Source organism: Papio anubis, chromosome 2 (genome assembly GCF_008728515.1).
Source record: "Papio anubis isolate 15944 chromosome 2, Panubis1.0, whole genome shotgun sequence".
Classification (NCBI taxonomy): Eukaryota; Metazoa; Chordata; class Mammalia; order Primates; family Cercopithecidae; genus Papio; species Papio anubis.
In genome coordinates, this window is record NC_044977.1 from 182,318,620 (window position 1) to 182,390,708 (window position 72,089).

The window sequence follows — 72,089 nt, forward strand, 5'->3', positions numbered from 1 at the left end:
TAAGTAGAACCCTCTAGCAATCTTCTCCCAGCAGAAATATCAAATGGAATAACTATGCATGCAAGAAAGCACCTTCACAAGAACTGAAAAATCAGGTGAGAGATCACAGTAATTTGTTTTAGCATAATAACAAGAACAGATTAATTGAAGAGTGTGTAAAGAATAGTCTTGCATTACCTACATGACTCCTACCCCAATCCCAAGCAGCGCAGCATGGGTAGAGAATTTGTGTGCTTGAGGGAAGGAGAGCAAAGTGAGTGTGGGACTCTGCTTTGAAACTCAGTGATGTTCCATGACAGCGGAACACAGCACTGGGCAGAATTCCATGAGTGCCCATGGTGAGAGTACTTAGACCAGCCATGAACCACAGGGAAACACACTGCCCTGTCAAGAGAAACCTGTCTTGGCCTGCTTCACCATCAGCTAACTAAAGTGGCCTTAGACCCTGAATAAATTTCAGTGGCAACCAGGTTGTTGCAAGTGCAGTCCTTGGGTGAGCACTGGCGCTGTGCTAATCTTGGAGGCTGTGAGCTTGGGAAGTAACCCTTCCTGAGCTGCAGCTACAGCAGCCACAGGAGTGCCTACATCACCCTTCCCCCAAATCCAGGCAGTGTAAAATAGAGAGAGACTCATTTTTGCTTGGGGGAAGTAGAGGGAAGATTACAGGGGATACTGTCTTACAACTCAGTGCCAACTGCACCACAGGGAAACAGAGCACCCAAAATACAGTAGCCCACTGTATCAGCCCACTACAAGACAGATTGACTGTTTTTCTGCATCTTACCAAAGTCCACCAGAGGTGGGTATCTAGGAGTCTGCAAGTCACAGTGTTCCTGGGCTCAGGACGCCCTCTAGGGCTGAAATGGATTCAGTGACCACAGGCTTAGGAACGTCAACAGTCAATCTCCTTAGAATTATTAGAAAGCCTTCTAAAGAATAATGGGTATAATGATGGGGAGACTACAAAGAATAGAATAAATACAAATTATCCAATGTCCAGACATTGGTGAACATCTACAAGCATCAAGAACATTCAAAAAAATATTACTTTACCAAAAGTACTAAATAAAACACCAGTGACCAACCTGGATTGCCAGAGATCTGTGACCTCTCAGACAGGTTATTCAAAATAGCTGTTTTTATCAAAAACAGATATGCAGATCAATGAAACAGAACAGGAGCTTCAGAAATAATGCCACACATCTACAACCATCTGATCTTTGACAAACCTGACAAAAACAAGAAATGGGGAAAGGATTCCCTATTTAATAAATGGTGCTGGGAACACTGGCTAGCCATATGCAGAACACTGAAACTGGACCCCTTCCTTACACCTTACACAAAACTTAACACAAGATGGATTAAAGACTTAAACGTAAGACCTAAAACCATAAAAACCCTAGAAGAAAACCTAGGCAATACCATCAGGACATAGGCATGGGCAAAGACTTCATGACTAAAACACCAAAGGCAATACCAACAAAAGCAAATATTGACAAATGGAATCTAATTAAACTAAAGAGCTTCTGCACAGCAAAAGAAACTACCATCAGAGTGAACAGGTAACCTACAGAATGGGAGAAAAATTTTGCAATCTATCCATCTGACAAAGGGCTAATATCCAGAATCTACAAAGAACTTAAACAATTTTACAAGAAAAAAACAAACAACCCCATCAAAAAAATGTGCAAAGGATATGAAGAGACACTTATCAAAAGAAGACATTTATGTGGCCAACAAACATGAAAGAAAGCTCATCATCACTGGTCATTAGAGAAATGCAAATCAAAACCACAATGTGATACCATCTCACACCAGTTAGAATGGCGATCATTAAAAAGTCACGAAACAACAGATGCTGGAGAGGATGTGCAGAAACAGGAACACTTTTACACTGTTTTTGGGAGTGTAAATTAGTTCAACCATTGTTGAAGACAGTGTGGTGATTCCTCAAGGATCTAGAATCAGAAATACCATTTGACCGAGCAATCCCATTACTGGGTATATACCCAAAGGATTATAAATCATTCTGCTATAAAGACACATGCACATGTATGTTTATTGCAGCACTCTTCACAATAGCAAAGACTTGGAACCAACCCAAATGCCCGTCTATGATAGCTAGATAAAGAAAATTGTGGCACAACACCATGCAGCCATAAAAACGGATGGGTTCATGTCTTTTGCAGAGACATGGATGAAGCTGGAAACTATCATTTTCACCAAACTAACACAAGAACAGAAAACCAAACACTACATGTTCTCACACGTAAGTGGGAGTTGAACAATGAGAACACATGGACACAGGGAGAGGAACATCACATACTGGGAACTGTCAGTGGGAGGGGGCTAGGGGAGGGATAGCATTAGGAGAAATACCTAACATAGATGACAGGTTGATGGGTACAGCAAATCACCATGGCACATGTATACCTATGTAATAAACCTGCACGTTCTGCATATGTATACCAGAACTTAAAGTGTAATTTTTTTAAAATATTGCTGTTTTGAGGAAACCCACTGAACTTCAAGAAAACACAGAGAATAAATTTCAAAGTTTATTAGATAAATTTAACAGAGTTTAAATAATTTTAAAAAATCAAACAGAAATCCTGGAGCTGAAAAATACAAGTGACAAATGAAAATTCCATCAGAATGTCTCAACAGCATAATTGATCAAAAAAGATAAAAGAATTAGTGAGCTCAGAGACTGACCCATTCTTCTTCAGAAGGCTTTCTAATAATTCAAAGGGGATTGACCACTGAATTCCCTAAGTCTATGGTCACTGCAGCCATTTCAGCACTCGAGGGTGTCCTAAGTCCAGGTACGCTGTGTGACTGGCAGACTCCTAGATACTCAGCCCTGACGGACTTTGGGAAGACACAGAAAAATTGCCTGTGTTCCCAGGCAATCTGTCTTGTAGTGGCCTAATACAATGGGCTTTGGTATTCTCCATGGTGCTCTGTCTTCCTGTGGTGGGTTTGGCACCATGTTGCAAGACAATGCCCCCTGTAATTGTCCCTCTATGTCTCCTAAGTAAAAATGAGTCTTTCTCTACTTTATACTGCCTGAAGTTGGGAAAAGGGTAATGTAGGCACTCCTGTGGCTGCTGTAGCTGAGGCTCAGTGTGGGTCACATCCCAATCCCACAGCCTCCAAGACAAGCACAGCACCAGTGCTCACCTAAGGACTGCACTTGCAACAACCTGGCTAGCACTGAAATTTATTCAGGGTCCAAGGCTACTTTAGTTAGCTGATAGTGAAGAAGGCCAAGACTTAGGTTTCTCTTGACAGGACAGTGTATTTCTGTCTGGTTCATAGCTGGTCTAAATACTCTCACCATGAGCACTCATGGAATTCTGCCCAGTGCTGTGTTCCACTGTCATAGAACATCAATGAGTTTCAAAGATTTGAAAATATACATTCAGAGAGAGAGAGAGAGAGAGAGAGACAGAGAGAGTAAAGTACTCTTATAAGATCTATAAAATAGGCTTAAAAGGAAAATCTATGTATCATTGGCATTAAAGAGGGAGCAGACAGAGATGAGGATAGAAAGTTTATTCAAAGAATAATAACCTAAAGAAAGATAGGAATATCCCAGTACAAGAAAGTCAAAGAACACCAAGCAGATTCAATCCAAATAAAATTACTCCAAGGCATATGATAATCATACTCTCAAAGTTCAAGGACAAAGAGGATCCTAAAAGAAGTAAGTCACATAAAAAGGAGCTCTGATACGGCTGACAACAGACTTCTCTGCAGAAAGTTTACAGGGCAGAAGGGAGTGGGGTGACATATTTAAAATACTGAATAAGAAAGAAAACATTTCAACTGAGAATACTGTCCCTAGAAAGCTATCCTTTAAATATAAAAAGGAAATACTTTCCTAGACAAACAAATGTTAAAGGAATTCATTACCACAGACATGTGTTACAAGAAATTTTAAAAGGACTTTGTTAACCTGAAAAAAAGAATGTCAAGCTGTAAAAAGAGGTTATAAAAGGCAAAAAACTGACTGATGAAAGTAAGTACATAGACGTATTCAGAATACTCAGCGTAATGGTGGTATATAAACCACTCATATCTTTATTAGGAAGACCAAAAGATAAATCTATAGAAACAATAACAATTTGTTAAGAAATAATTAATACAAAAAGATATAAATTGAGAGAACAAAAAGTAAGGAAGTGCAGTTAAAATTGAGTTTTCTTTTAGATTTTTCTTTGTTTCTTTTATTGTGATCAAAGTTAAGGTGCCAATAATTTAAAATAAATTGTTATAACTGTAAGATGTTCTTTGTAAGTCTCAGGGTAACTACTATGCAAAAAAAAAAAAAAGAAAAGAAAAAAGAGAATAGATACACTAAAAATAAAAAGCAATAAATTAAAACATATCACCAGAGAAAATTAGTAAGATAGTAAGAAGGAGAGGACTTACAAAACAACTAGAAAGCAGGATGCAAAATGACAGTAGTAAGTCTTTACATATCAATAACAACATTGGATATAAATGGATTAATTTATCCAACTAAAAGACATAGAGCAGGACGCATTTTTTCAAAAAGACACAATTACATGGGGCGCGGTGGCTCAAGCCTGTAATCCCAGCACTTTGGGGGCCCAGACTGGCGGAACACAAGGTCAGGACATCGAGACCATCCTGGCTAACACGGTGAAACCCCGTCTCTACTAAAAAAAAATACAAACAAAAACTAGCTGGGCATGGTGGCAGGCGCCTGTAGTCCCAGTTACTCGGAGGCTGAGGCGGGAGAATGGCGTGAACCCGGGAGGCGGAGCTTGCAGTGAGCCAAGATCGCGCCTCGGTGACCAGCGAGACTCCGTCTCAAAAAAAAAAAAATTCCTTTTAAGGCCGGGTGCGGTGGCTCAAGCCTGTAATCCCAGCACTTTGGGAGGCCGAGACGGGCGGATCACGAGGTCAGGAGATCGAGATCATCCTGGCTAACACGGTGAAACCCCGTCTCTACTAAAAAATACAAAAAACTAGCCGGGCGAGGTGGCGGGCGCCTGTAGTCCCAGCTACTCGGGAGGCTGAGGCAGGAGAATGGCGTGAACCCGGGAGGCGGAGCTTGTAGTGAGCTGAGATCCGGCCACTGCACTCCAGCCTGGGCGACAGAGCGAGACTCCGTCTCAAAAAAAAAGAAAAAAAGACACAATTACATGCTGCCTAAAAGAAACTCACTTTACCTATAAACAAACATGACTGAAAGTGAAAAGATGGAAAAAGGCATTCCATGAAAACAGAAATCAATAAAGAGAAGGAGTAGCTATACTTATATCAGATAAAATAAACTAAAAGCCAAAAATTCCAAAAACAGAGACAAAGATGGTCATTATATGGTGATAAAAGAAGTCATTTTAACAAGAGGATATAACAATTGTAAATCTTTATGTACCCAACACATGAGCACTCAAACATATACAAAGCAAATATTAATAGATCTAAAGGAAGAGATAGACTGCAATACAATAATAGTAGAGGACTTCAACACACCACTCTCAGCAATGGACAGATCATCCAAATAGGAAATCAACAAAAATAACATCAGAATTAAACTGCACTGCAGACAAAATGGACATAAATGACATTGTAGAACATTTTATTCATCTGATGTAGAATTCACATTCTGCTCATCAGCGCATGGAGCAATTTCCAGGATAGACTATGTGCAATGCCACAAAACAAGTCTCAATAAATTAAAAAGTCAAAATCATATTCAAATATCTTTTCTGACCATAATGAAATAAAACTAGAATCAATAACAAGAGAAACTTTGGAAAATTTAAAAATACCTGGAAATTAAACAACATGCCCCTGAATGACAAATTGGTCAATGAATACATTTAAAAGATAATTAATTTTAAAAAACAAATAAAAAATGGAAACGCAAGATTTCAAAACCTAAAGAATACAGCAAAAGCAGTATTATGAAGGGAAGTTTATAGCAATAAATGCCTACATCAAAAAAGCATAAAAACCTCAAACAAACAATGTAAGAATGCACCTCAAAGAACTAGAAAAGCAAGGACAAACCAAAAGCAAAATTCAAAGAGAAAAGAAATAATTAAAATTGAGATTTAAAATAGTACAAAAGTTTAGCAGCACAAAAAGTTGGTTTTTTTGAAAAGATAAAATTTATAAAATTTTATCTAGACTTAGAAAAAATAAAAATAAAATGATGGAAAGGAGACACTACGACTGATACTACAAAAATACCAAGGATCATTAGAGACTATTGTGAGCAACTATAATCAGCAAATTTGAAAACCAGAAGAAATAGATACATTCCTGCATGGAAAACCTACCAAGTTTAACTATGAAGTTATAGAAAATCTGAACAGACCAATGATGAGTAACAAGATAGAAGCAATAATAAAAAGTCTTCCGTCAGAGAAAAGCCCAGGACCTGAACACTTTACTGCTAATTCTACCAAACAGTTAAAGAACTAATGCCAATTCCACTCAAACTGTTCCAAAAGAATTAAAGAGTAAGGAATACTACTAAACACATTGTATGAGGTCAGCATTACCCTGATACCAAAACAAGACAAAGACAAAATAAAAACAGAAAAGTACAGGCCAATACCACTAATGAATATACTAATAGATGCAAAAATCTCTAACGAAATATTAGCAAACTGAATTCAATACTTTAACAAGATTACTCAGTATTATCAGGTGAGATTCATCATCCCACGGATGCAATAATGTTTTAACACACGAAAACCAATAAACATAGCACATTTCATCAGCAGAGTCAAGAACAAAAATCATGTGATTATTTAAATAAATGCTTAAAAAGCATTTGACAAATTAAATATACATTCATGATAAAAAAAAAACTCTCAACAAACTGGCTATGGAAGAAACGTACCTCAAAACTTTGTTTTTATAGAACAATATCAAAACCTATGTAATATATGAACTCATCACAATTTTTCTTCATTCAGTGTGATGCCATATATGGCAGATCCACAGCTAGCATCATACTGAATGAAGAAAAATTTTGTGAAAAGCGTTTTCACTAAAATCTGGAACAAGACAAGAATGCACACTTTCACCACTTTTATTCAACGTAGTACTTCCAATATTAACTTCCAGAGTGCTTAGACAAGAGAAAAAAATAAACAGTATCCAAATGGAAACAAAGAAGTAAAACTGGGGTGTGTGTGTGTGTGTGTGTGTGTGTGTGTGTGTGTACTACATGATCTTATATTTAGAAAACCCTACAGAATCTGCCTAAATGTTTAACACTCATAAACAAATTTGGTAAAGTTACAGAGTACAAAATAAATATACAAAAATCAGTAGCATTTCTATATGCTAAAAGCAAACAATCTTAAAAGAAATTAAGAAAGGAAGTCCATTTACACTAGCTCCAAAAAAGATAAAATACCTAGTAATTTAAGCAAATGAATATATTTTTATATTTAAACAAAATATAAAATATATATATAAACAAAATATATTTAAACAAAATATGAAAGATCTCTACAATGAAAAGGATAAAACACTGGTAATAGAATTTGAGTAGGTCACCAAAACAATGGAAAGATATCCCATGTTTGTGGATTAGAAGAATTAATATTGTTAAAATAACAATACTACCCAAAGCAATCTACTGATTTCATGCAATCCCTATCAAAATGTCAATGCCGTTTTCTCAGAAATAGAAAAGTGAATCCTAAAATTTGTATGAAACTACAAAAGGCCCCAAGTAGTCTAAGCAACCTAAGTAAGAAGAGCAAAGCTGAAGGTATCACACTCCCTAACTTCAAAATATACTACAAAGCTATAGTAACCAAAAAATAGTAATATTGGTATAAAAATGACATGTAGACTAATGGAACAGAATAAAGACTCAGAAATAATTCCACATATTTACAGCCACCTTATTTTTAATTAAGGTGCCAAGAACATACACTGGGAAAGTGACACCTTATTCAACAAATAGTGCTGGAAAACTGGATATCCATATGCAGAAGAATGAAACTAGACCCCTATCTCTCACTATATACAAAAATAAACTGATGTGGATTAAAAATGCAAAAGCAATACCTAAAACTGATAGTGACAGGAAACAGATTCCTAGGCAGACAGAGACGATTCCCCAAAGGGGCTCAACCTTCAGACCAAGAACAGTCTGAAGCCTGAAAACCAAGCTGTTCATTCTAGATAGAATCCAAAACCGGAGTAAGAACTTCCATTTCTATCTTACCCACTCTCTCTTTATTGATTCCTTCTGAATGATGCCTTTTAACCAATCTTATGATGTCTTTTCAAGCCCACCCATGGACCAATCAGCATGCATTCTCCCATTTTAAGCCCATCAAAACCCCAGACTCAGCCTCACAAATGGCAACCCACTTTCAGGTCTCCTCTCACTGCTGAGAGTTTTCTTTCTATCACAGAATAAAACTCTATTCTGCCTTATTCACTCTCCAATGTCCATGTACCTTATTTGTCTTGGTCATAAGACAAGAATGCAGAACTCACCAAACTCTGGGATCAAAAGAGCTGTAACACTTCTGCTTGCTAAGCTACAGATGGTGTGATTAAAAGAGCTGTAACACTCCCTCCCACTCGCTGAGCTACAGTAATGAAGAGGTTGCTGGGTACCACTCCCTCCTGCTTGCCAAACTACAGGAGTGAAAAAGTTACAACATTTTTGGGGGCTCGTTCAGGATCTTCAGAAGGTTGAGTAAGAGTGGACCTATGACTCTTTAGTTTCATTCCAAGGTTATTGTCCTCAGATTTTTTTTCCAAGAACACATAAAACACCAGACCTCTGTCAGCCAGTAAAGAGTGGATAGCACAGTTGCTGGTCTACAAGACTCAGAAGACAGGCTTCCTGGGAAGGACTTTGTCAATACCCCTTCACCTTCAGATGTTGGTAATGTTGGCTTTGTTCCAATTTAGTTTCCCTTTACAGATGTCTAGCCATTGCATGGTATCAGAATGGGGTCCTGGGGCAACTGAAGGTATCTCACTAAGGTCACACCCTGGCATTACCTAAGAGCTCCTGGACTAGCTCCAATCCCTGACAGCCCATTCAGGTGCTGGACCAAGATTTCCAGTCTTTCTTATCACACTTTCTTTCTTTTGAGATTCTTCTGGCTGCTATCCCTTCTTTATACACAATGTTACAGGTGTTTTTGCAACCCAAAGAGATAATTTTACTGGGTAGAATGAATACTTGGCTTAGTCACCAGGAAAGTAAACTAGAAAATGTTTCTGTCTATTCTTAGAAACAGGGGGATGTGATGATTAAGAGAGTTTTCTTTCCCCTGTCAAAAAAACCCATTAGCACCGGGCAAGAGGCTTTTTCCCCCAGACACCTTCCCTCCTTTGCATTTAATTTGCTGCTGTTGTTGTTGTTGTTTCCACCATGTCAGTTATCAACATAATCCTGCGAATACAGGGAGCTTTTAGTTGCAAGGGTTTTTTTTTTTTTTTCCTGTGGGAGACATTTTGTTAGGCCAGGTCCCCAATTCCAGGGATTGCATTTCTTTGTTTGAGGGAGATCTGTTCCCACAGCTTCACCTTAGCATTACTTCAACGTATTTTCCAAGCTTCAGTTTGAAGCCCTAAAAGGAAAACTAGATCTGAGGGACCCAAAGGCAGTCGACAGTGGAAGGCTATGGCACAGTGGAGGTAAGCATGATTATCCCTGCTGACTAGGCCTTCCCACTTCATGAGTGGAGGTCATGCTCACATTCATGGTATAAGCCCCATGAGTTCACCCATGGCACCAGTACGAGGTACTGAGATTTGGAGGATGCCTCAAATTCAAAATGAGGTAGAGACTAAGGGACACCTTTTCTCCCCTCTCTCTTTTCAGATGGGTAGCAAACTATCCTCAGCCTGCACTACTTTTGAGTGCATCCTGAATCACTGGGACTCCTTTGACCCTCACACTCTGACGAAATAATGCCTTATATTCCTTTGTACAATGGCTTGGCCAGGTTATAATTTGCAGATGGAAAAGCTTGGTCTCTGGAAGTAGTAACAATTTTAATACTATCCTGCAGCTCAATCTTTTCTGCACAAGGGCAAATGGTCCAATGTCCCATGTGCAGGATTTTTTTTCCTTGTAGGATAATCAGAACCTCTGCCGACATTGTAGGATTGATCCAGCTCTCCTAGTGGTCATCTAATGAGAGTCTGCAAAGGACTATCCTAAGGGACTAGGACAGTAAAGCTCAGAGGTGCCTCCAGCAGGGGAGTAAGCTCCCTCTAATCCTGCTCCTCCTGGTCCATCCTGTTCTCTCTACCCAGGTACTCTGTCTCAAGATTATCCTATCCTAGAAATTCTCATTTTAGGAAGGTCTCGCCTCACTCATGCCCCTACAAAAGATGCCTTGTGAATATGACCTCATTAAGGTACAGGTCCCCCTTTTGCTACAGGAATTAAGACAAATTAAGGGGGATTTTGGTAAGTTTTCAGAAGACTCTGATAGGTATATAGAGGTCTTCTAGAATTTAACCCAAGTATTTGTGCCCCTTTGGAAAGACGTTATGGTACTTTTAAATCAAACCCTGACTATGGCTGAGAAGCAGGCAGCCCTGAAAGTGGCAGAGAAGTTTTGGGATGAGCTTTGTGTCTCATATAGTGCCAAGGAAGGATGACAGAATTATCCAATTGAAAAACAGTGGTACCATTGGAGGACGCAAAATGGAACCCCAGTGATGACATGAGAGAATGGAGGAGGAAACACTTTTAGATGTGCATATTGAAGGGCTTATGAAGGACTAGAACTAAGTCTCTAAATTACTCCAAACTATCCATGATAGACCAGGGCTCATAGAAGAAGCCCTCTGCCTCCTGGAAAGGCTGAAAGGCCTTGGTAAAGCATACCCCTTTATCCCCTGATTCAGTTGAGGGACAGATAACCCTAAAGGATAAGTTTATTACTCAGGTGGCCCCTGATATCAGGAGGCAGCTGCAGAAACAGGCCATGGGACCACGTGTCCTTTAGAGAACCTCCAGAAAGTGCCTACCTCGATCTTTCACAATAGGGATCTGGAGGAGGCTGAAGAGAGGGAGAGGGGACACCAGATAAAAGCAGAGGCTCTAATGGCTGCCTTGCAGGCTTCATCCCAGAATCCCCAAGAGTCACCTATTAACTGCTACAAAAGTGGCAAGCCAGAGCACCTTAAGAAAGGCTGCCCAGGCAACATGAGGAAGTCACCTCAACCCTGTACAATCTTTACAGGTCACCACTGGAAGGCAGACTGTCCCTAGAGACACAGGTCACCAGGTCCAGAACCAGTCTTCCAAATGGTCCAGCAAGACTGATGAGTCCCAGGACTCCTCTCCCAGTTCTGATGACTCAGTCTGCCATTACCATCCAGGAGACCCAGGTGATTCTGGAGGTCACACAGAGAAAGGTGAACTTCCTCCTGGATACCAGAGCCATTATTTCTGTTCTCTCTAATCCAGGCCTCCCCTCCTTTATTTGCAAGACCATGACGGGCATTTCAGGAAAGCTTTTAATCTGATATTTTTCCCAACCCCTTAGTTGTAGTTGTGAAGACCTCTTGTTTACTCATGCCTTTAAATCATGCCTGAAAGCCCAACTCATCTGCTAGCTCATATAGGAACCACCATCCTTATGGACCCAGGACAGACTATTTATCTCCCCCTGGTGGAGACTGATAATTCAGGAATTTGGGCAACTCAAGGGAAAATTGGCCAAACCACAACCACTACACCAGTCTGGATCCACCTTAAGAATCCCACCTCTTTCCCTAATGAGAGACAATTTCCCCTAAAACCAGAAGCCAAGAAAGGGCTAGAAGCCATCATTACAACTTGAGGTTGCAGGGCCTCTTTAAACCCTGCAACAACCCTTGTAATACCCTTATACTGGGGATAGAGAAACCCAACAGGGAATGGAGACTGGTCCAGGACCTCCATCTCATCAATGAAGCTGTGGTTCCAACTCATCTAGTGGTTCCCAATTCTTATATCTTGCTAACTCAAATGCCTGAGGGAACTAAATGGTTCACAGTACTGGACCTAAAGTATGCCTTTTTCTCCATATTACTATACCCTGACTCACAATATTTGTTTGCATTCAAGGAACCCTCCAACCAGACCACCCAGCTGGCCTGGATGGTATTACCCCAGGGATTCGGAGACAGCCCCCACATGTTTGGGCAGGTGCTATCATGGGATCTCTCTGAGTTCCGTTATCCTCAGGTTAAAGTTTTACAATATGTAGCTGACATTTTCCTGTGCGCCCCAACTGAAGGAATCTCTCAGGAAAGCAGTAAGTCTCTTAATTTGCTGGCTAAGAATGGATATAAGGTCTCAAAACCTAAGGCTCAGATCTGTCAGATTTCAGTGAAGTACATAGGTCTAGTCTTGTCAGAGGAAATCAGGGTACTGAGCAAAGAAAGGATTAAGCCCAACTTCTCCTTTCTCCTCGCCCAAACCTTCAAACAACTGAGGGGGTTATGGGCATTCCAGGATTCTGCAGATTATGGATACCTGGGTAGAGTGAGATAGCTTGTCCCTTATATCACCTAACAAAGGAAATTCAGGCTGCTAAGACTCACTCTCTAATTTTGGAACCAGAGGCTAAAAGGGCCTTTGACCAATTGAAACAAGCCCTGCTTGAGGCACCAGCACTTGGTCTTCCCATAGGAAATACATTCGATCTTTATGTATCAGAAAAAAAGGAAATGGCCCTGGGAGTTCTAAGCCTGTCCTGAGGTGAAACCCAGCAACCCTGTATTAGTCAATGTCTCTAGAGGGACAGAACTAATATAGCAGATGTATATATGAAAGGGAGTTTACTGAGGAGAATTGAATCACACGATCACAAGGTAAAGTCACATGATAGGTCATCTGTAAGTTGTGGAGCAAGGATGCCAGTGGTGGATCAGTCCAAGTCCCAAATCCTCAAAAGTAGGGAAGCCTACAGTGCAGTCTTCTTTCTGTAGCCAAAGGCCCAAGAGGCCCCGGAAAGGCGCTTGTTTAAGTCCAAGTGTGCAAAAGCTGAATAACCTGGAGTCTGATATTTGAGGGCAGAAAGCATCTGGCACGGGAGAAAGATGAAGGCTAGAAGACGCAGCAAGTCGGCTCTTCATCTTCTGCTGCCTGCTTTATTCTAGCCACACTGGCAGCTGATTAGATGGTGCCCACCCAAATTGATGGTGGGTCTGCCTCTCCCAGTCCACTGACTCAAATGTTAATCTCCTTTGGCAACACCCTTACAGACACACCCAGGAACAATACTTTGCATCTTTCAGTCCAATCAAGTTGACACTCAATATTAACCATCACAAGCCCATAGGCTACCTAAGCAAGGAGCTTGATTTGGTGGCTAAAGGATGACCAGTTTGCCTACAGGCAGTTGCAGTGGTAGCTTTACTGGTGCCAGAGATGAATAAGTTAACCATGGGGAATAACTTAACCATGGTTACCCCACATAATGTGGCAGGACTACTGTATTCTAAGGAGAGTATCTGGCTAACAGACAACTGCCTCCTCAAATCTCAAGCTCTGCTATGGGAGGGATCTACAGTCCAGTTAAGAAGCCGTCTCTCCCTAAACCCAGCCGCCTTCCTCCCAGAGGAAGCTGACGAGCCTGAACATGACTGCAAACAGATAGTACTGGAAACCTATGTGTCTAGAGAAGACCTCAAAGAAACCCCTTTAGAAGACCCAGACTGGGCTCTTTTTACAAACAACGATGTTGTTTGTTTGTTTGTAGAACAGGGGATCCATAAGGCAGGGTATGCAGTAGTCACCCTGAATGACACAATTGAAAGCACAACTCTCTCCTTAGTCACAGTGCTCAACTAGCTGAGCTAATTGTCCTCACAAGGGTGCTTGAATTAAACAAAGGGGGAGAAGTTAACATTTATTCTGATTTTAAGTATGCTTTCCTAGTCTTCCATGCCCATGCCACTATCCGGAAAGAGAGAGACTTCCTCACAGCTAATGTGTCTCCCATTAAATACTATCAGGAAATTAACAGACTATTATCCTCATCTTTGCTTCCACAGGAAGTGGCAGTAACACATTGTAAAGGCCACCAAAACTGGATGGATGAAATAATCAAGGGAAATAAATTGGCAGACCAAGCAGCTAAATTGGCAGCAAGAAGGTCCCAGATTTCTGATCCTCTTGAGGCCCCTCTGGTCTAGGGGGTGCTCCATAAGAGAAATAAAATCTCAGTATTCTCCTGCAGAAATACAATGGACCACTTCTCAGCGATATACCTTCAGCCCTTAGGATGGCCTCAATTGGAGGATGGCAAACTGCCTCTACCAGATTCTAGCCAATGGAAAGTTCTTAAAATTCTTCATCAAGACTCCCACCTAGGAAAAGATAAAACCTATCAATTGGCTCAAAGATTGTTCTCAGGTAAAAATCTGTTAAAAACAGTCATCAAACAGGTCATTAATGCTTGTTACACTTGCCTTAAAAATAATTCCCTCAACTGATGGCTTCTCTTCTCTTCTCCAGAACCCAAAGAATGGGCATCTACCTGGGAGAAAAAATGGCAAAAGGATTTCACCCATATGCCAGAGATAAGGGTCATCTGGTACCTCTTAGTACTGGTAGATACCTTCACTAACTGGGTAGAAGCATTTGCATGTCAGAGAAAGCCTCTGAGGTGATAAAAGTACTAATTAATGAGATAATCCCTCACTTTGGATTCTCTAAGTACCTGGAGAGTGATAATGACCCCTCATTCCAGGCAGCTGTCACCCAGCCTATCAAAGGCACTAAGCATACAATACCATCTTAATTGTGCTTGGAGACTACAATCCTTGGGAATGGTAGAAAAGACAACTGATATTATCAAAAGGCACCTTAGAAAACTGTCTCAAGAGACTCATCTCCCCTGGATTACTCTTCTTCCCATGGCCCTACTACCTGTTAGAAACACTCCTTCAAAGCTGGGTTTAAGTCCCTTTGAAATGATATTTTCTCACCAATGATTTCCTGCTAGACCAAGAAATCTCTGATTTTATTAAATATGCAACTTCTTTGATTCATATCCAGCAGCAACAGAAACAACTCTCAGAGGTCTAAACCCATGAACTAGGGCCTCCTCTATTCAACCCAGGGAACTCAGCACTGGTAGAAGCTCTTCCTTCTCTTTCTCCATCTCTAGGCCCAAATTGGAAGGAACCTTACAATGAACTTCTTTCTACTCCTTCAGCAGTGAAGGTCACTGGAATAGATTCTTGAATTTATTATACTTGAGTAAAGACCTGAGGAACTGACGGAATTAACTCTGTTGACCCAGGAGAGCACACAAAATTCCAATGTGAAGAAATCATAGACCTCAAGTTAAATATCATGAAAGATAAGTGTTAATAATTAACCCTCCAAGGATATCCTCTTTACAGTCTTGCTTATACGTGCTGTTCTCACATCCATTCTCTTCCTCTTCCTCACCCTTGATCCTGAATACTCATGGGATTATCTACTCCCCTAAACACCTGTTTCTCCTCTAAAATTTAACTGCCCTACCTCATAAAAGATTTAATTTCTTTCACAATGGTGAAACAGCTCCAGCCACAACATTGTTTTCAGAATGATTAATCTATTTTATTTCTTATCTCTGGCACTGGCATGGATTTTTCCTTTTTTAGCTCCTGTTTGTATTATACTCATATTTGGTCCATGCATATTGAACCTCCTTGTAAAATCTGTTTCTTCTCACTTAGTGCCCATCAAACTCCAAATGGCCATGCAAATGGAGACTCAAATGATGGCTCCCTTTTACCGGGGACCCTTAAATAGGCCTCTGAGAAAGAGAGAGAGAGAGAAAGAAAGAGAGAGGGAGAGATCTGACTGCCATTTCCCAAAATAATACCCCCTGTCAGCATGAAGCAGCTAGACCAGTCACCATCCCTATCCTAATGGCAATTAGATGTACCACTTCAAGGAGGGGATTGATAGTGAAATAAAACAGATAGATTCCTGGGCAGACAAGGATGGGTCCCCAGTGGGGCTTGACCTTCAGGCCAGGAACAGCTTGTATCAATTTTAAAAAGCAAAACAAAAAAGAAGAAGAGAAAAAAACAATGTGGTCCTCTCCCTGAAAACAAAATAGGCCTGAGGAAGCTTGTTCACTCCTTCTGCCATGGGAGGACACAGCAAGAAGGTGTGCCATCGATATATCAGAGAGCACACTCTCACCAGATACAGAATCTACTGGTGTCTTGATCTTAGACTCCCCAATCTGCACTACTGTGAGAAATAAATTTATGTTGTTTACAAATTACACAGTTTAAGGGATTTTGTTCTAGCAGCCTGAATGGACTAAGACACATATTTTCTGTGTGTGCTTATGATTAATTGCTATTAATAATAAAATTATTAGTAAAATGAGAGGTATTCACTCTGTTTTCTAAAATCCCACATACTCAATTAAGACCTCTACTATGTCATTTTCCTGCTATATTTAAAATCTGTAATTCTCTGTCTTTCTACTCACTAGGATATGATATCTTCAAAAGTCATGATCATGTTTCATTATTCTTCATTCCTCCAGTTTCTACCACTGACCTTGGAAGATAGTAAATATTCAGTAACTCTTTATTGAGTTACTTTTCTTGGGTGGAAAAGTAAACATGTTTCTGTCTGGATTTCTTAGTGTATGAATTCAACCACAATTGATTTATAACTTCAGTTTTCTTCACAGTGTTCAAGAAATGCAGACAATTTTATCAAGAATTTCTTGTGTCCTTTCAATTTTCATATTTCTTGTTACCTATCTACTTTTCAGGATATTACTTCTTTCCAGGCATCCAAGTTCCAGGTTAGTTAGTATTACCTAAACTCGGTTATAACAAGTGAGTAGCAGATTTCTAGTAAATGCCTAAAGCCTGTGCAATGGTTTTCCCTTTCTAGAATTCTCATAAACACGTTCTTAAATATTTCTTTGTGTGACATACCTACATATATATGACTATGTGCGTGTGTGTGTGTGTGTATACACATATATGCCTATAGGCACCAAGAGGGCACTCTCTAAGCTTGCTTTCTTGGCTGAGATTTATTGAACTCTAATTTTGCCAGCATTCCCTGTGTCAAACTATGACAATATGAAGTGAAGAAACTTTGTCTATATGCCCTTCCTATGCCATTTTTGCTCAGTTCCAAACACAGCAGTTTGCACCTGGTAGACCTTCAAGATATATAATGTGCATGATTGTATCAGCAAATTCCACTTGGCTTGTACCTTATTTGGCCATCTTCAAAAAAAAAAAAAAATCTTCCAAAATACACTTTCCACTCCTATCACTGACTCAGATCTTCCAGTGTGATGATTTGCAATTTTGAACCAGCCTACTAAAACTCTATCCAGAATTGGTTCCATAAATCCTTGTACATAACTTTGACTCATCTATAATTAATCATCATAAGATTGTTAAATTCCATTTATTTCTAATACCATTAATCTTTCATATCAGATAATTTGTGATATGCCATGATTAGCAGAATACTTTAATTAGCACATTCCGTAAATCTAGAACATGATCTTGAATTGAATTCCATTAGTCCTCCTTACCTCATATCAGTAACTGCAGTAGAGAATTAGAAAAGTTGTTGCTCACCCATAGGTTTTCTCTCTTACAGCTCTTTTCCTGGGAGCCATATTGCACTAGAAAGTGTCTCTCCTAACATGTCTTCTACTTTTCTCTAACATTTTTTAACTGTAATTTTTAAGTCAGCTTAAGTAAAATTTTAAATATTTTAAATACACAGCAATTTTCACCAAAAGTTCTCATATATACTCACTGCATATAATAACCCTGTAGATTATTGTCCTTATTGTACAATTAAGGCAAGCTGCCTAGAACAAATATAGTGTAACTTTCACTGCATTCCACTTGCCAGGCCAAGGCCAGCTTCATGGACCTATGATCTGTATAGTTGCACAAAATCTGGTGCATAGAAAGACCCTATGTTTGTTGGTCTGTTGCTGTCATCTTGAAATTCTTAATAATTTTTGAACAAGGGGCCTCCCATTTTTATTTTCCACTGGGCCCTACATATTATATCGTTGCTCCTGATCAAAGCAAGTCACAGGCCAGCCCAGATTCTAAGAAAAGGAAAATAAGAGTTAGATTTTACCTCCTGATGGGTGGAACAGCATATATGGTCAGGGGAGAAATGAATTGATTGTGACCACCTTTGCAGAATATTTACCATATTCTTATTTTACTAACGAGTAACTGAGGTGGAGAGAGATCAACTGCCTAGCCCAAAATCACATCACTGACCAGTAATGTAACAGATATAGCCCTGGTATTCACTAGAAAAAAATTACTGTGCATAGTCCAGAGCACGTTGGAGATAGAATGGTAAAACTGATGAATTTCCATCTCTTGTACAATCACTAGAGAACAATATTACTAAAATAAGAGCTAATTTAACCACAGTGTATCTTCTTTCAGTATGTTAGCACCCTGTTTAGTGCCTTGGGTTGTAATCTCCTTGCCAGCTCTGATTCTTCAAACTCCAGTGCCTAAAACCAACCATTCATCCTTTATTACACCTGGGCTAGTTCATGAGCCTTCTCCCCCTCAGTTAGGAACATTGAATATAGAAAGGGAAAATGGCTGAGCACTACGGCCAGGCAAGAAAAAAGGTCTAACACAAATCTGAAAAGGTCCATAGGATACGAAAGTAAGGATAGTCAGGAATATAAGACCCTCTAGTGGTGAGATTGAATATGAGATTAAGCAAGAGGAAGGAATGAGAGGGATTGGAGCAGGAGGTTGAGCTTCTAAATTTTGAGTCTTGGAAATACAGCAGTGTTAAAGTGCTTCTTTCTAGGTGATTGGTTGATACTCTGAGCAGTCATGAAGACAAGTATTGGGAAAAGTAAAGCGACTATTATAATAGCTGATTAAATGATATGAGTTTTTTTAACAACTATAATATATTGTTTTCAACATTTGGTATATGAGTTGCATTACTAATAAAACCAAGTCTTCTTTAACTTTGTATTTCAGTGCTTGATATTTATAGGTTTTCCATTAAATATTAGTGATTCAAATGAGAAAGTAGTATTTTCCGATCTGTAAGAACCATCATTTAGTATTTGACAAAAACTGTTCCTCTTGCTCTTCTAGTGTTACTTTGAAAATGGCATTTAGTGGAAAGATGCTATGTTAGATATAATGTAATGTATAAGATAAAACTACAATCAGTTTTTTCATCTAAAATCACCGACATTCTTTAATGTTTCCTATATTCCAGACATTGTAAACTTTAGATATATGTTCTCATTTAATTCTCACAAATACCCTTCATAGTAGATGGTATTGTTATCAAAATTATACAGAAAAGAAATTTTTTTAAAATTTAGGTTCAGGGGATACTTCTGCTGGTTTATTACATGAGTATATTGTGTGATGTTGAGTCTTGGGCTTCTACTGATCCCATCACCCAGATAGTGACCATAGTACTCAATAGATAGTTTTTCAGCCTTTGACCATCTTTCTTCCTTTCCACTTTTTGGAGTCCCCAGTGTCTATTGCACCCGTCTTTATGTCTGTGTACCTAATCATTGGCTCCCACTTATAAGTGAGATTAGGTAGTGCTTGGTTATCTATTCCCATATTAATTCGCTTAGGATAATGGCCTCCAGCTGCATTCATGTTGCTGCAAAGAACATGCTCTCATTCTTTTTTACGGTTGCATAGCATTCCATGGTGTATACATAACATTTTCTTTAACCAATCCACCATTGATGAGCACCTAGGTTGATTTTTCCCCTTTGTTACTGTAAATAGTGTTGTGATAAACATACAAATGTAGGTATCTTTTTGGTAGAATGATTTATTGTCCTTTGAGTATACACCCAGTAATGGAATTGCTGGCATGAATGGTAATTCTACTTTTGCTTATTTGAGAAATGTCCAAACTGCTTTTTACAGGGGCTGAACTAATTAACATTCCCACCAGGAGGGTGTAAGTATTCCTTTTCTTTGTATCCTTGTCGACATCGGTTATTTTTTGTCTTTTTATAATACACTGCAATTGATGTGAGGTGATATCTCCTTGTGGTTTTGATGTGCATCTCCCTCATTATTAGTGATGTTGACCATTTTTTGAAATGTTTGTTGGCCATTTGTATGTCTTCTTTTGAGAGGTGTGTGTTCATGTCCTTTGCCTACTTTTGAAAGAGATTATTTTTTTTCTTGTCTAAGTTCCTTGTAAATTCTGAATATTTGTTATTTGTCAGACACATAATTTGCTAATATTTTCTCCCATTCTATAGGTTGTTTACTTTGCTGATAGTTTCTTTTGCTGTGCAAAAGCTCCTTAGTTTAATTAGATCTCACTTATCAATTTTCATTTTCATTGCATTTGCTTTTGAGGACTTAGTCATAAATTTTTTGCCTAGGCCAATGTTGAGAAGAGTATATTTCCTCATTTTTTATAGGATATTTATAGCTTGAGATCTTATGTTTAACTCTTTAATCCATCTTGAGTTAATTTTTGTACATCGTGATAGGTAGGAGTCCAGTTTTATTTTTCTGCATACGATTAATGATTTTTCTCAGTATCATTTATTGAATAAGGAGTCCTTTCCCCATTGCTTATTTTTGCTGACTTTGTTGAAGATCAGTTGGTTGTGGGTGTGCAGCTTTATTTCTGGGTTCCCTATTTTGTTCCACTAGTCTATGTTTCTATTTTTGTACCAGTAACATGCTGTTTTGATTCCTACGGCCTTGTAGTATAGTTTGAAGTTGGGTAATGTGATGCCTCCAGCTTTATTCTTTTTGCATAGGACTGCTTTGGATATTTGGGCTCTTTTTTGATTCCATATAAATTTTAGAATAGTTTTTTTCTAATTCTGTTAAAAAATGATGATGATAATTTGATAGAAATTGCATCAAATCTATAGATTGCTTGGGGCAGTATTGCCATTTTAACAATGTTTATTTTTACAATCTATGAGCATGAAATTTTTTTTCCATTTGTTTACATTGTCTATGATTTTTTTCCAGCAGTGTTTTAGTTTTCCTTGTAAAGATCTTTCACCTCCTTGGTTAGATGTATTCCTAGGTATTTTAATTTTTCGTGGCTATTATAAATGGGATTTCATTATTGATTTGTTTTTCAGATTGAACATTACTAATGTATAGAAATGCTAGTGACTTTTACACATCAGTTTTATATCTGAGACTTTACTGAAGTTGTTTATCAGGTCTGAAAGTCTTTTGGCAGAATCTTTAGGGTTTTCTGTGTAATTAATCATATTGTCAATAAAGAAAGATAATTTGACTTATTTTTTTCCTCTTTGGACGCCTTTTATTTCTTTCTCTTGCCTGACAGGAAAGAAAACTAAGAATAACAACTTGCTGAAGTTATCAGAGTTAGGAAGTAAGAGAATTATAATCTATAAACCCTAATTGATTAATCGCACACTATATATCTGTTTCAGGTGGGGGCTATTTTATTAATAGGAGGCAAACTACCCCCAAAACTTACTGTCTTAAAACAACAACCACTTATTTGCTCACAGTTCAGTCAGTTACTTGGGCTGGATTCATCTGGACAGTTCTACTAGTCTTGCCTAGATGACCACGGTGATTGTACCTATCTCGTGGTCCAACTGTGTCAGGATTAGCTAGGATGGTTTCAACTAACATGTCTGAAGATAGGTGCTGGTTTGCTACTAGGCCATCCTCTGTGCATATTGTTTTACATAGCATCTGCATTCCAAGAGGGAGAGAAAAGATGTTCCAAGACTCTTGGGGTTTAGTCTGGTAACTCCCCCAATATTACTTCTCCCACATGTTATTGATCAAAACAAATCACAAGGCCAGCCTAGATTTTAAAACTGGGAAGTAGATTTGAACCCTAGAGAGGATGAGTTGCAAAGCATTTGTGGCCTTTTATCATTTATCACAATTTCCACACTTGCCAGAGAAAGAAGTTTGATACCAAGTAATTTTCCCAGTTACTGCATTGGTTTCCTGGGCCACTTCTGGACTAATGCCCTTCTGCACCCTTGCACACATTTGAAAAGCAAGGAGTAGGCTAAATTACAGATTCCAGTTGCCCACTCCCCTCAACTGACCAGAAGCCTATTGACATGGCACAAACTACACGAGCACATGCAATACTCCTAAATCCACTGATTTTGTCTGTTGGTTGGTTGATTTGGAAAATATTTATGTTTTATTACAAAATAAATTATTTGTAAACATTATATAAGAAAACACGCTGGGCGCAGTGGCTCACGCCTGTAATCCCAGCACTTTGGGAGGCCAAGGCAGGCGGATCATGAGGTCAGGAGATCGAGACCATCCTGGCTAACACGGTGAAACCCCGTCTCCACTAAAAACACAAAAAATTAGCCGGGCGTGGTGTCCCACCCTCAGGCTACACTGAGTAGCCTGTAGTCCCAGTTACTCAGGAGGCTGAGGCAGAAGAATGGCATGAACCCAGGAGGCAGAGCTTGCAGTGAGCCGAGATCGTGCCACTGCACTCCAGCCTGGGTGACTGAGCCAGACTCCATCTCAAAAAAGAAAGAAAACACTTGCCAGAGCCTGGCATAACAGGCACTGTTAGTGTGGCTGCATATTTCTCTTTCTAAGCATAGCTTCCCTTGAATGAAAATTCAGTCACTAAACCAGCAACAGATAGATGCTGTCTGCTCATGTGTGCACAGACACATTTATCCTGCTGTAATCATGCCTCAATTTAGCTATCTACCTGGAAAAACTGCAGCCATGCCCACTCTAATTTCATTATGGAATGAAAAACTCTACTGAGGGTAATTTATGCACCAAATATGGCTACATAACAAGCATCTGAATAGGTAAAATATTACCATTTTAGAGCAGAATATTTTGGTTAAAACCAGTGCTTTGTTTGTGTCAGTCACAGAATCTGGGCCTATAAAATGCCACAAAAAATGACCACTACTAAAGCTAGTTCCTATTTTCCAAAAGAAGACACAACACAGACTATGTATGTGTTCTCCCACTGCTCTGTGCAGGGAGGTTGCACCAACAGTACCCAAGGTCCTAAAATGAATTCCCCTTTTCTTTCCCCATACTTCAACTGTGAATTCCTACAAGCTAAGAATAAGTCACAGGTGTGCACAAAAGTGGATCTCCTCCAGCTTCCAATCTACTGGGGAGCTCTGAGGAGCCAGAAACCCAGGTCCAACAGATCTCCAGCAACTCCATCTCAAAGGGCCTTAAATATTATTTTTTTCTATGCATTTCATGAAATGTGAGAGCAGACGGGAATCACTGATTTAGCGTTTTCTTGCTGATATAGAAGTATAGTTTCCTCGTTCTATTTTAAGCAATATTACTATTTCAAGCAATACAATCTGCTCGTGGACATATTAGGGGAAAAAATCCTCAATGTACTGAAAAGTATAAATTGGAACATTGAAATTCATCTTTTCTTTCCAACAGTCCAGACTTGTCTATGAATAAGCATGTTTCTGTGTGCATGTGTATATGTGTGTATATAGTATATTTATGTGTATATGTGTGTATGTATATGTATACACATATGTATATACATATACATACACACATATACACATAAATATACTATATAATCACATGTATATATCTACATACATAAAATGAACGTTTATACTAAACATACTCATTTTGATTTTTTCATCTTTTTTTTTTTTTTTTTTTTTTTTTTTGAGACGGAGTCTCACTGTGTCTCCCAGGCTGGAGTGCAGTGGCGCGATCTCGGCTCACTGCAAGCTCCGCCCCCCGGGTTCACGCCATTCTCCCGCCTCAGCCTCCCAAGTAGCTGGGACTACAGGCGCCCGCTACCGCGCCCGGCTAGTTTTTTTTTTTTTGTATTTTTAGTAGAGACGGGGTTTCACCATGTTAGCCAGGATAGTCTCGATCTCCTGACCTTGTGATCCACCCGCCTCGGCCTCCCAAAGTGCTGGGATTACAGGCTTGAGCCACCGCGCCCGGCCTATTATGTCTTCGATGCTGTCCTAATCCATTTAGCCTGCTATAACAAAATACCATAGGCTGAGTGGCTTATAAAAACAGATATTTATTTCTCACAATTCTGGAGAATGAGAAGTCCAAGGTCAAAGTGCAAGCAGATTCTGTGTCTGGTAGGGCCAGCTTCCTAATAAAGAGCATCTCGTCATCTCATTTTAACCTCATGTGGAGAAAGGGCAAGGTATTCATCATGGGTTTCTTTTATAAGGGCACTAACCCCATCATGACCTAATCATGCCCCCAAAGGCCCTACCTTCCAATACCATCAATGTGGAGGGAGGATTTCAACATATGAATTTTTGAGAGACATAAGCGTTCAGATCACAGCAGATGTCTCTCCATATCGGCATAAATAAATATTCTCCATTCCTTTTAAATACTATGCAGTAGTTTTTTGTTTATATAACCATAAAAATTAGTTTACATGACCATAAAAGTTAGTTTCTTGTAAAGAAACACTTCAATTGTTTACAGTTTTGTGCCATTACAATGCTACCAGGAGGCTAGGCAGTTTAGGGTAAAAGTTGTGTCCAGGCCCTGTATCCATCCAGATGCCCTCATTCTAATTCTGCCTGTGTTAGTGACTAGCTAGGGGAGCTGGGGCAAGACAGGCCACCTCTGCTGCCTGATTTTTCTCATGTGCAAAATTGTGAAAACAGTAGTGCCTAGCTAGCTGAATTAAAATTGGATGTTTAGTGCTCAAAGCAGAATCTGGAACATTGCAAGTAGTCAATAAATGCTAACTGTTGGTAAATTGTTATGGACATATTTTAACATATTTGTAGGATAAAAATAATTCTACTTTTGAAATTACTTTGTCAAGTTCTGAAGGATATTTTAAATTGCTCTTGAAAATTTTCATTGCGACTGTTTCTTCAATCCATTTCAATTAACTACTTAATTTTTGCTGAATTTGATCAGTGAATTTAATTTTAATTAATTTATGTTAATGTGGACATCTGTTTTATTTTTAATATGCTGAAGTATATTCATATCTTTATTCCTGGTGTGTCTTTCTTGTTCTGTAAATTGCTCTTTCATGACTTTTGCTTCTTTTTCTATTGGGTGGTTCATTGCTATCTTATTAATTTGAAAGACTTTTGTATGCAAAAACCAATTACATTATCCAAATAAATCTCTTTGAAATACTCAGAAAATGTGTCTTTTGCCTCATATTTATTTACAGTTTTTAAAATCGGATTTGCTTTGTTTTATTTTTTTGGTTTCTAGAGTTAGTAGTAGGTTACAATAGTTTTGTCTTTTCTGTTGATACTGTTTATGAGTACTTCGTTGATTTTGGGTTTTAAGCATTCTCGAGCTTGTAAAATGATGTAAGTGACGGGGCAGAGGGTGCATGTGGGTGTGGCTACTTCCAGTAGAACACGCACAGAAGCCATCTCTGATGATGTGACATTTGAGCTATGAACTACAGATTGAGAATGAGCCAGCCATATGCAGAGAGAGAGGGGACAGGGAATGCAAAGACCTCAAAGGTCTTTTCTGTCTGAGCAATAGAAAAACCCCAGCATAGCTGAGCAATCTGTGTCTAGTGGAGAAATTGGCAGACATCCGCTCTAAAGGAAGCCTAAATCACCACAGTTTTTGTACCTGGACCATTACAGCGGCCTCTATCACAAGTGACCCACTGTCATGAACCCAGGGACCTACTAGCACAGAGTGCAGTTTGTGGTGTGAAAAAAAAAAAAAACTGACTTCAAAATCAAAGTCAAAGGAAGTATAAAAGCAAGATTTGTTGATTCTTTAAATTGAGAGAATATTTTTCCCAGTTAATGCAATAAGATGCATGCCATATCACATCATTCCATGAGAAATAATTTATAATGAGAAATAAAACAGCTACCCACACTGGCATTTACAGGAAAATTCTCCATAACAACTTTTGTTAACAAGTATTTTATGAAAACTTACTATGAAATATAGCATAATTGAACACTTCTAAGAAATACAAAAACTATAATCTTTCTTGGTGGAAAGGTAAATAGTATTGTGCAGCAAAGCACTTTGATGTTTGTAGACTGCAGATATTAATTATATGATATCAATATTGATTCATTAATCGTAACAAATGTGCCATACTAACATGGCATGTGAATCACAGAGGAAACTGGACATAGGGTCTATAGGGACTGTCTATTATCGTTGAGATAATTTTGTAAATCTAAAATTATCCAAAAATAAAAAGTTTATTTAAAAAAAACTTATGTGCACATCCCACAAAAGACTCATACTTCGCAAACACTTACCCAGAACAAAAAGCTTTTGTGCCTATATTAAAATGAGCAGAACAGACTTTAAGGAAAAGCGTTACTAGTGATCAAAAGGAACATGTCATTATATAATGACTCAATTCACCAGAAAGAAGCAACTATTCTAAATTTGTATTCATCTAATAGCATGTCTCAACAGAAAGAGAAAGGAAAAATTACCAGAAGTACAAAAAGAAATGGGCAAATCTACAGTCATACTAGGAGGTTAAAACACATTTCTCTCAGTCATCCACAGAAAAGACAGAACAAATCAAAAACTCGTAAAGATATTTACACAACATGGCATTTTGGATAAGACAATTGATTGTGATACACTGCTCTAGTTGTGTGAGAATGTACCATCTTTGGTTCTATAAACCAAATGAGAGTATTTCCCTCAAATTATTATGACAGCCAAACTGCCCCACACTTTTACAAATAAGGGAGGACAGCTTCTCGCAATATCCTCTCCCAGGCCCCACACACTGTCTGAACCACAGAGTCATCAGACCTTCAGCCATGATATAGTCACACAATATATTATCTTGACCCATTCAGGCTGCTAAAACAAAATACCGTAGACTGAGTAGTTTATAAACGGTATGAATTTATTTTTCACAGTTCTGGAGTTTGGAAAGCACAAGATTCAGATTTGATGTCTGGTAAAGGCCTATTTCCTGGTTCACAGAGAGCACAGTCTCGATGGGTCCCCTCACTTGGTGGGCAGGGTGAACAAGTTCCCTTGGGCCTCTTTTATAAGGGCTCTACTTTTATGCATGAGACTTCTTCCCTCATGATCAAATCATCTCCCGAAGATACGACCTCTTTTTTTTTTTTTTTTTTTTTTTTTGAGACGGAGTCTCACTATTCCCCAGGCTGGAGTGCAGTGGCCGGATCTCGGCTCACTGCAAGCTCCACCTCCCGGGTTCACGCCATTCCCCTGCCTCAGCCTCCCGAGTAGCTGGGACTACAGGCGCCCGCGACCTCGCCTGGCTAATTTTTTTGTGTTTTTTAGTAGAGACGGGGTTTCACCATGTTAGCCAGGATGATCTCGATCTCCTGACCTCGTGATCCGCCCGTCTCGGCCTCCCAAAGTGCTGGGATTACAGGCTTGAGCCACCGCGCCCGGCCGATACGACCTCTTAATACCATCACCTTGAGAATTAGAATTTCAATATATGAATTTGGGGAGATACAAACATTTAGACCTTAGCAGCTGTGAATATTTTCATTACAGCCCTTTCAAAGAGTTTTTTAATCTACACAGTGATGTGCCTGTCTTCCACATTAGAATGTATTAACCCTTTACTCATTGATCACTGTGCTTACATTTTCTCATCTATAAAATGGAGATAATAATAGTTATTTTATTGTGAGACTTAAATAATGTAATGTATATAAAGCTGTTAGTACCATGCCTGAGAGTATAAGGCTTTGATCAAGTAGTAGTATTATTACGTTATTCACAGTACAAGCTGGCTCCCTATGATAAAGGAAGGGCAATATTGTAAAAGTGCAACCGAAGAGTGTTATCAGTGTTGGGCCAGTCAAAGGGGATTCATCTAGGAGAAAGATGTTTCTCAGGACAGTCTGAGATTGCAGTCAGAAGGCGAAACACCATGACTGAGACATCCTCAAATTTTTTTATCTAGGTGGTGTTCAATATTGTTCTGAGGATAGGATAAGATGGGAATAAATTTTAGAGAATAGTTTGTAAGTTGGCAGAATGGAGCAAGGGCAAGGTGAGTGTGTGGTTCGGAACTATTGCTACGGTGGGAGAGAGGGATGGCCTCCCGTTTGTACCATGCATTGCTTGTACTCACAGGGAGAATAAATACTTCTTCCCTGACCTTGGGTGCACTAAGGATGAAATAAAAAGGAAATCAGCCTCTCTCAGGCAACACAAACTGAGGGCCTCTAAAATATTCTGCCTGACTAAAGCCCTCCTCATGCTTCTTAATGGAAGAACTGAAAGGGCCAGATAGTCTGAGATGCTAAGGAAGGAAAAGAACTCTGGGGACAGAATGCCAGAGAAAAAACCCAAGCTCTTTGATTTCCTTTAATGTCAGTGACACAGAAATAAGGGACAGACTGAGAAGAGCTTCCGTATTTCTCTCTAGGTTATAAGAGTGGTGGCTTGCTAACAGTGGCAGCAACCCCTATTAGCCACCCTTTTTTATTCAAATAGCCAGCCATTTGACATTAACACTAAACATGTCTCCTCAGTAGCAAGCATTGCCTTCAAAACTTCTTGTGTGTCAGCCAGAGGACCACTTAGCGTCATTGGGAAGTCCAGCTGTGTGTGGCATTTTCTTCCAAGTGATGGACAATATTTTCTTCACTGTCCCATCCAAAAACTGTGGATTTTTGTGTATATTTGTGTGAGTGTATGTGTGTGTGTGTGTGTGTGCACACTTTCCAAAAGTCATTGAGCCATGTTCATGTTCATACTGTTCAACAGTAGTCTCAACTTCCCATTTATTTAAAGGCTGACCACTACTTAATGGCAAAATAAGCATTGCACCCGCTGTCTAACCAGTCCCAATGAGATGAGCCAGGTATCTCAGTTAGAAATGCAGAAATCACCCGCCTTCTGCGTTGGTCTTGCTAGGAGCTGCAGACCAGAGCTGTTCCTATTTGGATATCTTGCCTGGGAATCCCAAGAAACTTCTTCTTTTAGTACGTAACAAGGCTGAAATTTGACCTTTGGTCTGTTAATCTAAAATCTTAACAATTATTTGATGTAATCTTTAGTAAATGCCATTGCTTACCAACTATAGCACAGTATAATAGTTATGGCATTTGTGTCAAGATGGGGGCTAAAGCCCTAACTTTGCCACATATTACTGCTAATAGAGGAAACTCTGTTTTCAGAAGTTTCCATGTGCTCAAGGATTCATGAAGAGGTATTCTGATTGTTGTAGAGTGATGACTGTCATATCTCTGGTTTATATGGGGAGAAGGCAATGGAGAACAAACCAGATCGACTAATGAAGGAGGTGTCAGTTCCCTGCTTCCTTTCATTCTCTTCAAAAGTATAAATGCTTTTGGCATTAAGGGTTGGGAAATTATTTATTCTGAAGTACACAGAGGAGCAAATAATTCCTTTTAGGATATTTTTCTTAAGAAAAAATTATATTTTAATGTACTGTTTACTAAAACTTAAACTTACACTTCTTACATATTCTAAAGTCTTATTTTTTCTGATTTTTAAAAATGTTGCTGAGTTCCATAGTTTTAAATCATGTTTCTTTTTAATTAAGAACACTTTTTAAAAAAAGGAAAAAAGGAAGAAGCTTGCTATTTTTACTGTGTTTCCTGAAGTTGGCTCATCTAGGAGGAAGAATAAATAAATTACTCAACATTTCCTAATTTAATGGTCAGAATGAGCTCCAGCACGCCAACATATAAGAGCATCAAGAGGGACTGGTGAAGAACATATTTCTCTCTCACTTAGAGTGCAATGGCTTAGTGAAACTGCTTGTGTTAGAACAGGGAGTGGGCTTGGGGTTAGGGACTGACGGGGAGATGGGGTAGGAAGGAATTCTTAGAGTAGGATCACTTGTCTGATAAAAAAAGAATTACATTTTATTTTAAAGCCGGATGTGACCATAAAAATCATGTAGGTCTATCTTTCATTTCTCCAATGAAGGAAAGGAGGCTAAGACAGTTTACACGTGGTAAAACACGACTCTTAACACCACCTGCTAAGCTGGCACAAAAGTGAATTTGAGCAATAGTCAGGAAGGTTCCTTCTAGGGTTATACACGAATCTAAGAGTCTTTCATGAAGTCCCTCCAATGGGATAAGGATGTCTTATCTTCACTCCATTGTTGCTGATACTCTGTTCAAGGACCTGGGGTCTCTTAAAACTAACAAATCTGCTGCAACAGAGTTAAGCTCAGATGTGGAACTCTCTGATTCCGGAGCCTCGAGATCAAGGTAAAGCTTTTGGTGGCACCACAGACTTTCCTGGATGCAACCAGGAATGGGGCCTAAGTCTGCCCTATACACAGGCTCCCAAACTCTATCCTTCTCACAGATTGAGGGGAAATATGCCATCTCTCTCATGGCCCATGCTGTTTATCCGTTGCATTATCCAATTCTGCAACTACAATAGGCGTCTGTATGAGTTCAGACATGCACAGATAGGCAGAATGAATAACATTCATCAGCTTCTCGCTCACACTGTGAAAAAAACATGAAATAGAAAAAAACACGGATCTGACAACCTCCATGAAACAGAAGAGAAAAAATACAGGAAGCACAACACTTATAGCTCTAACTTGGCAAGGTTCTCTACAGCAGAAAAGTAAAACCTAATTAATATGTCAGGAAATGATCACATTGCAAGGGCTACTATTATTTCCCATTTAACTTCACATTGAATGTTAAGCTACAATGTGATAAATGCTGTTTATTCAGGCCACCCCTGCAGGTTTCTCCAGGATCCGTGTGGTGGAAAAGTTTGAGAAGCACTGAAGTAGGCCAACATCTTCATCTTATAGGTGAGGAAAATAAAGCCCAGATATGCTTTCTGGGGTTGCATATATCACTGATGGCAGATTTAGGTCACAGTTGGGTGGATGGAGACCTTAGAGTTTGTGGTGAGCTTGGGTAAACCACATCATTTACTTTAATCTATAAAGAAGGCCATAGAGCCCAATATGCTCCTAAAATGAGAGATCCCACCCCGGGCCCCTGATACTCTTGACTTAGTCCCTGTAGCCACACCACCACCTGATCACCAATCCCAGTCATACAAAAGGCCAGGCCTGAGAAGGTTCCTCTGGTTAAAACTGATCACTCATCTTTTCCGTGGACCACCAGGACAAGCCCTTTAATTCTTACACTCATCACTCTCTAGGTCACTGCTGGTTGTCCAAACAACTCAAGTCATCCATTAGGACTCTGAACATTCATAACCTAAGCCAAATTTTTACTCTTTACCAAGCTCCCAAGGCTTTCCATTATGCCTTCTGGAACACTTCAGGTGGCACTGACAAAATTCCCAACTTCCTCAGCCTCTTTTGTATTGAATTTCCTTCACCTCCAGAGCTCATTGACACTTGGCCCACCTCAAGGAGATTGTTTCTTTGGTAACCCTCTTAGTGGCAGCTGCTTCTTTTGCTCACAACCCAAGTACTACAGGGCCTGGAAGAGGATTAGCTATTATTAATGCTTATTGCTGGATTATGTATCCTCCCTTTTCACAAACCCTCACAAGGAAAATCTCTTTATTTAAAGAGATCTGATGGCACAGGCCATCAGACCATCCAATTCACTGCCTTTCGTTGTTGATTTTTCCTGATTTCTCATCACTCCCTATTTAGTTTTTAGAAATAGCATATTACCACTGTTACTATGACTATTTTTGAGATTTCTAGATCCCATTAAAATGCAAGAAATCCATAAAATAAGAGAGAGAAAATGGGAAAAGGAGAATGGAGAATAAATAAAAATAGAAAGTACTTTAACTGACATAATAGAGAAGACACAATAACACGTGAGCTGCTGGTGGTGGCTGGGGTATGAATGGCCAAAAATAAGCAAGATAACTCTCACCACAGCCCCACCTCACCCTCAGATACACACATATTTATTACATCAGGTACTTCTGAAGTCAGGAAAGCTAGATGGAACTGAAAAACAGAAAACGTACTTGAAAGTTTGATTAAGGAGCAGTGAGAAATCTAGATCTCCTTGTCTTTCCTAGAACCCCAAGGACCTGTCCCTTCTCCACTCGGGAAGAAGCCCGGATGTTTACTCTCCCAAGGTCTTAATTGAAAAAGCACTGGGCCTTGGGAATACAAGGTACAAGGAAGGCTGGGAGTGACGTCCAGATACTGAAAATAAGAGATTAACAGAAAATCTGTCTGCTGAGAAGTGAGTCCCCAGCTCTCTCCCTATTCGAATCCTAAATCCCAAAGTCAGGAGATTAAAGACTCCAAGACTGACAGCAATTGACCTTTGGAAGTCCTACAAATAAATGGTCTGGGTTTCCTTCTGATCAATCTACAATGAAGTGCACCAGTTGACAGGCACTACTGCCCCACCACAATCATGACTACCCCACAAACAAAATCACATGGAGAGTTGCCAAATATCAGTTTGATGTATGTTCCCTGGAGCCTAGGATGATTAAGCATTTGAGAAAGTATTTAACATGGCCGGGCGCGGTGGCTCAAGCCTGTAATCCCAGCACTTTGGGAGGCCGAGACGGGCGGATCACGAGGTCAGGAGATCGAGACCATCCTGGCTAACATGGTGAAACCCCGTCTCTACTAAAAATACAAAAAACTAGCTGGGCGTGGTGGCGGGCGCCTGTAGTCCCAGCTACTCAGAGGCTGAGGCAGGAGAATGGCGTGAACCTGGGAGGCGGAGCTTGCAGTGAGCCGAGATCGCCACTGCACTCCAGCCTGGGTGACACAGCGCGAGACTCTGTCTCAAAAAAAAAAAAAAAAAGAAAGTATTTAACATGGAGGTCAGAGATAAAATTCAAAAAACAGAGAAAAAAAAAAAAAGAAGAAAAAGAGGCAATACTCTGAGTAGAAGAAAACATAAGAAGAATTAATATCCGTAGGTGATAAAAAGCAAAAATATTGCTTTGCTTACATTGCAAATGGTTGTAATAAAAAGAAGACTATGAGACAAATAAAGAAATGTTAGAGATAAAAATAGGCCAGGCATGTGGTTTATGTCTATAATCCCAGCACTTTGGAAGGTGAAGGTGGGTGAATCACTTGAGCCCAGGAGTTTGAGGCCAGCCTAGGCAACATGGAGAAACTCTGTCTCTACAAAAAAATACAAAATTAGCCAAGCGTGGTGGTACACACCTGTAGTCCCGGCTATTTGAGAGGCTCAAGTGGGAGGATCACTTGAGCCCAGGAGGTGGAGGTTGCAGTGAACCAAGATTGTGCCACTGCACACCAACCTGGGCAACAGAGCAAGATCCTGTCAAAAAAAAAAAGAAGAAGAAGAAGAAAAAAGAAATATTAGAGATAAAAATGATAATAACATAAATTTAAAAATGTCACAGGCATATTTAAAGGTAAGTTATGGAAACTGAAATAAGAAAACAGTGATTAAGTTTTTCTAGTATTTCTATGTCTGTTAAGGATATATAATGATGAATGTATACATACAATGCTATAGCAATAAACAACACAGACATACACACATGGAAAGCATATAGTCAACTGAAGAGCAAACTCTGGATAATAATTAAAATAGGAAAATTATTAACTTACTAATTATGCTACTAATCCCATTTATATATAAAAATGTTATTTTTAGGTTCCAAGATGGCCGAATAGGAACAGCTCCAGTCTGCAGCTCCCAGCATGAGCAATGCAGAAGATGGGTGATTTCTGCATTTCCAAGTGAGGTACTGGGTGCCTCCCACTGGGGCTTATCAGACAGTGGGTGCAGCCCATGGAGCAGGGCAGTGCATCACCTCACCCAGGAAGCACAAGAAGCACAAGGGGTTGGGCAATTCCCTTTCCTAGCAAACGGAAGCCATGACAGACGGTACCTGGAAAATCAGGACACTCCCACCCTAATACTGCACTTTTCCAATGGCCTTAGCAAATGGCACACCAGGAGATTATATCCTGCACCTGGCTCAGAGAGTCCCACACCCATGGGGCCTCACTCACTGCTAGGACAGCAATCTGAGATTGAATTGCAAGGCAGCAGCAAGGCTGGGAAGGGGCATCTGCCATTGCTGAGGCTTGAGTAGGTAAACAAAGCGACCAGGAAGCTCAAACTGGGTGGAGTCCACCACAACTCAAGGAGGCCTGCCTGCCTCTGTAAACTCCACCTCTGGGGGCAGGGCATAGCTGAACAAAAGGCAGCTGAAACTTCTGCAGACTTAAACGTCCCTGTCTGACAGCTTTGAAGAGAGTAGTAGTTCTCCCAGCATGGAGTTGGAGATCTGAGAACATACAGACTGCCTCCTCAAGTGGGTCACTGACCCCCAAGTAGCCTAAATGGGAGACACCTCCCAGTGGGGGCTGATTGGCACCTCATACAGCCAGGCGCCCCTCTGAGACGAAGCTTCCAAAGGAAGGACAGGCAGCAACATCTGCTGTTCTGCAATATTTGCTGTTCTGCAGCCTCCACTGGTGATACCCAGGCAAGCAGGGTCTGGAGTGGCCCTTCAGCAAACTCCAACAGACCTGCAGCTGAGGGTCCTGACTGTTAGAAGGAAAACTAACAAACAGAAAGGACATCCACACCAAAACCCCATCTATACATCACCATCGCCAAAGACCAAAGGTAGATAAAACCACAAAGATGGGGAGAAACCAGAGCAGAAAGGCTGAAAATTCTGAAAATCAGAGCACTTCTTCTCCTTGAAAGGAATGCAGCTCCTCGCCAGCAATGGAACAAAGTTAGATGGAGAATTACTTTGCCAAGTTGAGAGAAGAAGGCTTCAGACGATCGGTAATAACAAACTTCTCCAATCTAAAGGAGGATGTTCGAGCCCATTGCAAAGAAGCTAAAAACCTTGAAAAAAGATTAGATGAATTACTAACTAGAATAAACAGTGGAGAGAAGTCCTTAAATGACCTGGTGGAGCTGAAAACCGTGGCATGAGAACTATGTGATGCACGCACAAGCTTCAATAGCTGATTTGATCAAGTGGATGAAAGGGTATCAGTGACTGAAGATTAAATGAATGAAATGAAGTGAGAAGTTTAGAGAAAAAAGAGTAAAAAGAAATGGACAAAGTCTCCAAGAAATATGGGACTATATGAAAAGACCAAATCTATGTCTGATTGGTGTACCAGAAAGTGACGTAGAGAACGGAACCAAGTTGGAAAACACTCTGCAGGATATTATCCAGGAGAACCTCCCCAACCTAGCAAGGCAGGCCAACATTCAAATTTAGGAAATACAGAGAATGCCACAAAGATACTCCACGAGAAGAGCAACTCCAAGACACAGACTAAAGTCAGATTCAACAAAGTTGAAAAGAAGGAAAATGTTAAGGGTCAGAGAAAGGTCGGGTTACCCACAAAGGAACCCCATCAGACTAACAGCAGATCTCTCAGCAGAAACTCTACAATCCAGAAGAGAGTGGGGGCCAATATTCAACATTCTTAAAGAAAATATTTTTTTAACCCAGAATTTCATATCCAGCCAAACTAAGTTTCATAAGTGAAGGAGAAATAAAATCCTTTACAGGCAAGCAAATGCTGAGAGATTTTGTCACCACCAGGCCTGCCTTACAAGAGCTCCTGAAGGAAGCACTAAACATGGAAAGGAACAACCGGTACCAGCCACTGCAAAAACATGCCAAATTGTAAAGACCATTAATGCAGGAAAAAACTGCATCAACTAACAAGCAAAATAACCAGCTAACATCATAATGACAGGATCACATTCACACATAACAATATTAACTTTAAATGTAAATGGGCTAAATGCTCCAATTAAAAGACAGAGACTGGCAAACTGGATAAAGAGTCAAGACCTATCAGTGTGCTGTATTCAGGAGACCCATCTCACGTGCAGAGACACACATAGGCTCAAAATAAAGGGATGTAGGAAGATCTACCAAGCAAATGGAAAACAAACAAACAAACAAAAAGCAGGGGTTGCAATCCTAGTCTCTGATAAAACAGATTTTAAACCAACAAAGATCAAAAGAGACAAAGAAGGCCATTACATAATGGTAAAGGGATCAATTCAACAAGAAGAGCTAACTATCCTAAATATATATGCACCCAATACAGGAGCACCCAGATTCATAAAGTAAGTCCTTAGAGACCTACAAAGAGACTTAGACCCCCACACAATAATAATGGAAGACTTTAACACTCCACTGTCAACATTAGACAGATCAACGAGACAGAAAGTTAACAAGGATATCCAGGAATTGAACTCAGCTCTGTACCAAGTGGACCTAATAGACATCTACAGAACTCTCCACCCCAAATCAACAGAGTATACATTCTTCTCAGCACCACATTACACTTATTCCAAAATTGACCACATAGTTTGAAGTAAAGCACTCTTTAGCAAATGTAAAAGAACAGAAATTATAACAAACTGACTCTCAGACCACAGTGCAATCAAACTAGAACTCAGGATTAAGAAACTCACTCAAAACCACTCAACTACATGGAAACTGAACAACCTGCTCCTGAGTGACTACTGGGTACATAACGAAATGAAGGCAGAAATAAAGATGTTCTCTGAAACCAATGAGAACAAAGACATAACATACCAGAATCTCTGGGACACATTTAAAGCAGTGTGTAGAGGGAAATTTATAGCACTAAATGCCTGCAGGAGAAAGCAGGAAAGATCTAAAATTGACACCCTAACATCACAATTAAAAGAACTGGAGAAGCAAGAGCAAACACTTTCAAAAGCTAGCAGAAGGCAAGAAATACTAAGATCAGAGCAGAACTGAAGGAGATAGAGACACAAAAAACCCTTCAAAAAATCAATGAATCCAGGAGCTGGTTTCTTGAAAAGATCAACAAAATTGATAGACCATTAGCAAGACTAATAAAGAAGAAAAGAGAGAAGAATCAAATAGACACAATAAAAAATGATAAAGGTGATATTACCACCAATCCCACAGAAATACAAAGTACCATCAGAGAATATTATAAACACCTCTATGCAAATAAACTAGAAAATCTAGAAGAAATGGATAAATTCCTGGACACATACACCCTCCCAAGACTAAACCAGGAAGAAGTTGAATCCCTGAATAGACCAATAACAGGTTCTGAAATTGAGGCAATAATCAATAGCCTACTAACCAAAAAATGCCCAGACCAGACAGATTCACAGCCGAATTCTACCACAGGTACAAAGAGGAGCTGGTACCATTCCTTCTGAAACTATTCCAATCAATAGAAAAAGAGGGAATCCTCCCTAATTCATTTTATGAGGCCAACATCATCCTGATACCAAAGCCTGGCAGAGACACAACAAAAAAAGAGAATTTTAGACTAATATCCCTGATGAACACCGATGCAAAAATCCTCAATAAAATACCGGCAAACCGAATCCAGCAGCACATCAAAAAGCTTATCCACCATGATCAAGTGGGCTTCATCCCTGGGATGCAAGGCTGGTTCAACATACGCAAATCAATAAACATAATCCAGCATATAAACAGAACCAAAGACAAAAACCACATGTTTATCTCAACAGATGCAGAAAAGTCCTTTGACAAAATTCAACAGCCTTTATGCTAAAAACGCTCAGTAAACTAGGTATTGATGGAACATATCTCAAAATAATAAGAGCTATTTATGACAAACCCACAGCCAATATCATACTGAATGGGCAAAAACTGGAATCATTCACTTTGAAAACTGGCACAAGACAGAGATGCTCTCTCTCACCACTCCTATTCAACATAGTGTTGGAAGTTCTGGCCAGGGCAATCAGGCAAAAGAAAGAAGTAAAGGGTATGCAATCAGGAAAAGAGGAAGTCAAATTGTCCCCGATTGCAGATGACATGATTGTATATTTAGAAAATCCCATCGTCACAGCCCAAAATCTCCTTAAGCTGATAAGCAACTTCAGCAAAGTCTCAGGATACAAAATCAATGTGCAAAAATCACAAGCATTCCTACACACCAATAACAGACAAACAGAGAACCAATTCATTAGTGAACTCCCATTCCCAATTGCTTCAAAGAGAATAAAATACCTCAGAATCCGACTTACAAGGGATATGAAGGACCTCTTCAAGGAGAACTACAAACCACTGCTCAATGAAATAAAAGAGGACACAAACAAATGGAAGAACATTCCATGCTCATGAATAGGAAAAATCAATATTGTGAAAATGTCCATACTGCCAAAGGTAATTTATAGATTCAATGCCATCCCCATCAAGCTACTCAATGACTTTCTTCACAGAATTGGAAAACTACTTTAAAGTTCATATGAAACTGGGAAAAGAGCCTCCATTGCTAAGACAATCCTAAGCAAAATGAACAAAGCTGGAGGCATCACGCCATTTGACTTCCAACCATACTATAAGGCTACAGTAACTGTGTCATTATGGTAATACGGTACCAAAACAGAGATATGGTGACCAATGGAACAGAATAGAGCCCTCAGAAATAATACCATACACATGTACAACCACATATGATCTTTGACAAACCTGACAAAACAAGAAATGGGGAAAGGATTCCCCTATTTAATAAATGGTGCTGGGAAAATCCGGCTAGCCACATGTAGAAAGCTGAAATTAATCCCTTCTTACACCTTATACAAAAATTAATTCAAGATGGATGAAAGACTTAAATGTTAGAACTAAAACCATAAAACCTAGAAAAAATCTAGGCAATACCATTCAGGACATAGGCATGGGCAAGGACTTCATGGCCAAAACACCAAAAGCAATGGCAACAAAAGCCAAAATTGACAAATGGGATTCATCCAAAGAGCTTCTGCACAGCAAAAGAAACTACCATCAGAGTGAACAGGCAACCTACAGAATGGGAGAACATTTTTGCAATCTATCCATCTGACAAAGTTCTAATATCCAGAATCTACAAAGAACTTAAACAAATTTACAAGAAAAAGTCAAACAACCCCAACAAAAAGTGGGCAAAGGATATGAACAGACACTTCTCAAAAGAAGACATTTATGCAGCCAACAGACACATGAAAAAAGGCTCATCATCACTGACCTTCAGAGAAACGCAAATCAAAACCACAATGAGATACCATCTCACACCAGTTAGAATGGCGATCATTAAAAAGTCAGGAAATAACAGATGCTGGAGAGGATGTGGAGAAATAGGAATGGTTTTACATTGTTGGTGGGACTGTCGACTAGTTCAACCATTGTGGAATACAGTGTGGTGATTCCTCAAGGATCTAGAACTAGAAATACCATTTGACTCAACCATCCCATTACTGGGCATATACCCAAAGGATTATAAATCATGCTGCTATAAAGACACATGCACACGTATATTTATTGCGGCACTATTCACAATAGCAAAGACTTGGAACCAACCCAAATATTCATCAGTGACAGACTGGATTAAGAAAATGTGGCACATAGATACCATGGAATACTATGCTGCCATAAAAAAGGATGAGTTCATGTCCTTTGTAGGAACATGGATGAAACTGGAAACCATTATTCAGAGCAAACTATCGCAAGGACAGAAAACCAAACACTGCATGTTCTTACTCATAGGTGGGAATTAAAGAACGAAAACACTCGGACACATGGTGAGGAACATCACTCACTAGGGCCTGTCATGGGGTGGGATTAGCGGGAGGGATAGCATTAGGAGATATACCTAATGCAAATGATGAGTTAATGGGTGCAGCACACCAACACGGCACATGTATACATATGTAACAAACCTGCACGTTGTGCACATGTACCCTAGAACTTAAAGTATAATTTAAAAAATAAAAATAAAAAATAAAATTTTATTTTTATGGAAACTTTTCTTTCCTTTTTCCAATTTTAGAATAATTTTTCTTCCTTTTTCTCCAATAACTTTATGACAAGTATAACAGGGTACAGTGTACAAGTGTACTTAGCACTTTGTAAACTGTATTTCTCATAGTTTTGTGTTGATAGTAGAATGGTTATGGTAATAGCTTTGTAATCTACATGAGTTTTTCAATTTTCCTTTATAAACATGTGTAATCAAGGCAAAAGATGTTATTTAGCTGAATAACCAACAAGAGCAATTCTATAGCTCTGTGTTGTGTATATTGGGTAAATATATACTTTCAAACCTATTTTTATGTCAGGATTCAGTATCTTGTGTCTGGTTGTCTTATTTAATGGACGGATTTTTAACTCACAAACAACGTAAACAAATATTCATTTTTTAATAAATTTATTTTATTTCACTGTTCTCTACATAGCAGTTAGTTGCATTTTAAAAGAAATCATGAGTATTGCTGTTTATTTAATAACACAGTTAACAGAGCTAAGGAGGAAATTACAGCAATAATAAATGTGGTATCAGTGAAATAATTGCTCCACTGTGGCTTCTTCATTAAAGATCATAAGTCAATGAGCTGTGTGAAAGTTTGCCGCTGATTTTTTTCTGGGTCCCTACATTTGCATGTTATATAAATGTCCTATTTGTACCATATGATTGCTAGAGACTCAATGAGCCATTTGAATGGCAAACAGTTAACACATTACTTTCTGTCCTTCTGTTTTACTCACGTGGTAATTGTAGCCAAAGTTTAGTTGCTCCAATGTTCTTTTAAATAATTATATTGCTTGTTGGCTGCATTTTCCCCTTGATATAGCGAATGGTTGAGGATAATTCATCTTGAAATTGAGTAATAACCATGACTGTGTGTTACAGGAACATAACTAGTTTGGATTTATTTGAAAATGCTGTTTCAATTAGATTCAAATGGTAAATGGAGAATTTTTATCGGCATGAGACAAACATGTACTACTACTACAATTTCTTGCATTACGTTCTCAAATTTATTTTCTTCTAAGAATACCATTGGGTATTTCAATGCTGAGATTGTTTGTTCAGGTATTGTATTTGAGCCAAAGTTTCTTTTGAGAATCAGCCTGTCATTGGCAAACAAGGCAGATACTGAATAAAGTCCTGGAGGGCAGGGAAGCTATGTGAGTCACTGCTGCATCACTTCAAGGTTGGGGCTCACAGCAGAGGTTTAATGAGTTCCAAGGAAATGACTAAGACTGGTATTCCTGAAACACAGCTTGTTGACAGTCCACTGGGGCCCATGTGGCTGTTCTGAGATGGCCTCATAGATTTAAGTTTTACACGGTCCATCAGGGCAAATAATAGCATATTCCTTATGTCTAACACCTTAAAGGATTTTCCTTCTCAAATTGTCCTTTATCTATTCATTCCTCTATCAAGTGTCAGTGACTTCTTATTACCACTTTTTTTTTTTAAGAAAGCATACTTATATTTGCCTTTTAAAAAATTGTATAAATTCAAGGAGTACAAGGGCAGTTTTGTTATGTGAACATATTGCATAGGTGAAATCTAAGCTTTTAGTATAATCATCATCTGAATAGTGTACATTGTACCCATTAAGTAATTTCTCAACCCTCACCTCTCTGCTCCCCTCTCACCCTTCTGAGTCTCCAATGACTATTATGCTACACTCTGTGTCCAGGTATCACTTTCTTTCTTTTTTAAAATAACTTGTAATTTAGGTTCAGGGATATATGTGCAGGTTTGTTATATAGGTAAACTTGCGTCATGAGTAGGGGGTGTTGCGGTACAGATTATTTTGTTCCCCAGGTAGTAAGCCTGGTATCCAATAGTTTTTTTTCTCATCCTCTCCCTCCTCCCATTCTTCACCCTCAAGTAGGCCACTTTCTTTATATCTGGAATTCTTGGGATGATAGGAAGACTAAACTCATTCATTCATCTACACATTCATTCAAAATTATTATTGAGTGCCCACTGTGCCAGGGACTATTCTAGGACCTCAAAATTTGTTAGTGAGCAAAGTCCCCTCACCAACCCATCCTGGTGCTTACATTGTAGGACCCAAGACAAGAGTACAAATGAATACAATTTACCATATGCCTAGGTATTTAAAAGCCATTCATCAAGTTAACAAATGACTGAATAAAATGCATTTTCTCCTCCTACCCTAAAAAATATGCCTTTATGACTTTCAAGTTCAAGTTTAGTATTCTCAAACCCCATGAAATCTCCCACTAGACCACAAGGGTCTAATGAGGAGAGCCAGCCTTCATTCCCTGGCTCCCAGCTGAGGCCCAGGTCTCCCTCCTCTCACCCTCTTCTCCCTTCTGCCCTGCAACGGTCTTCTTGCATGTTTGTGCCAACACCTCTAACCCTGTCCAAGCTCTGTTTACACTTTCTGAGAACAACTCATGAGTATAGGGATGAACTCAGAAAGAGACCCATGGAGACCCCGGAAGCAAGCTCAGGCTCACTTGAGAAAGGATTTCCAAGGTTCTCAGTATTCATGGTATGGACTATAAAAAGGGCTAAGTTCTCTGGGTGGACAGATCCTTTCTTTACTCCACCAGGGACCAGCATTCCAGGCCTTCTTCTATAACTACAGCACTACAGCCTGACTGGGTAAACCTTAGAGGTAGACCAAGTAATAAAGAGAAGTCGCCTAGCCTAGCGGATTTTCTTTACCAATCTTGCAGATTTTGCCTTTTCTTCACTGCCAGTGAAACCATCTGAACAGAAAGTTTTCTTTTTCAGGACTTTCTGATTTTTGCCTTCACTAATAATGTAATTTCTTCAATAGAAATAGTTTTATATATAAGTTACACACACATATACTTATTAATTATATATATTAATTATATATATAATATATGTACATTCTTGGTGAGTTTGGCAGTTTGTGGCTTTTAAGGAATCTATTTCATCTCAATTGTCAAATTTACATGCTTAGACTTATTTATAATATTTTCTTATGATCCTTTAAATGTCCATGAGGTCTGTAGTGATATCCCGCTTCACACATAAGCAGGGCTTTTCTGAGATTTCTGCAGGACTTCTCTGCAAGTCTGTGAGACGGTTGTGAAGGAAGATTCAGATCTTCCTTCATGCACACAGTACATAACACATAGTAAATATCTCCAATGCTGGAAGCAGGCACACAAACTGCCAAGCACCTACTACAAATAGGTGGTATCCCATTAGATGTAGCACAAGATCAATCTGTAGGTGGACATACTCTTTTCCATGGTTCTTTACAAGGCATGTTGAGCATCTTTATTGAGTTTGTCAACCTCTGTCAATAATACCATTTTAAAATATCTGAGAGTTTGTTTCAAGTTGCTGTGATTGAGCTACTGTTTTCAACATCTTCTGAATTACTGCCTCATCAATATTTCCGGCATCACTGGGATTAACTTCAAGGTGGTAATTACTTGCAATGGTGCTAATTTCAATTTTTTTACATGGAATCCTGATGGTATGATATTCAATTCTCAATTTTTCCACTCCAACACCATAAAGTTCATGTAGAACACACATAGCACTTGTCTTTTTTCCGGCACCTGATGGTCCATACACTTAAAGGTGAGGAAAGTCACCACCCTGCACCAGGTTGTACAGCTAGGCTGCCTGCTCCCTGTGATACTCCATCCATCCCAAGGAGTAGTGCTGGCACTTGTCCACCCAGAGGCTCATGAAAGCTTGAGTTCCTGAGGTCTGATAAATGAAAGTCCCACACACATATCTGTCTTTTTAATAATAACCATTCTGGCCAGTGTGAGATGGTATCTCATTGTGGTTTTGATTTGTATTTCTGAAGAGAGAAAACATAATGCTACTTTGGTACATGAAATTTGTATTCTGAAGGCAACTTTAACTCTGCAGAGTTACAATATATTTGTAATATCTCATGTCTGCCTGCCCTGAAAGGTGAGACTACTGACTTAAAGTCACTTCCACTTCAAGGTGTGATTACAAAAGAAACTAGGGGACATATGCTAGCATTAGAAAAAATAAGTTAAACACTGATAATGAGCTTTTCTAGCTGAATCTGGCAGCCATGAGATTTTCTGTAGGGTCCAAATCCCACCTAAATCCCATTTGTCTTCTAATTCTTCTTTGCTTTCATTCCATTCTGACCACCAGTTTCCTGACTGTAATCGTCAACATGTAATACCTTTCCAAGTATCAATTTCTAAAATTATAGCTTGCTTTGTGATGATTACAGTTTAGAGGGATGTATCTTCTCTCCTTAACACTATTGGTCTGCAAATCACCACGTAGCAAAGGTTTTTTCTTTGGGAGTCCTGGAGATGGCCAATTTCTTAGGGAGACATGCCCTAGTTTTCATGTGAAAATACCTCCCCAGCCTCATCCTAGATATCAAGATTCATATGGCCTGTGAGAGAAAGGAAGTCAGTCTTCACTCCACTTATACCTGTGAACCCAAAAGTATCTGAGACAGGTCTCAATCAATTTAGAAAGTTTATTTTGGTGAGGTTAAGGACACATCCATGATACAACATCAGGAGATTCTGATAACATGTGCCAAAGATCATTGGGGAATAGCTTGTTTTTATACAACTCAGGGAGACCTAATACATCAGTCAATTTATATAAGATTTACACTGGTTTTATCTAGAAGTGTGGGACAACTCTAAGTTGGGATTTCCAGGTCATAGGTAGATTTAAAATTTTTCTGATTGACATTTGGTTGAAAGCGTTATTATCAATAGAAAGGAATGTCCGGTTTACAATAAGTGGTCATGAAGACCTAGGTTTTTTCATGGAGATGAAGCCTCCAGGTATCAGACTTCAGAGAGAAGAGATTGTAAATGTTTTTATTAGACTTAAAATCTGTGTTGATGTTAACACTGTTCAGCTTTTCCTGAATTCCAAAAAGGAGGAGAGTATACTGAGGCATATCTGATCCCCCTTCCCACAATGGCCTGAACTAAGATTTTCAGGTTAACTTTGGAATGCCCTTGGCTGAAAGAAGGGGTCCATTCAGATGGTTAGGGACCTTAGAATTTTATTTTTGGCTTATCCACCCAAGTCCCAATGTATGATCAAAGTAGTAACAGAAGATAAGTAAGTAAAGCAGGCTGAACCACAAAAGGAGATCCCAGATGTAGGAGATCGTGATGAGACCTAGAGAGGACTGATTTGGGAGGACTAGTGATGAGCTAAAAAAACATGAGGAATACTCTTTGAGGATGGTGGAGTATGGTGGTAGGACATGTGCTTTTGACCAATGTAAAATTCCAAGTTCCAGTATCTGTGGTCAAATAAAAAACTAGGTCCTCATCACTGGAGCTGACTAGAGGAATGTGAATTCCCAACTTTTCAAGAAGTTCCATAGGCCAAGCCAGGGCACTAGCTATAACCCTGGGCAAAGCAGCTCTCTCGAATTTAGGCACTTTCCAAAGAAGGCTAATAGATAAGAGCTATCTGCTGGAAGCACTCCCAGCATTTGGGAAAATAAATCCTTCAGTCCTGATAATCTGGGTGTCCTCTATAGTCCACCCCTTGCAATACTAGGATACAATTCTTCAAGTCAATTCTGGGAACAGTTACTGAAGGATCCCAGTAAACCTCTCTTTCTGGGGGAAACTTAGAAAAAGAAGATTAACAGGAAAATATATGGCCCTTGATACTATAGCTGGTCTTGAAGAAACAACTGACACTCATTGTGTGTCTCTCCTTTACTTTCATTCTGGATTCCCTTCATCTTCAACTAACACATCCGCTTGTCTCAGTTATTTACCTTGCGGCATGATCCACCCCCAACATGCCTAAGAAACCTGAGTCCCTGGTCACACAGGTTTCTTCGGCCAAGGCTGTTACACTTGTTCATTTGCCAAGAAAATTTGGCAAGGATATACCTGAAAGGTGCCCAAGTGCATTGAGTACCAAATATATTTTCCCTGTCCCCATTATAACAGTATCCCTTTCTCTTTCTGATAATCATTATTCATTATCTTTTCTAAGATGACAATTCTTCTTATTTTCTATTCTTCACTTTCCAAGAAGAACTTGAAGTAACCAGCTGTTAGCCATAGTTTGTACTTCAGTGGGAGTCTTCCTGTATCTTCCTAGTTGGAAGTGCTTCTCCTTGGTAACTAACATATTTAAGACTCCAGAATTTGGGGTACAGGAAACACAAATTCCCCTAAGGGAATTACTGAGAGTGACAGTGAGCAATGTACTTCTGCTTCCATTCCTTTGTTCATAGAACAAGGTATTCTACCTATTTGAGACACCAGTTAAAGATTTTGCTATTTTGCTATTCTTGCCTCTTGGATCCAGGACACTCGGAAAAAAAAAAAAAAAAAAAAAAAACAACCATTCCCTTACGTATGTTCCAGACTCCTACCAGTAGAAGTCGGCTATGTTCTGCACCTCTTTTGGAATACAGTCTTTTTATCTTTTTACTCCCTTCTCAGACCCAAGATGACTCCAACTGGATTCTGTTGTAACTTAATCCTGGTCATTGAGCTTGTGGCCTGGAGGGGAGGTGAGGGCAGAACCTAAAAAGGAGCTCCATGTTGTCATAAAGTTCACAGAACTTGCATCATCTTTAATTAAGGGAAGAGATATGTATAATACACACATTAAAATTACAGTAATATAATATTCTATGTTTTCTGTGTATATACTATTATTGGTGAGTTTTGTATTGGAAGGTTTCTTATTGCTTGTTACCATCCTTTTCTTTCAGATTGAAAAACTTTCTTTAGCATTTCTTATATGAAAGTTTTGATATTGATGAAACATCCTCAGCTTTTGTTTGTCTGGAGGGGGGCTGTTATTTCTCCTTAATATTTGAAGGATATTTTCACTGGATATGCTATTCTAGGAAAGAAGTTTTGTGTTTGTTTTTCCTTCAGCACTTTAAATATGTCATATCACTCTCTCTTGGCCTGTAAGGTTTCCACTGAGGCATCTGCTGCCATACATACTGAATCGTCTTTGTATGCTATTCGTTTCTCTTCTCTTCCTGCTTTTAGGGTCTTTTTTTATTCTTGTCCTTTGGGAGTTTGATTATTAAATGTCTTGATGTTGTCTTATTTGGGTTAAATCTGTTTGGTGTTCTGTAACCTTTTTGTACTTAAATATTGATATATATCTCTAGATCTATAAACTTATCTGTTAATATCTTTTTGAATAAACTTGCTACTCTGATCTCTGTCTGAATGACCTCTTTAAAAGCCAATAATTCTTAAATTTTCCCTTTTGAGGTTATATTTTAGGTCTTATAGGCATGCTTTATTTTTTTTATTTTGTTTCCTCTGAATCTATTTTCAAATAGCATGTCTTCAACCTCACTAATCATTCTGCTTGAATAATTCTGCTATTGACAGACTGATGCATTCTGTAGTACGCCAGTTGAATTTTTTAGGTCCAGAATTTCTGCTTGATTTTTAAAATTATTTCAATCCTTTTGTTAAATTTATCTGATAGGATTCTAAATTACTTCTCTGTGTTATCTTGAATTTCATTGAGCTTCCTCAAAACAGATATTTTGAATTCTGCCTGAATGGTCACATATCTCTGCCAGTCCAGCATTAGTCATTGATGCCTTATTTTATTCTTTTGGGGAGGTCTTGATGCTTGTGGATGTTTGTCAATGTCTGGGCATTGAAGAGTTAAGTATTTATTGTAGTCTTCAGAGTCTGTGCTTGTTTGGGAAGGCTTCTTGGCTTCTTGGGAAGGCTTTCCAATTATTCAAAGGGAATTGAGTCTTATGATCTAAGTCTTTGGGGTTTGGTGACTTTACCCATACCCATTAACACTGCATCTCTTTCAAACTCACAGAAGTACCACCTGGTGGTCTTGGGTATGATCTGAGATAATTCCCCATATTACCAGACAATCTCTTCTCTCATTTCCCCCAAATAAATGGAGTCTCTCTCTCTCTCTCCTCATCCCAGAGCAGCTACACAAATGCTGTCCAGGAGTCAGGTCGTTAGTTAGAAACCTTAAGAATCTTCTTGGTGCTCTATTCTACTGCTGCTGAGCTAGCATTCAAGCTACAAAATAAATTCCTTCCCATTCTTCCCTTTTCTTTTCCTCAAGTGAAATGAGTCTCACCCCATGACTACAACTGCCCCAGGCCCATGGCAAGTACTGCTGATGTTCACTCAAGCTCAAGTGCTCTTCAGTCAGTTTATGGTAAATGCTGCCAGGCCCTTTAGAGCAACAGGCTCCCTCTGGCCCAGGCCAGGTCCAGAAATGCCATCCAGTAGCCAAAGACTGGAATTGGGGGTTCAGGAGTCTGTTTGGTGTTCTACCACACTGTGACTGAACTGGTACCCAGGCTGCAAGACAAAATCCCCTTTATTCTTCCCTCTCCTTTCCTCAAGGAAGAGTCTCTCCCATAATGGCCACCAGAGCTGGAAATGTGCCAGGACATACCTGAAGCCAGCATCACACTGAGTCTCACACAAGGCCCACAGTAAGTACTACCTGAGTATTGCTGATGTTTATTCAAGGCCAAAGGGCTCTTCAGTCAGCAGGTGATAGATCCTGCCAGGACTGGGTCCTTTTCATCAAGGCAGTGAGTTTCTCTCTGGCCCATGGTGTGGAACTAGAGCCTGGAATGGGGGCCTCAAAACTCAGCGTGGTATTTTTTTTTTTTTTTTTTTTTTTACTGTGGCTGAGCTGGTATCCAAGTTTCAAGACAAAGTCCTCTTTACTCTTCCCTCTCCTCTACTCAAGCAGAAGGAAGGAGTTTCTTTTGGAGCTGCAATCTGTACTACCTGGGGTTGGGGGAGGGTGACACCTTGGCAACCCCAGCTGGTGTCTCACTAAGCCACAGGTACCCCAAGTCCAGTGGCTCCAAGACCAGCACAGCACCAGGATTTGTCCACGAATTGCATTTCTTTTGGCCTAATCTGCCTTTCAAGTTCATTTAGGACCTCAAATTGCTTTAGCCTGAGGTGTCAGGGCTTATCAGAACTCAGATTCCAAACACAGGGATGGATGATTTGCCGCTGGTGAGGGCTGATTTAAATCCTTCCTCTGTGGGTGCCAGTTGGATTGTGCCCTGTATTACTTTCCACTGTGACAGGCAGTACTGAGTTCAAGTGCAGAGTCCCACAATCAGTGCGCTTTTCCTCCCTCAAATGCACAGATTCTCTTTCCCCACCATGTGACTGCTGCTGGGAGATGTGGGAGGGGTGGTGTCGGCAAGTGAAGACTGTCCTTCCTGTCCTATTTAGTGCCTGTTTCAGTGATATGAAGTTAAAACCAGGTACCGTGATTGCTCACCTGATTTTTGGTTTTTATGAAGGTGCTTTCTTGTGTGGATAGTTGTTCAATTTGATGTTCCTGAGGAGGGGGCACAATCACTGGAGGGTTCTATTCAGCTATCTTGCTCCACCTCTTCCTAGACACTGCTGTCTTTGAGTTTTGTTAAATAGTAGTGAGAAAAGCAGCCTGATAAAAGAGTGCTCTGTATGCAGTTGGTTGTTAAGTGGGGTTGAGTATAGAGAGGAGGAAGGAAATAGTTTTTAGGGAAAGATAGTTTAGGGTTAAGGAAGAAGAATTTGGAAAAGCCTGGAGGTAAAATATCATGCAATGTTTGATAACATGTTTGGAGGTAAGGTAAACATGGGTAAAAAACAAAATGTAGCTGGTCTTCAAGGCTAAGGATATGGAAAGAAAAGCACACTATACTCATATAATTAAAACCCACGTAGGCAACACTAAGAAGTTTAGGCTTTCTCTTGAAGACCATGGAAAGATTTCAAAGTATTTCAACCAGAAAGTCACACTGGTTTAAGCATAGAGGGCTGTAGGACAGGACGTCAGATAGGAAGATCAATTAGAAGGCAGGGTAGTAACCCATATGTGAGAGAATTTGCTCCTTTATTCTATGTCTACACAAAATACAGCCTCTGGATGGAGAATGTGGCAAAGGAGCCCCTAGGATTTCTTGTGTATTTGGAAATGCTGTTTTTAGTATCAGACAGAAGACTTGCAAACACTTGTTTGGGATACTGCTTTGGCTTCTCTAAATGAAAAATTATTGTCAAATTTTAAGGCCTGAGAGTCATTGTCTTTAAAACACCAAATTGAATTTTCAAATACTGAATTAAAAATTCAAACGAAGTTTAAATATTTGGGTAAATTTTTACAATATATGGCAGTTGAAAAGAAGTCATCCTCAGCTCTCACAAGATTTTGACATCTAAAGTTTGATGTTATTATTTTAAAATGTACTTAAAATATTGTGTGTTGTAAAGCTGAATGAAATGTGAGATACCACCAGGCAGTCCCTGATTAAAACAAAGACCACTCCACCTGCGAGGGGTTGCAACAGCTCACCTCCGACCTCTGCACCTCTGCCTCCACACTTTCTGAAGTACCAATCTACACATGCTAAATCCCTGCTGAAAAATCTGTGATGGCCACACATTGCCCACCAGAACACATGGGTGAGTTCTACAAGGCCTTCCTTGGCTTGAAGGGGCCTAAACCAGTTAGGCATTCTATTGTGTTCCCTCTTGCTTATGCCTGTAGTTTTCTGTTGTCCTGCCACACTACTCACGTCTGTAACATGGTGATCCATGCCACCGTCCCATTCTTCCCATTTTGCCTTCATTTTAAGACTAATCTCAAATTTCCCTAAATGGGAAAACTTCTGGGAACCTCCCACTTAGACATCCGTATGCCTGTGTAGGAAGAATACAGGCAAGTACTAAGAATGACTTCTGAGGGGAATGGTGCAGATCAGCTCTAACCGAGGAGGAGGTGCAGGTGGATGCATTCCCACTGTGGTTACTCAGAGGCCGACTACCCACTTACACTCCTCAGCTACACTTTTGCAGGTCGGGTCCACTACCAACTAAAACTGCTGACTTTGATTCCACTAGTCAGCTTGCTCAAGGACAGAATGCCCAGGCAGCCCTCTCTGCCAGCTGACAGCTTATCAAGTTTATCCCCCCAAAATATGTGTAAACAAGATTCACTGTGTCCTGATTGCCTGAAATTTGCTTTTCTTCTTTCTCTTCTTTCTGTTAGCAATTCTGTATTTGATTTACTCACTCAAATGACAACTGACCTCCTCAAATGTGACTCATTTCCGTGAAGAAAAGCTAAATGGCATGTAAAATAACTTTCTAAAACTATCTGAATTATTTTTGATAATAACAAACACATGGTAAAACAGTACTGTCAGTATGTTTCTAATAAATTAATTAAAGAAAAGCTGCCGACTTGAAGTAAACACATGTCAATTAGTTAGTTTGCATGGTATTTTCTCTCAATATCCCTAATAAGCTCCAAATAGGAAATTTGCCTTGAGAAAATAAAAACAAAATTTAAAAAAAAACAGCTCTGCAATTTGTAATTTCTTTAACTTATCAAGATTTTGTTTACCATTATATTTCATGTTTGTTGGTAGGAGAGGTATTACAATCAAGTGAAAAAAATGTGAATTTGGAGTTTAAATCGTGGCTGTTCCAATTATGTAACCCTGGGCAAGATACCTAGCCCCTCATCAGAAGCTTCAATTTACTGATCAGTAAAATGGACACCATAATGTAAAACTTTATAAAGTTATTTTGATAAATTGAAAGAAGCAATGTAAGTTCTTTGAGAACATGGCTGAAAGCAATTTTTGTCTCCTGTCATTGGCAGGATATTATCTGTTAAGCCACCCCCCTTGCTTACAGACAGTTTATGCATGTTGCTAAGAAAGATGCATTTCCTAAGAAAGATGGAAAGCTTTTGTAAACCGTACTGTGCTGTAGAACCCCTGGTCCAGGCTGAGGATGAATGAATTTATATAATATAAAGAATGACCACAAGTGTACATGTTCACACAGAGGAAAGGATGGGAGGAAGTCAAAAGCCCTGTGCTGCTCTGATACCAACCATTCTAATAACATTGGGATTAATAGGCCAAGAGAGTAAGCGATCAGCGTATCTTTTTATTTTTTAGATAGAGGCTGGAGTGCAATGGCATGATCTTGGCTCCCTGCAACCTCCACCTCCTGGGTTCAAGCGATTCTCCTGCCTCAGCCTCCTGAGTAGTTGGGATTACAGGCACACACCACCATGCCCTGCTAATTTTTTGCATCTTTAGTGGAGATGGGGTTTCACCATGTTGGCCGGGCTGGTCTCCAATCCCTGACCTTGTGCTCTGCTCTCCTCGGCCTCCCAAAGTGCTGCGATTATAGGTGTGAGCCACCACACCTGGCCTTTTCGTTTGTTTGTTTGTTTTGTTTTTTTGTTATTGTTGTTCTGAGATGGAGTTTTGCTCTTGTTGACCAGGCTGGAGTGCAATGGCGAGATCTCAGCACACTGCAACCTCTGCCTCTCGGGTTCTAGTGATTCTCCTGCCTCAGCCTCCCAAGTAGCTGGGATTACAGGCACGCACCACCACGCCCGGCTAATTTGTATTTTTAGTAGAGACGGGGTTTCTCCATCTTGGTCAGGCGGGTCTTTTAACATTAAAATGCTGAAGTGTTGGAAAGGAGAGTAGGGCACTGTTTTTCCCCCATTACTTAAAACTGAATCTTTAAGCACCCTGTCAATAGATCTCTGGTGATAGTTTGGTAATATTAGTGCTGTTAAAAGTCTTTAAGTACCTTTAAGTATTTGAATGTTCTTTTAAAAACTAATAAAGAGCTCAATGAGTTAACTTTAAAGCAATTCTTTAGAATCTAGTAGATAAAACTAGAGTAACAGCAACATACTTAGCAATGAGACTAGATAGATGACAAATTTAAAGAAAACAGAAAAGACCAGAATTTTAAAGTTTGAAAGCCCTTAAAGATGTTATTAATTTAGTGCTATCATTTTATAGGTGAAGAAATTGAATCCCAGAACACTTAAGTGATTGACATAAAATCATAAAAAGTGAAAGCTGTATCTGAGATTTCCTGATGACTTTTTAAATGATCAGTTACCAAAAAAAAAAAAAAAAAGAAAGCAAATAAACCAGGTTTAGAAACTAGGTATGTATTTTTTTCTTATACAACACATTTCTCTGTCCCCAATAGCTAAATACTGAATATGTATATTTGAATATTTAATTCCTTTTTTTTTATTTTTATTTTATGTATCTTAAAATGTAGGCTATGTTTTTAATTGAGGCCTGGTTAGTTCCACTGATTATGGTGCCAGTGAGCTCAAGGGAATCAAGTGCGTAGGACACAGGGGCGGTGGTGGGGGATCCAAGTGTCCAGAGGGGGGATATATTGACAATGTAGCACAGGATCATCATTCCACATGGGCTGGACAAACTACTCCATCAATATAAAAGCAGAACCCTGGGATACTTCTAATGCATAACAGAAACCTAATGAAGGGAAGTTAATACAGCACATTCATCAACTTCCTATTGTTTATTAGGTAGGCTCAGAGAGAACATTACGTGCTATTTCAGGCACAACCTTGTGGGGCATGTGCCCTTTAAATAGGTCAACAAGTGCTAGGGTTGGTCCTTAGCTCTGAGGATGCAGAAATTAGATCGGATCTTCCTTTAGGGTGTTGAGACTCTGGAAAATGATTCTCATTGATCAAATGAATAATAAATGGATTTTAAAATTAAAAAGGTGAAAAGAAAAATGCTGGCTATGGCATAATGATCAAAACTCTCCAGAATATATTAATGTAGAAAACAGAATTCCTCTGGATCCTGGATGTTCTGTGATTTTAAAACATTTGTTTTGAAATATACATCTGTATGCCCAAACTGAAATTTAAAAGACGTTAAGATTTTGCCATATTGGTTTCAGATTTTTCTATCTCTTCATATTGTAAAAAAATCTCAGACAAATATCTAAACAAAGAAACATCTAAAGCCACACTTCTATCTCTTCCCCAGCTTTCCCTGTGAAGACTTAATCATCATACCGAAATTAGCATAAATTATGCTCAAGCATATTTTTGTATCTCTACTACATAAGTATAAATCCATAGAATTAACAATGTACATAAATTATATTCTAATACACATGCATTCTTTAAAGCTTTCTTTTTACTCTCACCTTTAAGTGTATATATTTATACATGTTGATACAAAAAAATCTGGTTCATTTCTATATCAATTTTAATCAACCTTACAACTAAGAGATATGGGTTATTTCCCACTTTTCTACTACTATAATCCCTGCTATAATTAACATTATTGTACATGTCTTTTGTGATACTTTTCTTTTTGTGCACATGTGTAAGAATTCTTCAGGCATGATGCTATTGCAGGATTGAAAGATGTTCTTCAACTTTGCTAAATATGTCCAATTGCTTTCCACAGTAGTGGTACCAATTTACACTTCCAAAGTAAAAGTGCTATCATTCCCCCACATTTTTCTCAATGCATGGCACAGGTGGCTGAATAATGGACTTGTAAAGATGAATACATCTTAAGCTCTGGAATCTGTAACTATGCTACCTTATATTGCAAAAGGGATTTTGCAGATACTGGGTTGAGATGGAGAAATGGCCTGCATTATCCAGATGGGTCCAGTGTAGTCACAATTTTCCTCACAATAAAAAGTCAGGAAGTCAGAGACAGAGAAGGGGATGTGAAAATGGAAGCAGAGGTCAGTGAGAGATGAAGATGCTATGCAATCCTGCTGACACCTTCACTTTCAGCCTAGTGAGATTTTAGGCTTCTGACTTCCAGAACTATAGGGTAATGCATTTGTGTTGTTTTAACTTATCACATTTTTAGTAATTTGTTGCAGCAGAAATGGGCCATTAATACACATGTTGTTATAAGGTTCAGTTTTTTGTTTGCCAAAATGAGGGATGTGATATTTGCAATTGCCTATCTACTATGAATTTAAGCCTCTTCTCATATGCATATTGGTCATTTCAGTTTTTTTTCTGCACAAACTACTCTGTTGATTGTTATCTCTTTGATGATTTGAAGAAATTTTCTATACCAGAGTTTCTCAAACTCAGTATTATTGACATTTTGGGCCAGATAATTTTTTGTTATGTGGAGCTGTCTGTTATAGGATGTTTAGCAGCATCCCTGTCACCTACCAACTAAATGAAGGCAGCACCTGTCCCTTAACTTGTTTTAATGACCAAAAATGCCTCCAGAAATTACAAAATATTCCCAGGGGGACAAAATCAACCCCAATTAAGAACCACTGCTCTGTATTAACCTGTGCTGAATATTTTATATGCTAATCTATGGCCAGTTATAGGAATCAAAAAAAGAAAACTTTCTAAGACTGATTTGATACATATTTTATATTTTAAATATTCGTGCAGCCATTATATCAATCTTTCACTTTATACCTTGTCTACCTTATCTTTTCATGAAGGGTTACTCTATTCCAGTGGTCCTCACACGTCAACATGCACGACAGTCTCCTGGGGGGTTGTTAAAACTAGAATAGCTGGATGCTACCTATAGAGTTTCTGATTTAATATGTCTAGAACTGAGCCCCCAAATTTGCATTTCTAGCAAATTCCCCAAGAATGCTGATACCACTAGTCTAGGGACTATAATAAGATTATTTATCATAAAATTATTTCTTTTGTCCCCACATCTAGGTCTCTCATTCTTCTAGATTTTCTTTTTGTGAATGATGTTAAGTAGGTTTCTAATTTTATATTCTTTTTCTCCCCATGGATAGGCAGTTGCATAGCACCATTTTCTGAACTGTCAACTCCTTTTAGTTTATTATACTATGACAGGTTTTTAGTTACTGACATTTTTAAATACACTTTTTATTTTAGAATAATTTTTTATTTACAGGAAAGTTGCGAAGACAGTGTGGGTAGTTCCTGTATAATTCCTACCCAGTTTCCCAACATTTTCCATTAGTATGCAACGTTTGACAAAACTAATGAAACAATAGTGGATTCGTTCATTCTCGCATTGTTATAAAGAATTACCTGAGACTGGATAATTTATAAAGAAAAGAGGCTTAATTGGCTCATGGTTCTGTAGGTTGTATAAGAAGCATGATGCTGGCATCTGATTGGCTTCAGGGGAGGCCTCAGGAGTCTTACAGTCATGACAGAAGGCAAATGGGGAGTGAGGCATCTTACGTGGCAGGAGCAGAAGCAACAGAGAGAGCAAGCGAGGAGGTACTACACAGCCCCAGTCAGATTTCATGAGAACTCACTCACCACCACGAGAACAGCACCAAGGGACAGTGCAAAACCAGCCCTGAAAAACACCTCCATGATCCAATCACCTCCCACCAGGCCCCATCTCCAACACTGGGGACCACAGTTCTACTTCAGACTTGGGGCAGGGACACAGATCCACACCATATCAAATAGCAATATGGCATTATTAAATAGAGTTCATACTTTATTCAAATTTCCTTAGTTTTTACTTAATGTCCTTTTCTTGCTGCAGAATCCACTCCAGGATATCATAATTACATTTAATTGTCATATCTCCTTAGACTCCTCTTGGTTGTGACAGTCTATCAGACATTCCTTATGTTTGATGACGTTGGCAGCATTGAGGAACACTGGTCATGTATTTTGTAGAATTTCCCTCATTTGAGATTTACTGATGTTCTTCTCGTGATTGCTCTGGAACTATGACTTTTTTTTTGAAGAAAGATTCTCATCCAGTCATATCAAGGGTACATACAAGCAACATGACTTATCCCTGTTCTGTTAACCTTGATCATTTGGTGTTTGTTAGGTTTCTCCACTGTAAAATTACTCTTTTTCCCCTTTCTATACTGTACTCTTTGGAAAAAGATTATTATGTGCAGCCTATATATAAGATGTAGGGAGTTAAGCCCTACATCCTTGAGGGCAGAGTGTCTGCAGAAAGTATTTGGCCTCCCAAAGTGCTGGGATTACAGGCATGAGCCACTACACCCGGCCCTGATTTTAACTTCTTGGATTAAAGGCTGATTTAATTTATGTCAGTTCTTTATTTCTAATATGTTAATTTTAAGATTTCAGATTTCACTCCATACTTCTTTAGCGGCATCATTTTTGATATGTAATGCTTTCATTGTTATTTGTATAAAAATATCCTCTAATATCTATTAAGAGTTCTTCTTTAACCCATAAATTATTTAAGTATAAATATATAAGCTTTTCTTAGTTGTAATTTTGCTATTTACTGATTTCATTGTTATCTGAGGACATGCTATTCTTGAGATTTTCTTTATGTATTAACTAATGTTAGACACAATTCTGTAAATGTCTAGTACTTCGAGCTTATTAATTCTGTTGTTCAAATATGCTATCTCCCTTCTAATTTTTATATTCTTGATCTATTAATTATTCATTAGGTATATTAAAATCTTGTACTATGAAAACTGTAAATTTGTTCATTTTTCCTAGTAATTTTTTCAATTTTGCTTTATATATTTCAAAGCTATGTTGTTAAACATATACCCATTCTTCCTTTGCATTTTGAAATTTAACAACAATATGCATTGGTGAGTGTCAATTTTCATTTATTGTGTTGAGCCAGTTCTTTTTCTTCTTCTTCTTCTTCTTTTTTTTTTTTTTTTGAGATGGAGTCCCATTCTGTCATCCAGGCTGGAGGTTGAGCCAATTCTTTCTGTAAGTTCATCTTCTCCTTCAGCTTCGGGAGATTTTCTTGATTTGTTTCTTTAATATTGTTCTCTCTATTGCTTTTCTCCTCTCTGTTTCTGGGGCTCCTATAACTCATATGCTGAAATCTTCTATAATGATGCTCTAATTTTCATATTTACTCCCTCTTTTTCCCTTCCTTCTTTCCTTTTTTTTTTTTTCTTCATTCATTTCTTTAGTTTTATCTTAGGCCACCAGCACTTAACATTGAACACTTCAGTCAACCCATACTCAGTTCCACTTAATTCTGTGCTCTTTGACCTCTAGGCCTTCAACGGACCTCCCTTCTGCCTGAAACGCTCTCTGCTGCTCTGCAACTACATCTGGATAATGCCTACTGAACTTTGGGTTTTATTTTGCTGAGATAATCCCTTGAGTGGTAGGCATGTTATCCCTGAGAATATTTGCTATTACTCTTGCTTTATCCAGGTGTCATCATCAGCCCCATAGCTACATGTACGAAACGTTTTGACTTGGGGGTTTCAAAACCCATAGATATTAGTTCAAATACAATCTTGAGCAACTTATAGGCTCAGAATTTTTATTTCTAAATAAATTCCTCCTTACCAGATGTTAAAACCAGAGGGACAACCTCCTTCTCTTTTACTTGTGTGACATATTTTATTATAGGTCTTCCTTCCACCAACAGTGTAAGTCCTCACTGAAGGACCCAAGCTTTACAAAGGGCCTTAGTTCAAGTTCCCCACCTATTCCAGGCCAAAGCCTTATCTTCTGTCACTATGGAAAAAATGAAACCTGAGCTTTTAAACTACTAGGATAATAAAACTCCACCTCAATGTTTATACATTTACAAAAATTTGGTTATATTTAATAAACTATTCTAAAGTTTTTAATAATTTTTCCAGAAACAGAAATCTAGGATAATAATTTCAATTGGAAAAAAGTTTATTTCAAGATAATCAAGGTTTCTGATTCAACGAACACCAGCATTGACATTGTTGGACCAACAATGTCTTAGTCTGATTACATGTCATCTCATTTAATATTCATAAATATATCTATGATATATAGGGACAGTTCTATTACTCAAGCAAAACAGCTGAACCTCATGGTTAAACTCTAAAGTCTAACTGGGAATTAGAATCAGTTCTACTGATTGCAAGTGGAGTCCATGTTATCACGCTTGAAAAGCATACATTTAATTACAACAAAAATAACAGCTTGTATTTAGTGAGCATTTACTGTGTGCCAGATCATTCACATGCACCCCTCAATATTTTCCAAAATATTCTTATGATATGGCATTCTTATAAAATATAATTGTTTGAATTTTATGTATGAGGATATTTTATCTATTGGAGAAGAAACTCATTTCAGTCAATGCAATAGTATGTGGTTGAGACTTTATTTGAATCCATTATGTTTGAATTTGTGCTTTTAAATACTACTGTGTTGACTTCTCAAACTGTCAATACTGTTTTTACTTTATTTTTTTTATTTGCATATGTTATTGGGGAACAGGTGGTATTTGGTTACATGAGTAAGTTCTTTAGTGGTGACTTGTGAGATTTTGGTGCACCCATCACCCTAGCAGTACACACTGCACCCTATTTGTATTCTTTTATCTCTCACCTGCTTCCCAGCCTTTCCTCCTGAGTCCCCAAAGTCCATTGTATCATTCTTATGCCTTTGTATCCTCATAGCTTAGCTCCCACTTATGAGTGAGAACATAAGATGTTTGGTTTTCCATTCCTGAGTTACTTCACTTAGAATAATAGTGTTCAGTCTCATCCAGGTTGCGGCAAATGCCATTAATCCATTTCTTTTTATGACTGAGTAGTATTCCATCATATATATATATATATACACACCACAGTTTCTTTATCTACTCATTGACTGATGGGCATTTGGGTTGGTTCCACGTTTTTGCAATTACAAATTGTACTGCTATACACTGTGTCCAAGTATCTTTTTCATATAATGATTTCATTTCATCTAGGTAGATACTGAGTAATGGCATTGCTGGATCAAATGGTAGTTCTACTTTTAGTTCTTTAAGGAATCTACACACTGTTTTCCATAGTGGTTGTACCAGTTTACATTCCCACCAGCAGTGTAGAAGTGGTCCCTGTTCACCACATCCAAGTCAACATCTACTGCTTTTTTAATTTTTTGATTATGGCCATTCTTGCAGGAGTAAGGTGGTATCACATTGTAGTTTTCATTTGCATTTCCCTGATCATTAGTGATTTTGAGCATTTTTCTATATGTTTGTTGGCCATTTGTATATCTTCTTGTGAGAATTGTCTATTTATGTCTTTAGCCCACTTTTTGATGGGATTGTTTGTTTTATTTTTGTTTATTTGTTCAAGTTCATTGCAGATTCTGGATAGTAGTCATTTGTCAGATGTATACATTGTGAGTTTTTTTCCCACTTTGTGGGTTGTCTGTTTACTTCTGCTGACTGTTCCCTTTGCCATGCAAAAACTGTTTATTTTAAGTCCCATCTATTTACTTTTGTTTTCATTGCATCTGTTTTTGGGTTCTTGGTTATAAAATCCTTGCCTAAACCAATGCCCAGAAGGGGTTTTCCAATGTCATCTTCTAGAAATTGTATAGTTTCAGGTCTTAGATTTAAGGCCTTAATCCATCTGGAGTTGATTTTTGTATAAGGTGAGAGGTGAAGATCCAGCTTCATTTTCCTACATGTGGCTAACCAATTATCTCAGCACCATTTATTAAAAAGAGTGTCCTTTCCCCCACTTTATGTTTTTGTTTGCTTTGTGGAAGATCAGTTGGCTATAAGTATTTGAGTTTATTGCTGGGTTCTCTGTTTTGTTCCATTGGTCTATGTGCCTATTTTCATACCAGTACCACGCTGTTTTGGTGACAATGGCTTTATAGTACAGTTTGAAATCAGGTAATGTGATTCCTCCAGATTTGTTCTTTTTGTTTAGTCTTGCTTTGGCTATACAGGTTCTTTTTGGTTCCATATGAATTTTAGAATAGTTTTGTCTAATTCTGTGAAGAATGACGGTGGTATTTTGATGGGAATTGCGTTGAATTTGTACATTGCTTTTGGCAGCATGGTTATTTTCACAATATTGAATCTACCTATCCATGAGCATGGGATGTGTTTCCATTTGTTTTTGTCATCTATGATTTCTTTCAGCAGTGTTTGGTAGTTTTCCTTGCAGAGGTCTTTTACCTCCTTGGTTACGTATATTTCTAAGTTTTTTGTTTTGTTTTGGTGTTTTGTTGTTGTTGTTTGTTTGTTTTTGCAGCTATTGGAAAGGGGTTGAGTTCTTTATTTGATTCTCAGTTTGGTCACTGTTAGTGTATATAAGAGCAACTGATTTGTGTATATTAATTTTATATCTGGAAACTTTGCTGAATTCTTTTATCAGTTCTATGAGCTTTCTGGAGGAGTCTTTAGGGTTTTCTAGGTAAATGATCATATCATCAGCAAACAGCAATGGTTTGATTTCCTTTTTACCAATTTGGATGCCCTTTATTTCTTTCTCTTGTCTGATTGTTCTGATTGTATGTTGAAGAAGAGTGGTGAGAGTGGGCATCCTTGTCTTGTTCTCAGAGTGAATGCTTTCAACTTTTCCCCATTCAGTATCATATTGGCTGTGAGTTTGTCATAGATGGCTTTTATTAGATTGAGGCATGTTCCTTGTATGCCGATTTTGCTGAGAGTTTTAATAATAAAGGGGTGCTGGATTTTGTCAAATGCTTTTTCTGCATCTATTGAGATAGTCGTGTTATTTTTATTTTTAATTCTGTTTATGTGGTGTATCACATTTATTGACTTGTGTACGTTAAACCATCCCTGGATCCTTGGTATGAAACCTACCTGATTGTGGTGGATTATCTTTTTATATGCCATTGGATTCAGTTAGTTAATATTTTTTGTTAGGGATTGTAGCATCTGTGTTCATCAGGGATATCAGTCTGCAGTTTTCTTTTTTGGTTATGTCCTCTCCTGGTTTTGGTATTAGGGTGATACTGGCTTCATAGAATGATTTAGGGAGGGTTCCCTCTTTCTCTATCTTGTGAAATAGTGTCAATAGGATTGGTACCAATTCTTCTTTAAATATCTAGTAGAATTGTGTTGTGAATCATCTGGTCCTGGACTTTTTTGTTGTTGTTGGTAATTTTTAAATTACCTTTTCAATCTCGCTGCTTGTTATTGGTCTGTTCAGGGCATCTAATTCTCCTCTTGAATTCTTTTTCAGGTAAATCAGGGATTTTTCCTTGGTTTGGGTCCATTGCTGGTGAGCTAGCGTGATTTTCTGGGGGTGTTAACAAACCTTATTTTTTCATGTTACCAGAGTTGGTTTTCTGATTCCTTCTCATTTGGGTAGGCTCTGTGAGAGGAAAGGTCTAGGGCTGAAGACTGTTCACATTCTTTTGTCCCACAGGGTGGTCCCTTGATGTAGTCCTGTCCCCCTTTTCCAATAGATGTGGCTTCCTGAGAGCCAAGCTGCAGTGATTGTTGTCTCTCTTCTGGATCTAGCCACCCAGCAAGCCTACCAGGCTCCGGGCTGGTACTGGGGGTTGTCTGCACAGAGTCCTGTGATGTGACCCATCTGTGGGTCTCTCAGCTGTGGATACCAACACAGTATTTGGGGTGTCTCCTGGGTCCTGCAGAAACAATCCACTTCCTTCAGGGGGTCTGTGGGTCCTCTCAGGTTTTCTGATTTATTCCTGCAGACAGTCTGGAGCAGAAATTCACAAAGCAAGCCTCCACACACTGCTATGTCTGTCCAGTTGGAGCTGTAATATAGTCCTGCCTTCCATTTTTCCTGATCTCCTCATTTATTAATACTGCTATTTTTAATTTGTGAATTTACTAGAGTCAGCTATTAACACAAACAGAATTCTTTAATTTGACGTGAAACTATTTTCTGACAAATTTTGCTGAATAGTGTAGGAAGATGTAATTCAACATGATTAAATGCATACTATATTACTATGCTCAAATGTCGCCATTTTTTTTTCTGATTTAGCCATATTATTGTGTTATAACAAGTGAGGAGGAGGTGAGTGTAGGAAGGGGTGGTTAGAAAGTTTATAAACAAAGAGTATATCAAAGGTTTTGTTATTTTTATTCGATCAATCCCTATGTGAACTTAAATATGGAACACATAAGATACTTTGTGTAGCTCAAAGTTTCTAACAGAGTAAGAAGTTCAGAGTCGATATTAAAGGATTATCAATAAAAATGTAAGTGGAAGACTATCAGAGTTACATGTGAAAATTTAGATACTAGTTGCTTGATAGTGTCACTGCTTTGACAAAAACAACATTTTGGGGGATTTCTGAACAATAGGTAGAATCGCCACAAGTCTGTGCCTTTGTCTAAGAACTGATAAAAGTATTGAAGGGGCAATGAAATCAACAATCTAACATGAACAGAAAATGTGCCTTTATAAAATCCAGAATGGCAGCCAGTACATTAAGCATAATGAAAACAATGCAGGATTTGGGGCCAGATGACCTGGATTTGAAGTTAGTCTCTATCATTTGGTAAATTTGTGAGATTCTGTTGGCTCATTCTTTAAATGAAGATCATGGAATCTATCATGTTAAGTTTAGGCTGTTAAAGATGAAGAATTTTAATAGCCTATGATCCAACTTGAACCTGATACATGGGAATTACTACATTATTATTGTTTTATATAGAGATAAATATGAATGAAAAATGCTTTTCTGGATTCTGGGTCACTCTTTTTGAGATTCAGTCTTATTTTCCCCTGGCTAAAAAGCACAGCTTCTGCAGCAATCTGACTTGGCAGGCATTACAATGTACAGAAGGAGAAACAAATCTCCACTCAAAAGGCTTTCTTCAGTCTAAAAATAAATGTTCCCATACCTGGCCATTGCTTTGTCTCTAATCTATTCGAGAATCCCTGCCTCTTGCTCTGTGTGGCAAGCTGCACCTGCTCTGTGCTCCTGTTCAATCGTCAGGGACTAAAAATAGGAAAAGGTCTCCTCTTTAATATGATTTCCAGATGTGCTCAAAAAACTTAGCTGCATCAGGAGCCAAAATTCTTGCCATTGATCAAGCCAGACACCTCTCATGTTCTGCTGTCTAAACTGAAATGAAGTCTTGGCATAAATTATATGGAATATTGATGGGGAACAAGAGGATGAAGAGGTGATAACTTTAAAAAGCTTTGACGATACCTATTTTGATTATATCACATGAAAATACGGGCCCCAAAGAAACATATATTGAACATATATTGAGTTTTGACAATGAACAGGCATTGAGACTCCACTAAGTGCCAGACCCTGTGCCAAAGATGTGGACATTATGCACCCATGGAAAGATGGCTAATGATGCAAGGTAACAGAATACGGGAAGTGCCTTGGGAGTCTACATTCAAGGAAAACAATGGGAGGAAGTTCTGTCTCAGCTGATTATCATAATTTCACATACTATATTGTGAAAATTGCACCTTGCACGTGGTTCCCTAGCCAAGGAGACAAGTCGGATGATAATCTACCCTGTACTTGCTCACCAATCAGGACACTCTAACTCGAGGCTGAGTTTACCCAAAGGAAGGGAAGCTTTTCTCTAAGTCTCACAAGGAGTAACACTGGCAAATCAGGTATCCATTTCATTGGCTCTCTCATTCATTGATCAATATTTATTGTATTTATGTATTAACCTAGATTCCTTCCCTGCCTTTGATAAACCAACAGGCCCATGATCAGGAGGTTCAGTAGAAGGGACTGGCCTCCCATCTAGGAATTTTCTTCATTTAATATGTCCTAATCATTCTCTCTCTCCTTGAGAGACACACACTTATTTATGTAACATCTCCATCAAATAAATAATTGGAAATAGAGAAAATTTGTGTAACAGCAACTCCCTACTATATGGCTCTTTACAGTGTACATAGCAGGTTCTCATAAACTGCCTTTCTGATCCTCACAATAATTAGTGGGAAGGCCAGGATGAGTATCAACATCCCATTTGACAGTGAGTGAGGCTCTGAAGATAACTCTAGGTCCCAGATATAGATAGGCTCAAGGATGTCTATTGCACATACATCTTGGCAATTAAAACAATGGTTTTCCTGTTTATAACACAATTTTGACACATTTATAAATGTCTGATTCAAAAATGTCTCCCAGGTCAGAATACCCTCAACAAATCAGCCAAGATAAAATGGGCTTTGACATCACTCACATCCCCATACATGAAATTTAGCAAGTAAAATCTTTATACAGATTTTTAATCAGATTAGCAGATGGATTAACAGATGATGTATGAAACAGATTAAAAATTTAGAATTAAAATATTGATTGTCAATACAGAATCAGATCAATACTGATCTGTTTTCAGATCAGTCTTATCTGGGGAAAAGTAAGACTGATGTGAAAATTCCAAAATCATTCTTCCAAATTAAATAATTCATCTTTGTCAGCTCTTAATCCAGTTGATGCCAGAAGATAACAGTCTGCACAATGACCTTGTTTTCCCACAGTGCCATGGCACACCGGTGGCAGGATTCACTACTGACACTCTCAGCCTGAACACTAATCCCGTGAAGCTTCTGACCAGCTCTCGGTTCTGTTTCTCGAATATCCTGAGGGATTTCAAAGTCTAATTAGTCTTGAATGTGACTGTGAACAAAGAATAGCCTTTGGTGACTTGGCCAGCTCTTACCTCTTCTCCTTGCTCTTCACATTGTCTTACCCTTTGATGTGACCAGATTCGTCTTCTCAAAGCATGATACATGGTTTTCATATTAACTCTCCGGTTCAAAACCTCCATGACCTTATTGCCAATTGCCTATAATTAAAGAAAAAGGTCCTTAGTTTGGAATTTAAGGCCTCCCCAGTGTGGTTCCAAGCTCCATTTCAGTCCATTTTTCTCACAGTTCCTTCACAAATACACAACTATTGTCATTTATGCACATACCCATGCCCCTGCTAAAAGAAGTGTACACATCTTAAATACTCTTCTTTCTTTCTCACAATTGCATGTACAAAGTCTACTAGTGTTGCACCTAAATGATGTCTCCACAAAAAAATTCACTGATTTCTTCTAGCTGGGAATAATCACACATACCTCTGAACTTTCATGTATTCTAAGTGTTCCCATCTTAACTATCTTTTGCTTTTTGCTTGGTATTGTCTACTTCAGAACATAACCTTTCTGAGGGTAGGGGGTCTGTCATACTTTATTCCTTTGACGTACTACCTGATATTTATAAATTTTTCACAACAAATTGATAAATACAGTCATCACTACTCTGCATTTTGCCTTACTCCTCATTGTAACAGAATAATTTTCACTCTAGGGTCTCAAGGGAAGTAGAATCTTTCTAGAGCTCCCTGTTATTACTGATTCCACTTCTTAGTGGAAACCCATTTAAGTTAACAGTTTATCTGAATGCACACATGGAAGGCCATCAGAGCTTCCAGCTATGGCTGAAAGGTCTAGGGAAAGTTTGTTTCCTTGGCAGCTGTAAGGAAGGGACATTGTTTATTGAGCTAGGAAAGCAAGAGCTTCACTAAGAGCATATTTATATGCTCTACCCTAATGAATTTGTGCAGTTCATTGCATTTTTCAGTATAAAAATAACATTTTATTTTGTAATTTCCATACTAAATGTGGACTCTATTTGTACGCTGTTTACAAGGTAAGAAACAAGCATGCTGACTAACAATTGCTATGTCCTGGGAAAGTATATCAAAATGGATCTGGAGACATAAAAACAGGTGGAACATGTAACAGGATGGTATGGGGATGCTCCAGTGGAGAACCAGCTTCCAGCTCCTCATCTCAGCAGGACAGACGTGTGACACTCACTGCCAAAGACCAACCCAAGGCAGAAAAGCTCAGAAATCAAAGCTCCTGGGGCAGCAAGGTAGAGTTTAAAATAAATAACTGTGGGAATAAGTGATTTTGGTTATTAGGGGACCTGGCTGTTGATAGTCTCTCACCAATCTAAAATGTGACTTGGTCATCATGAATCATATTATTTGTGGCCACATATTATTTGTGGCCACGTGTAACCTTCACTTCCATGCCAGAGCTATGCAGTGTGTCACCTGTGAAATGTAGAACACACTCAACCATCCTTGGCAAATGGTATTTTCTACTGAATTGTAATCCAAGCAGGCTTAGAAATTCTGCCTGATGCTTTTTCCTCCTTTTCTTCTCATTTGAGGGAATGACACTTTTAGTGAAGAATCTCTGCTGATTGTCTGTTGTTTAGAAAGACTGAGCTTACCTTTCTCTGAACATCTGCTATCTAACAATCACTTTGGGAAGTAGGTTGTTTCATCCCCATTATACAGATTAAAAACAGCTCAGAGAGCTTAATTCCTGGCTCAGGGCCCTTCAGGTGGTAACTGGCAGAGCTAGGATCTGAGTCTGGGCAGGTCTGTATAGTTCCCTTGACTAAGCTTACCCCAGTACATAACCATACCTCTCTCCAGTGATTGGTGAGCTCTCTGGAGCCCTACTTCCTGCAGATGAAACACTGGCATGATCAGACTGTTTTGGTGTGGTTACAAGATTAAGCAAAGAGAAATACAGACAAATAACAAGTAACATTTAGTATAGCCATGTCACAAGCAGTATTTGTGTCCTGTATTCTGTCTGACAAGCCTATTTTAAGGAGGATCTTTGTTAAATTACCTTATTCACTGTACCCCTAGAAGACATCCTGGCTCGCTCTTTTAGATGGAACTAAAAAGCTACTTCTGTTGATTCATTCCTTAAGGGAAATGGCCAGAGCTGAATAATTTCTGAACCCACCATTAGTGCTTGGCATGAAACTTTGTATATCTAGAAGTAGTAGACAAATAGGCAGTGAATAAATTTCCTAAAGTTAAGATAGACAATCTTACTTACATATGGTAAAATCACTCATAATGCTGTTTAGATCAGCAAGATAGGGTATTAGTAATGGGTAAGAAGAAATAGAAATAAAAGGAAAGGGTAGTAATGAAAATGAGTTTGGAACAATGAATATAAAAATCCAAATCATGAAGATTTGCTGTATATAGGTAACAGAGAAGCATATGGTTCTACCACAAGCTGGCTTGGGCACCTTGCCTATTTCTCAACCTAGAAATGTGAATAGTTGTAAATAGGAAATATCCTAGCATCCCCTTGTTTCCCCACCGCCAGGGCTGCAGACTTAGTCTTGACCAAGCTTAGGGACAAGCCTGACTTGGGAGGGCACCTGAAAAGCCCAGTTTCATTTTCTGGTAACTCAGCCTCAACCCAGAGGACTGCTGCCCTAGATTTGGACATCGTATCCTGGTTTTGACATCATGGAAAGTACTCATGGTCTACTAAGACAGAGACACTTGAACTCATTCTCAATAGTCCCATTAGGGACTAGATTCTATTCTGGAACCCAGTGGCAGCACCTAGCTCCCTTCTCCAACATGTCTTTGTTTCATTTAACAGCCTGGATATCATCATGTTGCTTTGTGTACTCCTATTTCCTTACTCAGGTTATGAGTTAAGATATTTTATCACCCCCTTTGAGTAACACTCTTTAGTAGATAATAACTTTGCTCCACCTAGGATTTGGATTCTCTTTTGCCATTTTTGTATGTACATACACCATTCAATATCCCTTTGCTTTCAATTGATACAACATCCATTTCAAAGAGAACTGTCTGCAGACTTTCATAGCCCCATGGAACTCACAGCAAGAAAAGACAGAGTATCTAGGAATTTACATTCTCCCCTTATCTTGGGCAGCCTACCAGGTTCAGGAATATGTAAACCCAATCTCCTATTCCTTGGGGTTTCCTTGGGGCATAATTTCATGGTGGCATAGCTCACGCTTCAGAGTTTCCCTGTGGGATGAGGCTGAAAAAACTACCTTCTGTGGGACTCTGCTTGGCTTCCTTCCTTTCCTTGTTTCCTCCACTCCTTTACTGGTTCCCTCTAAAAGCACTCCCTTAATAAATCATTGCAAATAAATTCTTGCTTAGGTTCTACTTCTAGAAAACCCAACCTAAGGCACCCTACACCATACCTGTTGCCCTCTTGTTATGGAGTTGGACTAGTCCAGAATCTCCTGGATTTCCCAAGTAGGCAGGTGTAGTCACAAATCAAGGTTATTTCCACCTTCCTGCAGGGGCTTGGTATGCCAGTAAATACAAGAGTAGCTTCTAATTCATATTTTGCATTACTGTCTCTCAGTAGGAGATGCAACAAGCATTGTGAGGCTGTGCTAATCTCCATGCAGACCACTAGCTCTTTCCCATTTAGAATTCAAAGCTTTTCATCAAACTTTATTAGTATTGGAGGTGTGCTGTTGACTCTGCTATTTGAAATTTTTTTCTGGGACATTGATTTACTACCTGTTACATTAGTGCTATATATTTATAATAAGATACCTGAATTTTATTGTTCCATCCTTTTAAATTCCCAAGACATGCAAAGAAAAGAAGTTCATTGTGATTCCAGTGGGACTGATTCTCAGGGAATTGTAATACTTTATTTCTCAGAAATAGTTGGACTCTGTGGCAGTGAAATTGTAAGATGGATGGGGTTAGAAAAGTGAGTGTTGTCTCCCATTAGAAACTTGATAGGGGAAATAAACAAGCAAGACTTGATCAAGACCATCCAGGGAGTCAATGACAAGGAAAGAGGAAAAGCATCTCAAAGCTGTGGGCACTCAGCAAAGCAGAACTTTTCTCTGTATTTAAAGTCTGTCATTTGGGCAGGTGTTCTCTGTGTCAAATCTTCCCCAAACAGAAACAAGATTAGTCCTTTCCTCTTCTGTGTCCCTACAATCCTCTTCTGAAGTTCTTGAGATAAATCACAAGAGAGAGAGTTTCCAATGCTATCTTGAGCCATTTGAGAGCTGATTCTGTCTTATTTCTCTCTTAATTTCTAATACTAAGCAGTGAACCATTTTTATAGTGATTGTCTAAAGAAAAAACTATACTGAGTAGAACTCAATAAGGTGCTGTCCTTGCCATCAAAATATTACTGACTAAGGAAGGAATGGGAATGATGGAAAAGATTAATTGATTCCAGCAACAAAAAAAAGATCAGGATGTTCACCCTTTACGCTTTCTCATTATGGAATTAGACACATCCACATTCAAAAAGGGATGTGGTGCTGAAAAGATTAAGGGGCTTCATGACTGTCATGGTAGTATAATCATTCATTACTAGCTCAATCATTCTTTCACTGTCTGTTTATAAACATAAGCTTTGATTTTATGAGCAACTCAGTGTGAATAACACAAATGGCTATCCATCTAGAGATGACTCTGGGCATAAATCAGATAATTATACCTGGAAATGGAGAAGCAGAAAAGACTAGAATGCATGCCCACTGAGTGGATGAACTGCTAAGGATGGCCCCAGGAACATGAGGAAAAGAGGCAAGCGAGGAAGGCAGAATGTATTACCAAAAATGTGTTCATTTAAATGGGTGAAATCCACAGACAACACTAAACTACAGAAGAAGACCTGAAAGGGTAGATTGTACGATTATTTTTATGTAAAGTATGAAAATAGACAAAGCCAATCTATTCTATGCAAAGTTAGAACAACAGTTGCCCTTCTATGGTATAGATAAGGACTAGAAGAGATGAGGGCTCTGTGCTGGCAATATTCTGTTTCTTGATCTGGGTTCTGGATACATGAACTTATTGTTCATAAAGTTTCAGTATGCTATACACTAATGGGCACTTTTTAATTTATATTAGTCTTTATAAAAAAGGAGAACTGCAATTGGCTTTTGGCTGAGAGAGCTTCCTTCCCCCCCAAAAAAAATAAATATGAAAGGAGAGACAGTTCTCATTTCTTAAATTTCAGAATATTACCAAGAATCATTGTCCCCAACAGTGGACTTTGGAGGAATTCAAGGTTGGAGCTCATATTGAGGCTTACCGAGTTGCCTTCTGGAGAAAAGTCCCAGCATACTTCTTTCTCTCTTCAATTTCTTCTTGAACATAGACAGCTTATAAATTGAAACACAACTGAGGCAGGACCTTATGCTCTGAAAGGAAAGGACATTGGAGGATCTGTACTATGCTGGAAATTTGTGGTGATCTCTTATTCTCATTAATGGGCTTTCTCTGAACTGCCCTTCCTCACACTAGAGAGTAAGAGCCAAGCATTATTCTATTGTATTTCATCAAAGCTAAAATTTGCCTTTCCACCTTTTATGTACATATATGCACATGAAGAGAAATAACCATAGATTTCTGGGTCTGTCTCATCCTGAACCCTGCTATTTAATATTTTATTCAGTTTTATGCTTGGATTCCAATTATTTTCTGTATGTTCCTCATTCCTAGCTAAAATCAGCCTCCTATGGAAAGTTTGTCTATCTAGGGCTTGCTTCTGTCCCTAGGCAACATAGGTTTCATAATTTGCCTTTCATCCTAAACAAAGAGTTCCAGAGTCTGCACGATCCATCTCCTCTGACAGCCTCATTACCTCCATCTTGAAATGCTTACATAGATTCCTAGAAAAACTTTGAGTTACTTTGTCAGCATGTCACTTTATTAGTCTGCCCCAGCTTCCATAAGAGAACACCACAAACTGAGTGGCCTAAACAAAATACATTTATTTTCTCTCAGTTCTGGAAGCTGCAAGTCCAAGATCAAGGTGCCATCAGGGTTGGTTCCTGGGGAAGTCTCCCTCCCTGGGTTGCAGACTGTGTCTTCACATGGCCTTTCTTCTGTGCACGTGTGGAAAGAGAGAGAGATGGCGTCTCTTCCCCTTTTTATAAAGACACCAGTCTTCTCAGATTAGGGTCCCACTCTTATGACCTCATTTAACCTAATGACCTCGTTAAAGGTTCTATCTCCAAATAGAGTTACATTGGGGATTAGGGCTTCAACATGTAAATTTTGGGATAACACAATTCAGTCTATCACTGTCACATTACCTTCTGTTTTTTGTTTTCTTTTTTGTTTGTTTGTTTCTTTTAGCATTTTTGGAGTCATATGCGTCATTAAGTATTTTTTTTTTTTCTGCTTACAGAAAACCACTTTGGAGAATACAAGACTATTAGCCATGGATCCACTAATGGAATTTAAACCCAGTTTTATCTTAGCCTTGTATTTACAATATCATTATCAAAATAATTATACAACAATAATTCTATCAGTAACTGCCAAACTTTACACAAATCCAATGCTCTGCTGTTACAATGTCACATGTGGATGTCTGCTCTTGTAGCATTTTATAGAATTTTGCATATTCTTTTCTCTTCTTCCAACAGTGGGGCAAGGTCAGTGCAGTTGCTCTTGAGACAATGGCAGTAATGGAAAGTAGCTACAGATGGATACATGGGCCAAGTACTTTGCCTGAAAATGACTGACAAATTTCAACCTTTGAAGTCTGCTATGTGCCTGATTTTAGGGGATGCTATGAAGCTACTAGTGAACTTTCAATATGGACCTCAAAGAAGAGCTGTATGCACTAGATGTCTCTAGCTCTGCTTATTAGAAACATAGGTGGCTTTTAGGCCCAGCGCCTCCCAGATGTGCCATGTATGCCCCTCCCCCACAATTACAATCCTGGCTTTGGATCAAGTTTCAGCATTGCACATGCCAGACAGGACCAGTCACTCAGGATGTAACAAAATCATTGCTGTATTTTCTCTAAACAGTGTATCTGCTGAAGACAATAATTTCCTTTTTAACAATCTATTTCCAGTAAGGATTAGTGCTCTCTAATAACTTATGGTCTTCTGTAGACAGAAGATGGCTTTTTATTCCTTTAGTATAAATAGAATTCTAGAAATCAGAAAGTTTTAGGGCCACCAAAGTTGAGAGAGTCTACTTACTAATTGTGTGTATCTCAGCTTCCTCA

The 72,089-nt window shown here is 38.9% G+C and overlaps 1 pseudogene; it reads right to left on the reverse strand.

Moving 5' to 3' along the window:
• Positions 1 to 39,809: 39,809 nt before the first annotated feature.
• LOC110742669 lies at positions 39,810 to 46,729 on the reverse strand (annotated as a pseudogene).
• Positions 46,730 to 72,089: the final 25,360 nt, after the last annotated feature.